Raw genomic sequence first — 60,948 nt, forward strand, 5'->3', positions numbered from 1 at the left:
GAACTGAACTGATCTACAGTTGGTCTGACTGCAGGGGGCACGGACTTAGTTTGCTTTTACTGTTGACTTAAATATTTTTGTTTAAAAATGTATTGATGTATTGACTATGCCATTTATATGCAAGGCGAGTGTTGCGTTTCAGTTTTGCTAACATTTTTTGCTTCTGCAGCTCATATTTTTATGATTTTATTTAAAATTAATTTACAAATGAATTTCATAACCTTTGCGAGTGTTAGTGAGTCCTAATGGATTACACTACTGTGAGTTTACCACTGTGTACTAACAAATGAGTTAACCTCTGGTCACTAACTGAGGAGTTCAGTAAACTGTACTGTATAGCCAGTGTCTTCAGAGAGACAGGGTAGTGATGTCCTTTAATCAGCTGTGTCATGAACTCAGAAAAGCTCAGAGACTGTCACTGGTGTCTGTATTTCCCCATGGTCCCCAGAGCCGGTGCTGAGTCTGCCTGGCCGAGCCCCGGTGTCAGAGTGAGGCTGAGTGGACACTGCAGTGATCTGCCCCCTGCCCCCACGGCCGGGGCATCAGTGGGGTAGAGGTACAATAATCAGTGTATATGACATGGGCTAGAGTTCAGGCTGCAGCTTCGTACCCTACTTGTTTCTCCCCCCTCCTCAACCCCAGCCTACACTGATCTGCTGGAGCCCCCTGTCCGCGGGAACTGCCCTGAGAGAGAGAGGGGGATCACAGCTGTGTTCAGTGTCGCAGCGCAGGGGCCTCTGTGAGCTCGACCGGGGGAGGCAGAGGTCACAGGGCAGGGCTGAGAGGAGAGGCACTGGTCAGAGAGTCGTCAGGAGATACTGGGAACAAAGGGAACAGGTGTGTTGTAGCTCAGTGTGGGTTTTAAGATTTTAAGTATTATACAAGTCAGGTCGTGTAGTACCATGGAGTTCTGCAACATGCATTTTAAATACATTTTGTTGTCTAGAAATTTAAAATCTGTGAAATGGTAATGATTTGGGCTTCATCTTCAACAGCAGAGCCCCCAGCACCAGCTTATTACTTATTAATTATGCAGTAATTAATTTCATAGCTCCCCAGTGCAGAATAAGTAATACTGTATTTACTGGCCTGCACGCTGCACCCCCCTGCTGGCTCTGACACAGGGCTGCAGTGAGGGGACCCGGCCCCAGGGCCTCACTTTGTGACAGCATTGAGGTCTGCCCCAGCACTTCTGGGCAAGCCCATACCTGGACAAACACAGACACAGCCCACTTATCCATGCAATGCGCAGTTGTGTAAAACATGTACAATAAGCTACAGAACAAGCCACAGTGGGGTCGCCACCCCCATGCACACTTCATTTCCAAAATCCCAGTAGTGGCTAATATAGTTTGCATGTCACTAGTACATTGTTTTAGTTTGTATTTGGTTGCCTGATGAAAGCGCTCTCTGTGTGTGTGTGTTTGTGTGTGTTGTTTGCCCGTGCTGCAGTGTGGCCCGGCAGCACAGTCCTGTGACAGAGCCCTGGCACACTCAGTCTCACACTGATCCCACTATAATGAATATTATTTTTTATTCATGAATGGACTCAAACTGTCCCCGAGGCAGGCGGGGAAGCAGTGCAGGGCTCTAAGCCACTGTGGCCGTCCTCCCACAGGACCCCTCTCCCAGGCCAGAGCCTTGCTGTGGGTTTTGCTCCAGAGCTCTCATAGAAATCTGTGGAGGCAGCGTTAAGGAAAGAAAAATCAACAATGACAACAAAAAGGAGTCTTTTTTCTCGCAGCAGCAGGACGTGCGAACACAAGACAATGGCTTCACATTCAGCCGGCTACAGTAGCAGGCTAGGTTTCCAAGTAGAACCTCTGAATGTGAATTTAGCTAGTTTTGGATAAAGACGCCTTTCAGCGTCAATAAACACCATGAATGCGTGCGCGGCGGAGTTACAACTTAATGAGATTGAGTGGAAGTGTTCGGTGTCAGGGCTGGGCTCCGGGCCTGTGTCATGCTAATGAGCCAGGCAGACTGCAGCTGAAGAACTGCTGGAATTTTCATTGGCGTTTCATTGAGTCTGGGAGGCAGAGTGACCCAGGTGATGGGAGCCAGCGAGCGGTCTGGCACGGCCCGGCCCCGGGGCTGCTTGTTTGCCAGTTGCCTCTTTGATGCCGCAGAAGAAAGGATCAAAAACAGCGTAAGGAAATTGATTTCATGATTTTTCTATAATTTCCCCCAGATTTCAGAAAGGAATTGGAAAAACTAATTCAATAAGCCGGGGCGCTCAATAGTAATTATGGGGAAGAAAGGCGGCCGTAATGAAGGAGGTGGTGGGAGCCCCGGAGCGGCTGGTGGGAACCTTCTCCTAATTAGAAGAAGCCTTAAAGTAAATTATGTTACTGCAGACAAGCATGACAGTGTGCTGCGTGGCGTGGTTCGGCACGGCTCTGCGTTGATTGATGGCAGGGCCGTCTGGTGCCGTCTCCAAGGGGGGCGTAACGCCAGCCTGTGTCGTGCTCTGGCCTCCGCCCCGCTCCCTCCATCGCATACTCTCCCGTCTCCCTCAATCACCCACTTTACCCCACTCATCTCTCCCTCTGTCACCTCCTGTCCTCTCTCCTCACGCTCTCCTGTCCTCTCTCCCTCCCGCTCTCCTGTCCTCACTCCCTCTCTTTCTCTCCTGTCCTCTCTCCCTCGTTCTCTCCTGTCCTCTCTCACTCGCTCTCTATCCTTTCCTCTTTCCTTCACTCTCTCCTGTCCTCTCTGCATCATTCTCTCCTGTCCTTTCTCTCTCGCTCTCTCCTGTCCTCACTCCCTCTCTCTCTCCTGTCCTCTGTCCTCTCTTCTCCTTCTCCTGTCTTCACTTCCTCACGCTCTCCTGTCCTCACACTATACATTACAAATCACAGAATAAATGCCATAACACATTTGTTATTGACTGCAGTTAAATAACATTGTCTTCACTCGGCCCAGAAAGAACCAATAGATGAAGCAAAATGTAATTTCTTTGAGATTTCATCTACAGTATCATAGTGACTAACAGATGTATAGCTGTAGTGACTGATGTGCTATTCAAGGAGCCAATAATCAAATTAAAAATGGAAAACAAATATATATGGAAATGGCCATAGTATTCACACCCTTAATTAGAAACAATGTTAGACAGTGTTTAATTTAGTTGAACAAATATTGTTAATTCAACTATACCTTTTTATGGATGATGTCTATAATTCCCACGGAGTGGCAGTTTGAACATCACCTGTCTTGTGGTAACAACAGCTGTCTCCTCAGACAGGCTCTGCAGCGACACCCCCTATCACACCACTGCTTTATCTTTATCTTTTCTCTTTTCTCTTCTTCTTCAGCATCGTTTCTTTACTTTGTAACAAAGCATTTATTACTTTTTCATTTTTCTTTTGCAAACTCTGTGAACAGCCTCCACTGTCCTCTCCGCACTGAGACGCAGCTCCACCGGTGCTTCAGAGACAATGAGAGCTGGCCTGGCCATTGAAGCGCTGGCATCTTCTCAGTATATTTAGCTCAGTGCTGACTAATGACACTTCAGCATCGGAGGAGTGTGGTGGAGAGGACAGTGAGCAGCAGGAGAGAGCAGCCTTCGCTCCACCGCTGGCAGGTTCCTCTCCTACCTCCTCACAGCTCCTTGGCCAGCCTCTCTGGCTTTGAGCAGACGCTGGGCTATTGATCTGCTCCGTCAGAGCCGTGCCGCTCTCCGCAGCAGCTGCTGAAGCACAAGCACAGCGTCTCTGAGAGGGGGACGGCACAGTGGGCGATTCGCAGAGGGCTGCCACAGCGCCTCGCCAAAGAGCCGTTTCCATTCTATCACTTTGCGCTGAAGTGGTGTGATGACGCCGGCGCTGTGACTGAACACAGCCTGGGATCCAGAAGGCAGCCCAGGGCCGCAGCAGTGTCCACTCAGCTGGGTGTGTTGTGTTACTTTACTCAGTTACTTTACAAGTCCTTCCCATGGATCGCTGTGCAATGGTGGTGTGTCCCCGGTCTCTCGCCGTGGTGGACAGAGCACGGGGTTTATGGGTCAGTGTTGTGTGTGTGGGTCAGTGCAGCGCTGTGAGGAGAACTGGTGTGAGGACTGGGGCTGCCCTGGACACCTGACTCACAGAGTGTCTCTCCTTAATGGACTAAACTAAACTACACGCTTTACTACACGCTACACACCATACTACAATACACTACACGCTACAGTACACACAACATTACACTACACACTAACTACGTGGCAATGCACCATAGAACACTAAACTACACAACACTACGCACCAACTACACTACACTAGACACCAACTACACAATACCTACACTTCACAACACTACAATAAATTACACTAACTGCACTATATTGAACTACACTACTATACACCCTAACTGCACACTAACTATTATTTTTGTCATTTAGCTGACGCTCTTATCTAGGGCAACTTACATTTGTACCCATTTATACAGCTGGGCATTTTACTGGAAGTAAGTGAAGTACCTGCTCAAGGGTACAACAGCACTGCCCCACCCAGGATTTTTGAACCCACAACCTTCCAGTCATGAGTCCAGAGCCCTAACCACTACTCCACAGTGCTGCCACATAGTTGTGAACTATACTTCACAACATAAAACACAGCACACTACACTACACTACACACTAACTACACTTCACAACACACCAACTACATTACACTACAATACACCCTAACTACAATACACTACACACTAACTACACTAAACTACACACCAACTACATTACACTACAATACATCCTAACTACACTACACTACACACTAACTACACTAAACTACACACCAACTACATTACACTACAATACACCCTAACTACACTACACTACACACTAACTACACTAAACTACACACCAACTACATTACACTACAATACACCCTAACTACACTACACTACACACTAACTACACTAAACTACACACCAACTACATTACACTACAATACACCCTAACTACACTACACTACACACTAACTACACTAAACTACACACCAACTACATTACACTACAATACACCCTAACTACACTACACTACACACTAACTACACTAAACTACACACCAACTACATTACACTACAATACACCCTAACTATACTACACTACACACTAACTGCACTAAAGTACACACCAACTACACTACACTGCACACTAACTTCACTACACTACACACTAACTACACTATACTACACTACACACCAACTACACTACACTACACTACACACTTACTACACTATACTAAACTACACTACACAATAACTATACTAAACTGCACACCAACCTACAGTACACTACACACTAAGTACAACTAAGAACACTACACTACGCTGCAGTGCAGCACAGAACACCAGAGACTGGTCCACTGGTGTGGGGAGTTTGCACACTCTTCCATGTCTAGGGTGTGGAGTGTGAGTGACAGAGTTACTGTAACTGCTTGCTTTTCGCTGTAACTGTAGACTTCAGACTACACTCTTCCTTTAGCTGGGGTCACAGTGGGCTGGGCAGTGCTGTTTGAGCACCGGGGTGCTGGCGACGGTGACTGGTCAGTGTCTGATAGAGCAGTGCTGGGCTGGGGACTGACCACGGCTGCCATGTGTCTAGTCACAGTGTCACAGTGTCGGTCACGCTGCAGTCTCATGAATATATTTTTCTTCTCTGTCTTCTCTATATGTTTATTGCTGCCTCGCCTCTTTATTGGGGTAGTAAAGGTCATGACCCTGTCCACTTTCATCGTGGTGCTAATCTCTGCCCCCGCAGTGTGCGGCTCGAGAGCGCGACACACAGCCTGCCTGCACCCATCTAAACAGAAAGCCTCCGATTATTATTGATTCTAATCCTGACACTGAGACGCAGTTCCTGTAATGGGATCGGTGGTGGCCCTGGGGCGGTGGGGCTGTGTCAGAGCTGGGGGGGGTTGTGGATGGGTAAAGGACCAGATTAGTGTCCGAGTGAGACGGGGACATCAGCCTGTAGCAGCTGGGCTGTGCCGGGCACGGCATTGAGCTGTGACCATCAGTGTCGCACTCACACCCGCCTGCATTCATCTCCTGCCCTGAGGCCATTGGCAGAAAAGTGGATTAGACCGGGCTAAGCAGTCAGGACGGCCCTCAAATTGATGGCTACACTGGCTTAATGCAAGATAGACAGTTGTATAAAAGATGGATAATGAGCTTATTCACCTCCACTGCCCCCCTGCGTCTCCTCTCCTCTCCACCCGACTCCTCTCCCTCCTCTGACCGGTCCTCCTATCCTGTCCTCTCTGGTTGCAGACAGTGCAGGACTGGAGCCCAGGTCTCTGTCCAGATCACCTGAACACACCTCAACACCTGAGTATTGGTGGGAGGTTCATTCGGGAAGAGTCTTGCTGGGAGTGCTCTTCAGACAGCCAGAGTGGGATACAGCAATCCCCATCAAACAAAACTCCCCTGGTTGACTTCCGATCCCATTTGCATCTTACTGTTTTAAATAAAAATGTTGGTAGTGTGAATACAGCTCCTCTATATCCCTATCATTTAAATGAAGGTCCATGGTAGGCCATCCGGCGTTGTTTGATAACATCGCTGCTGGGCTCATGCTCAACTGATGTGAATCACTTGACCGTTTCATTTTCATTTTCATATCGTGTTTGACGGATGTGTTCAGGTTTGGTCTTGTTAGAGGACACAGTCAGACAGCAATTGAAGAAACAATGGAACTGGATGTCAACCTCAGAAGTTCAGTGTGGTGGGAAGTATAGCATCCCCTGCCAGCTGAGCTCCATCAGGCACCAGCCTCAGTCCTGACTGTACCCTGGGGTGTTCACACAGCACTGCGTGACAACTTCCATCACCGAGGTCCAGCACATGTCTCCAGCTGCTGCCCGGGTCGGGCCAGAGGCAGTTTGCACCTCAATTCCCACACTGTGTGTTGACGGCTGGTTTGCTGTATGCTAATGAGAGATTCCTTTTAAATTTGATCTTAAAAACTGCAGAGAGAGGGATGGCCAGTTGACTGGGCTCCTACAGCTGAGCGAGGGGGAAGCTGTGGCAGTGGGGACCTCCCCCGCCAGGGCTATGTGTCAATGAAGTGGAACAGAAAGCACTCCTCAGTCCTCCCCCATGGTAAAGCTCTCAGCCCCCTCTGCCCCCGCCAGCCCTCCCTGTGCCTGCGAGCCCCTTCAAAGGGAAGAACAAAGAGCAGGGAGGGGGGGGGTGTGGAGAACAGGGAGGAGGCTGTGACATTAAACCTTATTTATCTCCCACATATCTTTGTCCAGCCCTCCTCCAGCCCATCTCCCCTCCAATAAAGAGGAGAAAAGCAGACAGGCCAGGGCAAAGGCTGTGAGGGAGGACTTGCTAAGCCCACAGCCACACCGGGGTTATCTCTGCAGGGCCCTCTCCACACTGCCTCTCTCCTCCCTTGACAGCTCACAGCTGCGCCTTGCCCTGGTGTTGGGCAGCTCTGCCAGGGAGCGGGTGACAGGCACAGCACCCACAGCCCTGCCCTGGGACGGCCCCTCTCCTCTCTCTGTCAGAACCTCACGACCTGCAAATAAAACCACTTCCCGCCCTGCCTGTGTCCCCCCTCAATATCTTCACACCAGATCATTTTAAAACCCTGTCCTGCCTCAACCTATCAGATAAAAGCTTGCAGATTCACAGAAACGTAATGTAAAGACAAGCACAGTTTTACTACGAAGTGCCACTCCTCCTCTCCTCCGCCCAGCACCCCACGCCGGGCTGCGTCCCGGGGCCGGCAGTCTGCGAGGGAGCGGCAGGACGGGGCTGCCAATGGGAAAACAGCCTCCCAACAATGCACAGTGTATCTTTCCCTGCTAGTTCCTCTATTGGCTGGCTTTTAATAGGTATCACACAGTGTGGGGGATTTCATTCATTCTGACTTTGCAATGTATCTTTTCCACTAGATTTGCTAACATTAGGCTCATTAGAAATTAAACCATTTGATCTGGGAGGACTTATTCCACGGGAACGGACCACCCAATCTCTTCAAACCCTTTCTCCTAATGTGGGCCAGATATTGGATTTCCCTTAATGTGTACATCCATACAGCAGCAATAAAGTATGCATTGTGCGACAGTAAATGTGTCAGCAGTGGGTGATGTCAGAGTTCATGATAATCCCAAGATTGAACTGCTCTGGTCTGCATACATACATTTTTAATGCTCTCTATAGAAAGAGGGATTCTTTTTATTTGCAATATTAGTGATTGTTGTGTTGCTTAGGCAATGGGGCGGCCTGAGCGGGATTTCTCAACGGCGTATGAAGGTATAAAATATTCCTTCCATTCTGCGTCGTCTCTCTCTCTCTCTCTCTCTCTCTCTCTCTCTCTCTCTCTCTCTCTCTCTCCCGCCTTGCCGTTTATTCTTTGATGCAGATTTTGTTTTTGTTATTAATCTGAAGATTTAGTCAGGGGGGAATCGGAGGCAGTAATTTATGGAAACTGAAAGTCTGGGTTTTCAGAGGAAAGGAAACAGCAAGACACAGACTGCAGCTGGAGAGACAGGACTGGCTCAACGCATCATCTCGACCATCTCTAATATACAGAAACAAATATATGAATGTTGTTATAGTACAGAAACATTTTAAAGTATGAGTTTTCACATATTGATTAGCTTATCTCTTAAGTGTCATTATATTTGCTATGATATTCATTTGTATAATCAGAATTATTGTGTGGTTTGATTTTATACCAAGAGCTGATCAGTTTTTACTTAATATAATAATAATAATAATAATAATAATAATAATAATAATAATAATAATAATAATAATAATTATTATTATTATTATTATTATTATAATACATAGCCCTAATATATTAAAATGAGAAAGCCCCCAAAAATTGAAAAATGTAGATTTAGGCTCCCTGTTTAAAAATATATCTTTTTGGTAAAAGATTCTCTGTAGGCGCATGTTTACTTTTGCTTATGGCATTTGGCATCATAGAAAGCATTGTCAGAACTGTGAAATGTGAATGAATTTACTATGGTCAAGAAGAAGAAGAAGAAATCTTCCGAATCTTGCACTTTTTTTCTCTCTCTCTGTGTTCAGACAAAGGCCGAGACGTCAACACTGTGAAAGGGGTTTCATGGGTTACCAAGGACTGAGACACTTTGTATGAGATTTTGTATGGGTGACACCATTTTTCCATTTCATCGGACTTTTGGTCTTTAAAATCACAGGTCAAATCAATGAATTTAATGAAGGCCCCCTTGGCACAATGGCAGTGTCTTGCATTCTGAACCGAAATAAAAGACTCAGTTCAGGTCACAAAGCTTTCGCAGGAACTTTTAAGTGGTTTGTACACAAATGTGACAGAATGCTTAGAATCTGGCAGTTCTGCCGTCCCCATTGACAAGTTGTTCAAAGTATTTGGGAGAGGGAGTGTGAATGACCTCGAATAAGGTACCACTTTTGTTCCTCCTTTGTTTCTATTTTTTATTCACACCCAAACACTCTCAAACAGAACAAGAGTCAAAGAATGTGAACTGTATTGTCCTTAATGTGCTTTTATTTTGCTTTTAAAAAGGCTGCATCGCTCTTTAAACCTGTAAACTCTCTCCGTGGTCATGCCAGTTAAAATTGTTACACTTTCTCTTCTCCTCAGGCTGCAGCTTTAAAAGCACTCCCTGTTTCCCCCAGTTTTTCAGGGACCTTCCGGAGAAGTCAAGCTTACCTCAAAGGCGCTTTGATCTTTGACATAATTTTAGCTGCTGTTACAGAAGAGAGGAGTGATTTTGTCCGCAGTAATGGGAGCTGCTTTCAGTCTCCCGTCTTTATCCTGGAGAAAATGTTTTGTTGTTGTTTTGTTTTGTTTAAGAAATGGATTGTAAAATGCCAGTTTTAGTATTTTTTCTCCTCATCAATTAATGAACTCATTAACGTAAATAATTTTCCCCTCGTCGTCCTGCTCTCCCAAGTAAACATCTATCCGTGTTCCTCAGGGGTCCTGGGGAGAAAGCGACGATTATGCTCCTCATGTGAGAGTTATAAAACAAAACAAATGGTTGAGCAGAATCTGTTCTTCAATGCAAAAGCCCCAATTTCTTGCCACTTTTAATGCCCTTTGTGGCTCTTTATTACCCTCAGCTGGGGCTGGCTAATTAATCAAAATAGAATCAATTGGCCGTCGAGAGTTGCGGTGACAATTTCGAGGATCACAGTGTGGGATGATGGATGTCAGACTGGGACCTCGCCCCTCCCGCAGCCCCAGCCCTGACAGTGCAGCTCACAGTCACAGCCACCCCACCCCCACCCCCCCGCCCCCCCGCCCCCTGGACCGCGGGCATCCGGCACTGGCAGGAGATCACACACCGTGGCTCCCTGGATTCTTACTGCAGGAGTGGCCTGGGTTCGGTGTCCACTGCTCTTGGCTGTGAGAGCAGAGTGCAATAAAACTACCAATCAAATTTAGACCCTCACGATTTAATACTGTTTTAAGTAATGTCTGTATTTGTTCTGTTCATTTACTGGGATTGCTGAGCAGTGTGGCTCATATGTTATTGTACTGCTTTTTGAAGATGCATTGTAGACCTGGACAGACTGTGCTGCAGCAGAGGAACAGTAACTACCTGCCAGCACACCAGCCCAGCACACCTGGCCAGCATACCCTCATCACTGCCTTCCTCCCGCCGCGCTCGGGTTCCAGGACTGAACCCGCCTCAGTGCAGCTGCTCTGCGCCGGCGAGGTTTAAACGCAGTGAGAAATGTGCATGTTCGGAGCCGGCTCCAGTCATTTGCATACGCATCAAAGGTTTTAAGGATTTTCATAACCGAATGTCTTCTTTTCTTCCCAAATCTCTATGGATTGTATTGTTTTTTTGGCCGTCTTTTGTTCCTCTGTTTTTGTGGGGGGTTTTGTGTTTTTTCCCCCTCATTCATTCACCAGCAACTTTCTGACACATCTCTGACTTTCCTCCTTACATCCACATTAAAGCTGTCATCTGCTTCTGCCTTTTTTCCCTCAATATTTGACAGCTATGGCCTCCACCAGCCTTTTATCCTTTTCTGTTCGCATTATGACGTAACCTGTGCGAAATGGCCCTGCTCCCTGGTTCTCCAGTTTAAAATTTGCTACATTTTTTTGAAACGGGTCACTGACCATTTTGGGGACCCTTTTCTTTATCTGAGTACCGTGTTAAAACTTTTTGCAGATGCAGCCTATTCAGGGGGAGCCCGTGGCTACATGCAGAGATGAGCACAGAAGAAAAGGCCTTCCTCTTTTGCTATTGCCATAGTAACACAAACATTGCCAGCTCTCTTGTCAGTGCGCTAGGCCGAGCGCAGGGAGAACCGTTTCCTATGCAGTCAAGCCCTCTACTGGAGACTGCCGCTCCTGTGACACGGGGGTGCCGGGGACACTGGGCTTGTTAGGGCTGAGATTGTGCATTTCACTATAAAATAATACCCATTTGTTTCCATTTTGTTCAACATAACAGCTGCTGACGGCACTATGACAGACTTGCCTTTTCAGCGCGCCATCATGTGACATTTATTAATGAGTGCGCCCATTCACGCCTGCGCCGCTCACTCCGCTGTGGCTCGCTCCACATGACACGCAGGCTTGAATCGTAAGGTTGCCATTAATTTCTTATTTCTGTGGCGATTGCCTGTTGGCTTTCCCCAGCCTCCCTCTGCGGAGCCGCCATCCTCCGATGGCTCTGCTGACCTGCCTGAGCTCCCGCTTTCTCTAAAGGGGTGAGACTCGAGGTTAACGGCTGGGTTCAGCTGAACTGATTTTTCCCACACAAATGCAAAGGCAGCATCACACAACCCTGTGTTCCGGAACCACATTTCTGTTCTTTTCATTCTTTTTTTTTGTCACATTGTATTCTTCATTCCAAAATACTCTGAAATGAATGCCGGACAGAATTGGGTGCTGTTGGTGTGCGACGCTGGTCCGTTTCAGGGCTCGGGGCCGGACCAGCGTTCCCTGTGATGGCCCGGTGGGATGCAGGGAGGGGGCGGAATTGAACTTCGAGGTGGGGGCGCTCGGGGGGGGGGAGCTGATTGTCTGGGCACCTGCAATGCATGTGGAGAAACAGAGCCCCCCCCCCTCATTCCCCCTGCTCTCTCTTTCTCCCTCCGTCGTTCCCTCTCTGTATCCCCCTGCTTTGTGCGTGAATGATGTTGACTCAAGTTCATTATCATCATTTTGTTTTCTTTACATATTTGTTCTTTTCCAACAAAACAAAAACAGAAAAGAAAAGAGATGGGGGTGGGGGGGGAGGCGTGCTGGCCTGGCCCTGCCTGACGCAATGCTGCGATGCGCCATTTCTTCTGCTTCCCACTTGTTGCCATAGACACCAGCCCATGGCTTTAATGAGTGTGTGAGTGTGTGTGTGTGTGCGTGTGTGTGTGTGCGCATGTCAGTGTATTTACCAGTACGTTTGCTAGTGACTTTGTCAGCGTTGTGTGTGTGAGTCAACATGTGGGTCAGTGTGTGTCAGTATGTGTCGAAGTGTGTATAAATGTGTGTAGCAGTGTGTGAGTCAAAGTATGGGCCAGTGTGTGTGTAGCAGTGTGAGTCAATGTGTGTGTGTCAGTGTGTGAGTCAATGTATGGGCCAGTGCGCTTATTTGTCCCATCTTGTTTTCCTCGGCCTTTGTTTTGCCATGTTTTCTCAGTACTGTATGAGCTCCCAGCGCGGTGACGTGTTTCAACACCAGCATTATTTCCCTGTCTATGAAGATTTACATTTTTAACGGCTCATTTATATAATCCCACAAACGCAGTAGTGAAAAAAGGGACAACAGACAGGACAGAGAGGGAGTGAGAGAGAGAGATAGAGAGCGCGGGGGTCCTGGGATGAGAGCTGTGCTGGGCCAGGTCACAGGGGTCTCAGCTGCAGTGTGGATGGGCATCAGCTCTGTCTGATGGGGCGGTGGGCTGAAGACCACCCAGCCGGCACTACGGCAGCCACAGCACAGGCAGGAGCGCGGCAGGGCGAGGGTTCAGCCTCCGCGCTGCTCTGACAGCCAGCCTGCTTCATCCTCCAGAACCGCCCGCCACTGCGCTCAGACAGCTGCCCCCCCAACCCCCTCTCTGTCCTTACATTGGAGTTCAGCTGGTCTGGTTGGGTGTGAGTGTGTATGTGTGTGTAACCTTGGTATGTGTGTGGATGTATATGTATGTGTGCGAGTGTGTGTGCGTATGTGTGTGTGAGTGTATGTATGTATGTATGTATGTGTGCATGTATGTATATATGTGTTTGTATGTGAATGTATGAGTGTGTGTGCATGCATGCATAAATTAATAGCTCTGTCTCTGTGAATGTATGCGTGCCTGAATATGTGAGTGTGTGAATGTGTACATGTATGTCTATATTTGTGTTTATATGCGTGTCTGTACATGTATGTGTGAGTGTGTGTGCTGTATGTTTATGTATGTGTGTGCGTATGTATCTATGTGTGTACAGTACTGTGCAAAAGTTTTAGGCAGGTGTGAAAAATGCTGTAAAGTAAGAATGTAAAATCTACATCAAATCAATATTTGCTGTGACCACCCTTTGCCTTCACAACAGCATCAGTTCTTCTAGGTACACTTGCACAGTTTTAAGGAACTCGGCAGGTAGGTTGGCCCAAACATCTTGGAGAACTAACCTTGGTTCTTCTGTGGATTTTGGCAGCCTCAGTTGCTTCCGTCTCTCATGTAATCCCTGTTGAGATAAGGGCTCTGTGGGGCCATACAGCCCCATATTCTGCTACGGCCAAATATTTCTAATTTTGACTCATCAGTCCAGAGCACCTGCTGCCATTTTTCTGCACCCCAGCTCCTGCGTTTTCATTCATAGTTGAGTCGCTTGGCCTTGTTTCCACATCAGAGGTATGTTTTTTTGGCTGCAAGTCTTCCATGAAGGTCACTTCTGACCAGACTTCTCCAGACAGTAGATGGGTGTACCAGGGTCCCACTGTTTTCTGCCAATTCTGAGCTGATGGCACTGTTGAACATCTTCTGATTGTGAAGGGAAGTAAGCATGATGTGTCTTTCATCTGCTGCAGTAAGTTTCCTTGGCCGTCCACTGTGTCTACGGTCCTCCAAGTTGCCCGTTTCTTTGTGCTTCTTCAAAAGAGCTTGGACAGCACATCTGGAAACCCCGGTCTGCCTTGAAATGTCTGCCTGGGAGAGACCTTGCTGATGCAGTATAACTACCTTGTGTCTTGTTGCTGTTCCTCACCCATTCCTCACCCATTCCTCCTACACAGCTGTTTCTGTTTCAATTAATGATTGTGTTTCAACCTACATATTGAATTGATGATCATTAGCACCTGTTTGGAATAATTGTTTAATCACACACCTGACTTTATGCCTGAAAAATCCCTGACATTGTGAAGTGTACCTAGAAGAATTGATGCTGTTTTGAAGGCAAAGGGTGGTCACACTAAATATGGATTTGATTTAGATTGTTAATTGATAAATATAATCTATTAACATGTCTATTTTTGAAAGCATTCTTACTTTACAGCATTTTTTGCATAAAACTTTTGCACAGTACTGTATAAGTGTGTGCATGTATGTATATACGAGTCTGTGTGTGTGAATGAATATGTATGCGTCTCTGTGTATGTATGTGTATGAATATGTGAGTGTGTGTGTGTGCGTTTCAATGTGTATGTATATATGTGTTTGTATATATGTGTGTCTGTCTGTATGTATGTATGTATGTACACCGATGAGCCATAACATTATGACCACCTGCCTAATATTGTGTAGGTCCCCCTTTTGCTGGACTCCACTAGACCTCTGAAGGTGTGCTGTGGTATCTGGCACCAAGACGTTAGCAGCAGATCCTTTAAGTCCTGTAAGTTGCGAGGTGGGGCCTCCATGGATCGGACTTGTTTGTCCAGCACATCCCACAGATGCTCGATTGGATTGAGATCTGGGGAATTTGGAGGCCAAGTCAACACCTTGAACGTGTGATTCATCAGACCAGGCCACCTTCTTCCATTGCTCCGTGGCCCAGTTCTGATGCTCACGTGCCCATTGTAGGCGTTTTCGGCAGTGGACAGGAGTCAGCATGGGCACCTTGACTGGTCTGCGGCTACGCAGCCCCATACGCAACAAACTGCGATGCACTATGTATTCTGACACCTTTTTATCAGAACCAGCATTAACTTTTTCAGCAATTTGAGCTACAGTAGCTCGTCTGTTGGATCGGACCACACGGGCCAGCCTTCACTCCCCACGTGCATCAATGAGCCTCAGCCACCCATGACCCTGTCGCCGGTTCACCGCTTTTCCTTTCTTGGACCACTTTTGATAGGTACTGACCACTGCAGACCGGGAACACCCCACAAGAGCTGCAGTTTTGGAGATGCTCTGACCCAGTCGTCTAGCCATCACAATTTGGCCCTTGTCACAGTCACTCAGATCCTTACGCTTGCCCATTTTTCCTGCTTCTAACACCATCAACTTTGAGGACAAAATGTTCACTTGCTGCGTAATATATCCCACCCACTGACAGGTGCCATGATAACAAGATTATCAGTGTTATTCACTTCACCTGTCAGCGGTCATAATGTTATGGCTGATCGGTGTATATGCGTGTGTCTGTGAGTATGTATGTGTGTCTGTGTGTATGTATGTGAGTGTGTATGTCTGTGCGCAGCTGAAACTCATTCCATTTCATGTGGCCACGGTCACTCCTCCTCGTCCTCCTCCTCTTCACGCTGCTCAGCCCAGTGAAAGAGGGAGTCTGGGCGGCGGCAGTCACCTGCTCCCAGGGCTTTATCTGGGGATCCACACATTACCCTGCTGAAGTCAATGCACTGCAGACACTCCCAGTGGCTTTGATGAGGGCAGCCTTTTTGTGTCCTGGGGAATAAAGCTCCTTTATCACAGGGGTCATTTCGGGAGACTAAAGGCAGTGATTATCAACACGCAGAGGCACGTCACGGAGCTGCAAACCCCATCATTCACGCGTGTTTATTTACGGCAGCAGCTCTCCTGCTTTGTTCTCCCGAGGGAGACCCTTTCCATCAGCACAGACTTCTGAAGATGCTCTGGGAACTCAGGAACCCAGTGGATATTCACATCTCCATCACTCCACTGTCCATGTAAAAACACGCCTTCAATTAACGAACAAATTAAATTACAGTATAAGGAATTGCGGAAACAAGGACCGACTCTGCATCTGTGCTCATTTACAGGGTGTTCATATGTAATCTGAGAGAGGGGGGGGAAAGGAACAATACAACACTTTTCCATTGTACCTAAACTGAATTTAAAGGCCATTTTCCTCCAGTGTCTGTGCTAATAAATCACATTTCTGGAGACCGTTTATTCAAAGTGCGCACAAGCAGAGCTGCTGGGCCTGAGAGCCTGCTGAAGGTATAGAAGTGCGAGCTGCTGTCCAAACAGTGGATAAAGTTACATCATTAAGAGGCGTTTTAAAGAGGATGAACAGAAATTCCTCCTCTGAAGCCGGGCTGCTGGACAAATAGAGAGGAGATGCTTTGTGTTCAGGGGAAAGCCCCCCCCCGGCTGCATTATCCCACTGATCTGAAAAACCCACAAACCGCTCTTTGTTAACACGTTTTCGGGAGAGATTTCATGATCATTGTGCAACTTTGTAACAACTGCACACAACAAAAATACTGTGATAAAGACAGGAATTTTATTCATGGGGGAAAGAGAGAGACAGAGAGAGGGAGAGTGGCTCTCCTCTCCCAGGCCTAACGAGTATTAACCCCCCCCCCCCCCCCCCGTCCTAACGAGGATCAGCCATTGCACACTAAACTGTCAGAAGACACATGGACAGGCTAGAAGCACACAATAATAAACACTTCTGCTTTACCATCTCTCTCTCTTCCTGTTTGCACATTTGTCCATCTGCTTGTTTGAATCCACTTGATTTTATAAGTTTGTAGAATCCCAGCCAGTGTCTCGCAAGGGCGTGTTTCTTTTTTTTTGTGTGTGTGTCCATCTTTCTGAAGTATTTGTCTGGGAAATGCTTTGTTCTTCAAAATGCTTTGCTGCACTGAAGTAACCGTCAGAGCACGGGTTAAGAGTTTATTTCTCCTGGCTTTAACTGCTCTGGTACTAAAGAACATGTAACTCCACTCAGGAATCCCCAAAGCCCAGTAACAACATAGCAAAATCCTGACGTTATATTTACAAGATGTGGCCCCAAGTGGTTCCCTTTCACTGAAGACAGCACCGATCTTGGAAAGTGAGGCAGATACTCCCAGGAAACTGCTGATGGCCGCATGCAATCTGTCCTCAGATCAGTACAACAACAACAATAATAATATAAATCCTTTATTTATAGAGCGCTTCTCATTCTCAGGGTAGAGCAAAGCGCTTTAAATACAGAATTTACAACTAAATGTTATAAAATATCAATAACTATAATTAAAAAACTCAAGAGTACACAATGATTGATAACAACACTAGCTAAGTACATTAATAAAACAAAATACAGGATTTAATATATAAATTATATATCTTTTTAAAAACATCCAATGACTACAATCATTAAAGGAAACAAGCCCACAAATGAGATGAAGGCATTGGAAAAAGCAGAGCATCCATCCCCTGCAGCTTTGAGCTGAATTTAGCTTTACATCCTTAACCTCTGTACACCTCAGCTACTTTATGTCTACTACACACAATCCAGTTTTCAAGCCTCACGCTTTACTTAGAAAATGCTTCCGTTCAGATAACTTAATTGAAATGCTTACTCTGGATGTTAGACATCACTACCAATTACCATAATTAACGCTCAGATCATGATTTAATATGTAACAACCACTGTGCTGGGGTAGTGTAAATATTAGGTTGCCTTTGAAGGCTCCCATAAATTATTACATTTAATTAAACTGTACTTGTCACATTACACTGGACGGTTTCTAATTGCACGGCCTAATTGCTTCATTCTGATGTAGAGATCTGTATCCAGAAGGAGAGAGCGGATGCAGCTCCACACCGATGCTCGTCTCCACGCATGGGCTGCACCAAAGCTGGGTTTTCCGAATGCAGAGCTCGGCAAATCAAGCTCCAGCTGAAGTTGTTTAATAGACTTGAGCGTTACAGTTGCATCACTCACCCTCATCGGCCAATAATTAGTAAATTACTGGGAGATTGTCAGGCCCAGCTCCTGAGCAGCTGGTTCTGGACAGCCAGCCTTCAAAGGCAGCAGTCATCACTCTTCTCAGTGACATTCAGGACACAGACAGTGGTCGTATCCAGCAGGAGAGAAGATTCCTGGACAGGGAAAATTACCTCCACAGGCACTGACACTCAAGGGAAAAGGAGTATAGAAAGTATAGAAAGAGCACAGTACAGTACAGTGCAGACATGGAGAGAAGAAACTGTTTTTTCTATGCTGCTTAAGAAAGGTTTAGACAAAATATTAGGAGTTTATAATAGGAGAAATAACAATCAAAAAATCCCCCAACAGTACAGTCAATATAGAAAAGAGAGACACAAAAACTTTAAACTAGTTTTAGTAAGTTAATAAACTTAATTTATTATTTTTTTAACAGAAACGGAATTCAACTCACATTTCACACCCTTTACTCCACAATAAAAAACAATCTCAACTCTGTGACCTATCAAGATTCTCCTGTATCCCCAGACATTCATCCAGGATTCAGTCCAGATGTGCGCTGGTGTTCCCGGGCTGGACTGCAGGGCAGCGAGGACTGGTGTGCAGTCCACAGTCAACAGTGATATGGGCCGGCAGCTCTGCTCTGTGGAGACTGCGTTTAGCCTTGAGACACAACTGAACTAAAGGCTCTTGATGCCCGTGTACAGGGAACAAGCACAAGCTACACCTCTGTAGTTATATTTTTTTAAGTGTTCCTATTTGCTTTATTGAATAAGAAGGTTACAGGACGCTGTTTAAAAGCTATTATTACAAAGTGGTTATATAATCCACTAACTGACAAATAACACTGTCATCCAGCTATTTTTAAATCAATGTTTAATGGGGGAACAAGTGAACAACTGCACTGGCAGTTACACAACAATCTGGAACACTTATCTGCTCAAACAACAGAAGAAAGAAAAGGAATAAAACCAATTAATTTTCAGCCATTTCACAGTCAGAGAGATGCTGAACTGCCACAGCAGAATGTGTGTGGCTTAACACGGTTTATTTGTATAGTAATATATATAAATATATAATTCCCAACAGAACATTTCTCTCATTAACCTAACAGAAGACAATGACAGAAGGCTGAAGGATGCTTGAGCAGCAGTGAGAATCCTTGACACAGATTTCAGAGACACAGTGTACCTGGGCACTCGGGGGCGGACACCAGCTAAACCAGGCAGCTCCAACACCAGCACGGCACTCAGAACGAGGCGCTGACCGCGAGATATAGACACTGGGCGCGGCAAGACAATAAATCTGTTAAACAAATGGAACTTTCAGCATCTTGTGGTACCTGTTTTTACTGCGTTTCATTATTGCATTTCTGATGGAAACTGACTTGAGATTAAATAAATCTGTCTACTGGATAAGGTCACTGCACTGCTAGTGGCTCATACATCCACCCAACCCCACTTCTCTCAGTACACTATACACTGGCAGTCTCCTCTCCACACAGTAGGGGCAGGTAGACCCAATACGCCAGCATGTACTCTATCCCTGCCTACGGACCCCCTGATCCCCCCACCCTAATCTTTTCCCAGTAGTCCTCAGGCTTAGGTCCTGCTCATCCCCCACTGCTGGGACTCTCGTAGCCGCACATTCACCCGAGTCCTCTTAGAACTGACTGAGAATTGATACAAAAATAAAGTATATAAATAAATTTAAGAAATGCATTGTAAACAAAACTGTGTGCGCACAGCATCAGGCATGCTGTATAGGGGAAGGCCTGAGAATCCGGAGGGCTCTGGTGCAGTTCACACACGCAGCCCGCCAGCGCCACGGACCCAGCTCTGCCCCGTGCGATCCACGCAGCTGTCCATCCTGCGTGTCCGTGACCGCCGCTCAGTTGCGGGCAGCGTGCTCACGGGCCGGGGGCGTGTGGGGGCTGTCCGTGGCCCTGCGTCGGGAGGGCCGTGGGGGAGGGCTGTGTCGGGAGTCCCTGTGTCTGGTGGGGGAGCGGGATCGGTGTTGGCTGCCATGCCGTCCCTGCCTGTGAGTGGAGGGGCGGAAGCGCGCTCCCCGATCCTCCTCCTCGTCCTCTTCCTCCCGCCGTCTCCAGGATGTGCAATGCTCAGGCATGGCCGTGCCACCCTGGCGCTGGGGTGAGTGGCCCGGTGACACGGTGTTCCGCAGCGTGTTCATCAGGAACCTCTTGTTGGCGCCGCGCAGGGGGCACTTCATCCTGGGAGACAGACAGCACAGCGTGATGCTCAGAGACGGAGACGCCACACACACGAGTATTGGCACAAGACCCCTACACACACTGTCAGCATGTCCGCCTGACACAAGCAATGTGCGAACAGGGTAAGAAAACTGCAACGCTTCTAAATTCAAAGGAGCTCACTCGTCACTCCAGGGGCCAGCTGTACTACACTGATCCGATCCCAGGTCCAAGGACAGTATAGGTATGTAAAATGTCAATTGTTCACTAATTAGGCACTATAGTTTATATGTATAATCCCAGTTAGTGTGGATAATATTATCTTTGTATAATTAGATTAAATAATACATCTGAATCAATATTTCATTAAAACGATATTATTGACAGCGGTCATAATTTCTACTCATGTTCTCAGTCCAGAACTAAAACTATAAACAACATCTGAACTTGTTTTAAACGTTCCCACCCCTTCCTTTTACCGATTCATGTAAAGCCTCCTCCTGTTGGGAGCTCCGCCATTCGAACCTCTGCTCTACACTGTGACACAAATCATGCCGTCACTCCCCTAGTCCCCGCGCCGCAGCTCAATAATCGGATCAAACCATCGCATCACCGGAGCCGATCTGCTGCATACAGCGCATCTCTATGATCCCTCTCCATGAAGCTTGGGTATGATGTGAATGTTTGATCTCGTTAGTACAACCGGCCCCAGGAGGGAAGATCTGAGAATCTCATCAAACTGGTTTTTAATTTATTTTTCTAATGATCCCAAGGAGTCAGCAGACAGTGTTCAGAGAAGAGTCTCCTGATTTCTTTCCTAAATACAGCCCTGATACAGGGAGAGGGACAGAGGGCTTCCCTCAGATCTGCTACAGTACAGGGTCCCCTTCTTGCCCTCTGCCTCCCCCAGCCCCTGCTCAGTCAGGGAACGGCTCCAGCCAGCATCTCTGGAGCTGATAAATGGACTGTAGGAAAGCACAGAAGGCTTTCCTAGTTCAGAGCACTGAGCGTGGTGTGGCTCTTTACTTACAGCCCAGTAATACTGCTCAACTGTGACCGCCACGGAGACCACTCGTTTCTCACAGTGCACCGAGTATGCCGCAGCTCTCAGTACTGGAGAAACTGCATCGCTGACAGCTGAACACACGAGAGCGGCTGGGGACAGCGCTGGAGGCCTGCGTTTGCTCCCTGTGCAACACAAACAGCTCCATTTTCCACACTGGGAGGTGGAGTGCAGAAAGAAAGTCTGCTAAAAAAATAAATATGAAGACGAAGAAGAAGAATACTAATAAAGTATAAACAAACTGCAAAAAAGAGGTCAATCAATAAATAAGCGTGTTAAGTAAAACAGGCGGGTTTGGAGGGCGGCATGTCTGTGTGTGGTGCTGCAGCTCTGACAGGCACTCCCACAGCGCAAGGGGTTTCTTGAACCGGAGACTAACACAGCAGCCAGTATGAATATTACATCACCCCCCTGCTCAGTGATGCTAGCTACTGACAATCAAAGGAAAAAAACACAAACTCCTGCCTCACATGCAAGGCCTGGACAATTCCCTGAGTCCAGCAGTTGTGGAACTGGTCTTGATTTTATGCATGAAATCTAGCGGTGCACCATACAAGATGATACCAAGACACTGCACTCTTTTGTTAGTTGTATTATGACTTAACACATTTATCCACTTAAAACGTTATTGCAAACTAACAATGTACATCTGTGTTCTTGAAAAATGTAACAGTCTTGATTTATTATTATTACAGACCTAAATTTAGGATCTAATTGAGGAGTCCTTCCTGGCTGTTCAACATTTTCTGGTAGATTTCCTGACCGTAAAGGAGTTGTTTTCCACTTATGTGTGGGGAGGTAGTGTATTAGACAAGCCCTCCATTCAACCCCCCAATAGCGCCTCCACTCACCAGCCGGCCGGGCCCATGGTCTCTGCACGGATCTTTCCTCGTTTCGCTTCATTGAGGAGCTCCTCCACTGCTCTCCTGCACAGGGATGGAAACACAGAGAAAGAGCTTTTAGGAACTTGTTTCTGGGCGTTCAGCAGACTTTACCTTTGATAAATCACTGCCAGTCACCATAATGCTATAACCACAGGAGGGCAACCAGCGAAGAACATGGCAGATCACTTACAGAGCTCTGGGGAGACTGGGCACTACATGATCATCAATATTACGCAAAGAAACTGACATGATCCAATGTTTTCATGTCACAGTACGAAACCACAAATACAGGCATTTTCAGCAGAGCAAATCAGCTCTCTGGAATAGATGGTCTGATTGTTTTGTGAGGAAAATGAATGGTGTTTATTTTAGTTTTAGTTTTTTTCTTCACCACAGGACACTCTCATCCCCTCTCGCGTCTCTTCCTGTTTGTCTGCTATCTCTGCCTGAATGCACTCGCACCACCTCAAGCTCAACCTCTCCAAATCTGATATCCTCTTTTCCCCCCTCTTCCTCACCTTCTGCTGATCTCTCCATCTCAATCCCCCTTGGAATCCATGACACTCTCTCCTTCTTCTTCTTCCACTAAGAACCTAGGAGTCACCCTCGATCCCATGCTCTCCTACACTCAGCACATCACCACGCTGACACGCACCTGCAGATTCTTCCTGAGCAACATACAGTGAATCCGACCCTTCCGACTTGACTCAGCTGTGCATCCAGTCCCTGGTCTTCTCATGCCCGGACTAATGCAACTCCCTCCTGGCCAGCCTGCCTGCAACTACTACCCGCCGCTCCAGCTCATCCAGAACTCTGCGGCTCGTCTGGTATTCTCTCTGCCACGATTCGCACACGCTACTCCACTGCTGCACTCCCTCCACTGGCTCCCGATAGCGGCACGCATTCAGTTCAAGACACTGACCCTCACCTACTGCTGTCTCGAACAGACTGCACTGAGTTACCTGCAGACCCTCGTCTCTCCATACATCCCCTTTAGACCACTACGGTCTTCCGGTGCCAGAAGACTAACTCTGCCTCCTCTCCACTCCCCTTCCTCCAGAGCCGCTCCTTCTCATCCCTGGCCCTTAAGTGGTGGAACGACCTGCCCACTGAAGTCAAAACAGCACAGTCCCTGACCTCCTTCCAGCGATACTCAAGACGCATCTATTCAGACATTCATTCTCCTGTAAGATTGCACTTTACAATGTTTGATCATACTACTTGCCTTGCGTTACTAGTACACATTGTTATTTTGATTTCCCCTATGCTCCCTTTCCCTTGGCCCTTGACTGTGACCAAACATCTTGTCTGCACTCGACTTTCACAATCCAGGATGTAAGACCTCGTATATTGTATACACTTGTGTAAATTGGAATTTGTAAAACGTATTATGGTTTGAATTGCACTAATATGTAAATTGGAATTTGTAATTGGAATTTGAACTGCACTGTATTATTGCACTTTGTATTGCACTTTTATTTTCTAAGTCACCCTGGATAAGGGCGTCTGCCAAAAAATAAATATTATTATTATTAATAATAATAATAATAATAATAATAATATAAGGAGCTGAGCAGCCTGGCCAGAGGATGGATAGTGCTCGGCTGAGTGAGATAACTTGAAACCAGAGTGAGCTGGACACTGGTCCCTGGAACACCTCCCTCTGGACAGCCAGCTGGACTTCTGCTGCCCTCCACATCGCACATCAATCATAGCAAACAACAACTGCTAGGAACACACACAAGCCCCGCCCCTCAGCTGTCAGTCCCTGTCCAGGAAGAAGGTGTCCTGGTCTGTACAAGGCCAGCCCCCAAGGTGCAACCTCGGGGGAGGTCATTCTTAACCAGCTGCAACCACCAGGGCACTGACACGCAAACAACACAGTTTACACCTTCAAGCACTGCATCATTCCCCTAGTCTTCGTGATCCACATATTTCTTCCTTTAAATGCATTAACAAATTAAAGTAGATGTCAGCATTTAAAACTGTGGAAGAGAGAAGGTGATATGCATGCTAGCTGTAACACCCAACCAAGTGGTCAACTGAAATCACAAGATGGCGCGGTAACAGTATTGCAGTGCTGTGAACCGGTGTCTGCGGTAGGCAGTGCAGATACAGCTGGTGAAGACAGATCTTTAGGGTTTCCTTTTGAATTTCTACCAATACTTCTAAGCCAGATGCAGTCAATTCCCACTTTAAAAATTGCAAGCAGCTCTAGCCTTGGTAAAAGCATTGTAAATACAGTACAGACAGCAGGCTTATGGGAATGCCAGTAAATATTATCTCACGCCTACATACAGGCAGGTTTAAAAAAACAAACCACACATTGTACTTTACCGTACTGCTGTGATGTCTCCCAGCTACTCACTATTCTAGGCTGGCAAGCTGTCAACTACTTTACACTGAGCTGTTGAATCATTAAAAAGTCAGGAATGTGGGATAATTACAATGATCGCTAATCCATCACAGGAGCTTAATTTGCAATGAAAAATGAATAATAGGAGTTTTTGCTTCTGTATCTTTGGCCCCTGTATACACAGCGACAGGCAGCTCTGTTTGAGTCAGCAGCATGCGCTCTCCAGGTGTGCTGTGGAGGATGTTTTTGCAAGGTATGCGGACACCTGTGGCTGAGTTGCACTGCTTAAACAGTCAATACCCACAGTCCTCCCTTTTTAAAACCAGATAAAAGACAGAGCCTCACACCAAGGCCCCGTCAACATGGAATGGAATGGTTCAGATTATGTTGTTTTACATTAAATACAGAAAAAAGGAAGGATTATTTTACATGTTTTAGCAGACAGCTACATGTACAAGCATGCAAGCATTCTTGTTTCACAGTAGGACACTATCAATGACAAATATTTAAGAATATAGAACTCATATTGTCTCACACAGCATGATCCGGGGTTGTCTTCATGCTAACGGGTTTAATATGTTATACAGGCCTATAGTAGCGAATGAAGCCTCTTCCCCCCCTGGTGAAGTGACTGAGAGAAGCAGCCTGTCCTGTCAGCAGAAGCACAACGGTACCTCCACTCCAGTGCCCAGCACACAGGTTCGGCCTAAACGTGAAAACACCTGTCGCTGATTCAGACGGGCACATGACAACGGAGGAAGGTGCAAAATGACAACTAAGAAATGCCGTGTGTATATTATCGCAGTGTAATGTGTATGCATGCATATTTGGCTAATGATTAAATAGTAAGTTGCAGTGTCGTGCTGATAAATGTAAATCACATCATTATCTGTAAGTTTGGCTGTGTTAGCGGCGTCTCACACCAACCTTTCGACTAGTCCGTTGCCAGTACAGCGCGATCACGAACACAGTTAACGCCAGACACAGCAAAGAATTGGCATTATAATATCAATCACCACACGATGCTATCACTGCGAGATATAACCACCTTCCCATGCTATACTAACCTCTCCAGGTCCTTTTCCTCCGCCATCACATCACACTCCTATAGAAGAGAAAACCCGTGCGTACTACAACTTCCGAAACAGGAGCTGCTAGGACCACAAGGACCCCCGCGATGTGCCCCCTTCGCAAGTGCCTGACTGCATCGGCCACAATGTTAATCAAATGAACTGTAATAAAAGAGAAACGTGGGTCTATTTTTTATATTTGTAAATAACCTAAAATACACTATACTCATACGAAGGGCTGGAGTTTTAGATTATGTTCCTGAAGACATTTCAGCTCAGCCATTCACCTAGACTTCAAACGCCACTGACGGTTAAAACATTCCGGTGGAGCTGTGATAACAGGCAGCTCCGCGGCCATGTGCGCCCCGTCACCGCGCAGGGGCGACTGATCTTCTTCATCGATCAGCGGGGAGGAAGGCACCCGGACCGGCTTTGGGTCGTCTTTGAGTCAGGCAGCTCCAGAGCGAGCAGGCCGCCCGCTGCTGCCTTGACATCATGCGGGCCCGCCCCTCTCCGGTGCGCACTGGGCCGGGGGGGCCGCTGCTGCTCCTCCGATAGGCGGCGAGGGCGTCAGTCCGCCGTGCGGTCGTGCCCCGTGTGGCTCCGGTGAGTTTGACTGAGGTGCGGAATTGTCCCAAGTCCGGAGAAGCACTTCACTGCGAGACAGCCAGCCAGACAGCCAGCCAGGAGGAGGCGGAGGAGGGGGAGGAGAGGCGGTTCGGCGCATCGGAATAGGTAATATGGTTCATTTTCTCCCCCTTCTTCATATGCATATGATTATTTATATATATATATATATATATAGGAGGCAGACGAATGCTTGTGATTGATCTGTGGGCAGCTCATTGTTCAGGGTGGACACAACAGCACCTCTAATCCCGAAAGTGTCCAATGTGTTGTTCAGTATGAATTGTCATACACAGTGGGCTGTGGGTTTGACAGGCGCTGTGCATGCCTGTATAAGATACTATAAACACACTCGTTTATTACCCACTGTGTATTAAATAGATACATACGAGCACAGAGGCATAAATACATACATAAGGAGAAGGTCGGCGGAGTGCGGCTGTCTGCGGCGCTGGATTCAGACGCGTCTGAGCTGACGTGCGGCTCTTTGTTGGCGTCGGGGGGTTCAGCTCACACACACCGTGCACTGGAGATGTGTGAACACAGCACATGCCATCAGATCCACTGTGTCATCGTCCAGACAGCGGCGACAGGGACATTATACACAACATTGACTGTTTCCCTGCGCTGGTTTGGCTTGACATTTTGCCCGGCGTGGGCCACCCTATCCAGTCTCCAACGTGTGGAGCACCGAGGAAGACCTGCAGCCCTGAGCAGAGCAGGGAACAATACAATACTGTCTGCTGACTTGGAGGGACGCTGGCATTGCTCTGCACGTCTGCTAGCCTACAGTATTGGAATGAATAGCTCTATAGACCTGGCTATACATTCACAAACACATGATCAGCACACACACACACACACACAGTGTTAGGCATACATTGCTAGGTTCTCACAGTGTCGAAAGAAGAATGCCATTTATTGATTCATATATTAAAATGCTCAGCAGCAAACTGCACACTGTGGCCTAGATTTTGAACACAGGCTGTTGTAAATTCTGCGAGTGTCAGGTATTGCGAATGCGCGTGTCCATTTTTGTGTTTGCAACCTTTACAGAAACAAACGGTTACCCAAGATGACTGATTGAACTTGTAGGCTTTTCTGGTTAGTGCGCCAGAAGCAATTACATTTTTACTCCCACTTATGTAATGGTGCTCTCGTTTCAAGCTATACAATCGCACTGATGCCCTTTTTAATAAATAAAAGATTAGTGAGCTGCTACAGAAGGACCCGAGCCATGCAGGCTGAGTCTTTGCTGCCCTTCAAAGGGCTGTGTGAAAGCCAAGCAGCCACCTTTCTTCCCACAGTGCCCCTTGTTTCTGATGTGGTATGCCTCTCTTTTAAAATACTGGCTGTTCATGAGTCCCAGGCTTCTGGGAGATCCTGACAGGAGGGCAGGGTAGGGCAAGGGGGAGGGGACAGTGTGCTGACTATCCGTGCGTCTGTATGGTGGGGGGGCAGCTGTGGCTGGAGGAGGGAGAGTGAGGTTTGACTGGCACTCACTGGTGTATCCGTCATCAGGCAGAGAGGGGCGTTTCACCAGAAACTTCCGGGACTGTGAAGTCATCTCTGCAAACAAATACCAACTTGGGACTCGGCGGATGACAATTATTTTGGACAAAAGAATAAGCTCTCACTGTTGTCAGTGGGGGCTTGCTGCAGTGGTGCCTGACTGTGCGATGCTGGAGGTCACGCTGGGTCGTGCCACACCGTACACGTCTGACACACGCGTGCTGTTTGTTTATGTTCAGGCTACAGAATGGACGGCATTCCTCTACAGAAGCTGGTGCGTGTGGTCTGGCTGTTTGATCCTGATTGCTGAATGCTTCTCCACTTGTTCAGAGTTTAAATGCAATATAGTAATAACAAAGGAAGACCGAGATGAGGAAAACAAACAAGGAGAAAAAAAAAACCCCAAACACACAAAACAATGACATTAATTGCTCTTTGTTTCCTCCTGGAGAGTTTTGCCTTTGTTGACTTTGACCCTGTGTTTCTGTGACCCTGGGGTCCTCACTGTATCACAGCATTTTAGTACAAGACAAAGAACAAAGGGACAGATCATTCGCTGCCACCCATAAGCACAGCCCTCTACAATAGGGTGTTGTTCTGTGGGAACAAACGCATTGTTGTCTGTGTGTGTCTGTATATGTCTTTCTGTGTGTTTCTGTGTAGGTGTGTCTGTGTCCATGTGTATTTGTCTGTGCATCTGTGTGTGTCTGTGTCCATGTGTGTGCATCCAACCTTTGACTCTGGTTTTCCCTCTCTGGGACTTTGCACTCATTTACACTTATTTGTTACAAGGTGGTGCTTATTGCCAGCATGGCATTTGGACTTTGGAGTCCAGGTGTGTGAGACACACCTGTGATGCCAAGCTCCCCTGGCAGGGCCCAGAGTCCTCCCTGTCACACACAGCACAGAACCCATCTCGGGCCCAGCCCAGCATTGTACCCATAAAGCAAGCAACCTGTGTAGAAAAGCAAACCTGTTTATTCTGAGGTCAAATTAATTAATCTCTGAATGCTCGAAACAGACAGGACCCCGAATGCGTCAAACTACTAGGCAGAGTGATTGTAATCTTTCCCACCGAAAGGAGTTTAAATGCCCCTGTGACAGCGCAGGCAGGAGGATGGCTCAGAGAGAAGTGAGAGCTAATCATTGCTGATCCTGCGCAGCAGCCTGCCCTGGGACTTTGCTCCGCTTTAACGTCTTCATGAGACGCGTGGCCTTGAGGGAGCTGTTGACAGTGATTCCCAGGGAGTGCCAATGAAGATGCAACAGACATTATTATTATTATTATTATTATTATTAATAATATTATCATTATTATGCATTAATTTAGCAAGGTGACTGACGAGGCTTTCAAAAGTTAAGTTCCCCATAAGACTAAGGCTCTGTTCTTGATCACTGATTGGCCCTTTGGCTGACATTCTCCCATGATGCTCTGTGTTCAGAAGTGCCCTCTGGCTGCAGCCCCCTGTCCCCCTCTACTCTGGATTTGGTCCCAGATCCCTGCCCTGGGGTGCCAGAGTGTGTTTAGGAGAGCAGTGCACACCAGCACGTTACATTGCATCATGTTTGGATCAGCTAAAGAAGTTCTTTATATAGATTAATTGTATTTCATTGAGCTGACAGCAGTGGCCCCAGGGAGAGACAGTGGCTTCATATCACTGACGGCTCGGCCTGGTTCAGTGGAGCTGCACGTGCTTCTGGTGTCAGCCTGAGCGTCCCTGGTTGTGTGAGCACTTTTGAAGTAGGTAAGCGTTTTTTTTGTCTTTTCTTTTTTTGGAGAGCTGGAAGGGAAGGGTGGGGTTCCAGAAGTATATTTTCAGCTTTTAGGAGCTGACAGAAGTACTGTCTGCGCGACGGCTTCAGACGGATCTCCAGGGACTCTTCTTTTGTCTTTTGTTCCCATTGCAAAGAGACGGACAGTGTCAGATGTGGTCTCGAATGCCCTACATCAGGATGACTTCAAACCCAGCAGAAGTTCTTTTTCTTTCCTGTTTTACTTTTGCAGCATTCTCTCTTGAGAGACGAGTTTTGGATATCCTGGCTTCTAGACATATCAGATGATGCTGGTCACAGGGTGAGCGCTTCTGTCCTTACAGCTGCTGTGTGTGTGTGTGTGTGTGCTTCATGAGCATGCGGCTACAGTGGCAGCAGGCTAATTTGTCCGTCAGCTGAGCAGCACTCAGAGGGAGAGAGGCTGCATTAAGACTGGTCGATCTCGCCTCGGGGTTGTGCTCCCGGGCACCCAGTGATGAGCTGGGTCTTATCTGGATTGGCAGGGCAATTAGCGACTTCACTGGAAAACATTGGCAGTCAATTTCTCAGTAATCAGTGCCGTTTGGCTCACTTTATAAAGTCGGGAGACCTGGCAGCCTTTGCTAATCACCCTCTCCCTCTGTCTCTTTCCCTCTCTCTTTCCCTCCCTCTCTGTCTCTCTCCCTCTCTCTGAAAATGCAATTTGCCACTCTGTGACAGCATATAATAAATCGGCTAGCTGGGGGAGCGTGTCTCTGTCTGGCTGAGTAGTGCGGGCGGGGGGAGGCGTCCAGCTTGGGAGACGGAGTGAACGTGACCCTGTCTGCTTCCGCGTTTACTGTTGGGAGTGGTGGGGGGTGGGGTAGTGCAGCCGGACGCTCCCGGGTGGTCGCTGCATTCTGGCAGCTCCAGCGCAGGGAAGGCCCTGGGAGCTGTCTGTCCTGCCCAGAGCAGGAGCGCTTTTCGGTTCCTCCTACCTTTATGGTTTACCTGTTCAGTCTGCAGGGGTTCAGGTAAACGGGAGTCCAGCCAGCGGGGGCTGCGTTCTACCCCCTGCCCTGCCCTGCGCAGTGGCTGAGCGCAGTGGCGTGTCATGGTGGCGGAGCTGCGCTGCAGTTCTGTGTCCTGTAATCCTGGATCCCCATGAGATTTAGACTCTCAGCTTCTAATCTGTGGTAATTCTATTAACACACTGAAGGGAGGGCTAATCTTGTCTAACAATGCCAGCATTAGCTGGGACAGACTTAATAAAGGAAATGAGTGTGTCCGTGTGTGTGTATATGTTCTCAGTAAGTATCCCTTCCTTTTAGGACACTGCTCAGGGCAGCCTGGGTGCATGTGAAGGGGGTTTTGCTTTAATTTCATAGATCAGAAGGACGTCTTCTTCTAAACTTGTCTGGGGCCCCAGCCACTCCAGCTGAGCCATGCAGTGTAGCTCAGGGGCCACTGCTTCATCTCCCCTTTGCGCCCCGATTCCTTTCTCCTCCAAACCGTACTGCAGGTCCGGTCCAGTTCAGGTACTCTGAGCTTCACTATATTCAAGAGAATGAGAAGTAAAAGCAGTCACTCATGCCTTCTTCACTTGTCATACATCCTCAAAGGAAATGGCTAAATTACCTCCTGCCCTGATGACTCAGATCAGTTTGTTTGTACGACATCCATGTGAACCTGGGTGACTATTGAAGTGGCAACCCTGATTTTCCATACTGTGTGGGTTCTGCTCAGAGACGGAGACACACTCACTCCTCAGGGCAAGTGTCACTGCAGTGCAGTGTGTGTTTTTGCCTTTTCCTTTTAAGGTGAAACAGGTAAACCATTACTGATGTAGTCACAGCTTGTATGCTCCTACGGTTTAGCAAAAGGCCAGTCAGCCTTGTATGCGTTCATTAATGCACAGCCGCAACCTCCGCCGAGCCCCGCTGCCATGGCGATGCTGCTTCACTTCAGGTGTGCAACGGGAGCCCTGAGATGCTGTGATTCGCTGGTGTGGCACGAGACAGACTCCCCATAAGCAGAAGAGAAGGGAAGAGTTTTACAGAACACAGTTCTGCAGAGAGAGAGGTTTCAGTTCCTCTCCGGATTTTGTTTTGTTTTTCTTGAGTGCTGTTTATGTGCTGTACTGGAACATAAGAACATAAGAAAGTTTACAAACGAGAGGAGGCCATTCGCCCCATGGTGCTCGTTTGGTGTCCATTAATAACTAAGTGATCCAAGGATCCTTTCCAGTCTAAATGTTCCCAAATTTTCAGCTTCTACCACATCGCTGGGGAGTTTGTTCCAGATTGTGACGACTCTCTGTGTGAAGAAGTGTCTCCTGTTTTCTGTCTTGAATGCCTTGAAGTCCAATTTCCATTTGTGTACTAGTGAACTGCAGCTGGCTGTGTCTCACGGTGCGTTGCATGGTGACGGGGAGACACCCAGGAGTCGCTTCAGTGCGTGCTGTGCCTCGCAGATGGGAACATCCTGAGCATGGAGGGCCACAGGGAGACTCGCAGGGGCCAACTTCCCAGGCAGGCCTGGATGGTTTCTAGGTTTCAGCCCTATTCAGGGGCTGCCTGGCCAAACATATCCATGAACAGCCCCCTAAAAACAGCAAGAAGAACAAAAATAATCTTTAAAGCACAATCGCACATGCTCCGCCCCCCTGCTCTCGTTCGCTGTTTATGTTGTCTAGGAATATCTTAGGCATGAAAAAGCTGGGAAACGCTACTGTACTGTAATGTGCTGTACTGTGTTTTGTGGTTTCTGTAACTCAGACAGATGTGTCTGTGCTCCACTGCAGGGCTGCCCCTCAGCATGCTGTGAAGAGGACGCCTCACAGGGAGAGACAGGCGGGGTCACCAGGCTGCTCTGACAGGACAGGACACCGCAGGGGGGGCTCGTCCCAGCGCAGTGAGTTGACCAGGGGGGGCAGATGTCGATGTGGTTGTCTTCTTGTCCAGTTTAGTGTGGCCCGGGCTGTGATAGACCTGGCTGCTGGGTCCCTCTGCCTATTGAGATGATAATAATAATAATAATAATAATAATAATAATAATAATAATAATAATAATAATATATTCAGTATCCCTTTGAAAATGTCAGTCAAAGTGAGGATAATTTACCATTACTGTATTAGATGCATCAAACAAAGCTTGACTTAAACACTTAATAATACATAATAATAGCTCATTTATTGTAGTAATAACAAGTTTATTTTAATAATAGTACATTCATATTGAAAATCTTCAAGAGCTTTGCAGAAAAATTATAACGCAAAGCACAGTTTTAGCAATTTCAGACTCAGACTATTGAATAATATCTGATATGTTCATTTTTTTGTATCTGGTCCACATGGCGTCGGAGTGTGGTCAAAACGCTGGATCACAGCCACGCGGCCTGAGCTGCGGCCGCCCGGGGCACCTCGTGTCTCTGTGCTGTCATGTGTGCGGAAAAGTGCTCCCCATGGATGTTTACTGCAGGATATTTTCACTGAATTCAGGATAATCGTATAATCTCGGTGATTAAAACCCTTTTTTTTTTTCGTGGTTATTTTGTTTGTTTTGTTTATTTTGTTCTTATGTATTTATTTTCCTCGGAAGCAGACGAATCCATGTGCCGCCCCGCAGTGGTTTATTTGCGGCTGTGGGCAGTCTGGTTGGCAGTGGCGGAGCGCTGGCTGGTCCGGCTGTGTCTGCTCCTGCAGTCTTTGTGGGGATAAAGGGTTAATCCCAGTCCAGTTCTGATATCAGATTAACTCTTAGAAAGACAGTAGGTTTAGCAACGTGCTGTGTGGTGTTTTATAACCGCATGCAAGGCTGCAGATTTAGCGGCGACTCTCCTGAGCCTTGGACGCATCTCTGTGTTTGCGGTGCAGTCAGGAGACTACTGCTCCGCACCGCTGCTTTATTATTATCTGCTGTCACTGTGCTGTCCTTCCCTCCTGACGGACAGTCTGGTTGTTATCAATGCTTATTGTTACCCAGCTTATGGATATAAAAGTAAAATATCTTTACCTAATGCAGTGGGATATTTCTCTTGTTTTTTCCATGTCCCCCCCCCACCCCCACTGTCGTCTAACTGGACTGGTCTTGAATCAATCACCATTGCTGAGTTACATAACGTAGATTACTGCCCAAGCTGCTGGCGCCTGCCTTATCCAGAGCAACCCCATTTCTGCCCTGAGCAGCCTGGCTCAGGCAGGGCAGCACGGGGGGCTCCTGTGCGGGAGGCTGACTGCATGGGAGGGGCTGTGGCTCAGCCGTCCTTTGGTAGCAGAGCTGCTGGGTTCACACACCTGTGTAGAGCAGGGCTGCACAAGACCGCTCCTCCAGGTGTCTGTCTCAGGGCCTTTCTGCTTTCTGTTCCACCTCAGCTCTTCACCAATGGTTTACACTGAATGTTTCTTGCTACACTGGGCCTTGCATTTGCAAATACTTTAAAGATTGTCTTCACCCGAGTTCATCCATCACAGAGCTCTACGAGCCTTGGGTCATGTTTGTGTCTCTGATGCACTAGCTCTTGCCGTGCTCCCCGGCTCTAGAACCCCTGTAGTGTTGGCATTCGAAACATCTGGAGACCGTTGGTGGAGTGCAGACAGGGCACAGCCCGGCGGGCCCTTTAGAAGGGGGTGTGCTGTTACTCTTGCCGGCACCGTGCCTCCCCCACGGCCCGGCAGCAAGCAGTGGTCACACAGGGCAGCAGTTTCATCCCAGCAGGTCGAGTGGTTAGACTCCCAGTTAAGCTTCTTTCCCCTGTGTCCTTTGTGTGACTCCAGCTGCTTATGCCAGCTGCCCATTGCCCAGTTAGAGTGCAGCCCTGCAGGAGTGGGAGGGGACACTGTGAGGGGACAGGGACTGGCGTGTCCAGGGGCTGGCGTGTCCAGAGACTGGCTCTGTGGCGACCCTGTGCGGCGGTGCTTGCTCTGTGGTTCTGTTCCAGTGGGTAACAGTGAGCAGTTTGGACGACCCTCATGATAAAATGTGCACGATTCAATGCAGGGAATTAAGAGCGATTATGTTGCTTTTGGCAGGCGGGTGTATCGGCGCAGGGCTGTCAGCCCGGATTATGAGCGTTGCCTGGCTCCCATCTCTCCCCGTGGGCCCCGCGTTAGTGAGTCACACCAGCATCGGCACAGTCCTGCCAGTTCTTCTCTGGAAGTGTGCCTCCTCTCCTACCTTAGCGAATTAGCTGGATTAGTACAACTGTGATTGTAAATCGCTGGGGACTTGTCTCTCTAGCTATCTGGGTCAGGCTTCTACCGAGTGGAGTTATTCATTTTTTAATTAGTTCGTTAAGGAGACGTTAAAAAAGAGAGCGCTCCACTGGTGGCTGAGACTGAGATTAGATGGCCTGGCATCGCACAGGGAGTTACACCAGGCAGCCATGCAGGCTGCGCCCCCTGGCCTCTCTCTGAGGGAGGGGCATATTAACCAGTGACCTCCACGGGGCCACTCTGGGGCGAGGGGTCTGGTTTTCAGCATTAGCACAAACACACACACACACAACTGTGGTCTGCAGGTCTCTGACACGGATGCACCGATCAACCCAGGGCTCGGTGCTAATCCATGCTGAGAGACTTTCTGGCATGAGATGAACAGATCCCAACACATGCGCTCGGTCCGGACTGAGTGGGCAGCAGGTGGTGATGGACTGCTAAGGTTGGTCATCCTGTCTATTTGATAATGATCCCAATGGGCAGGCCCAGATCGGCACACCTGTGGAGTTTGTTCCAGTCCAGCGCAACTCTGTGAGGAAGGGTCTCCAGCTCCGAGCCCTATCATGTCCTTGAGTCCCGTTTCGCCTGTGGATGGGCCCGGTCGATACCCTGTATGACTCTGAAACCCAGCTCATGACGTGGTCTGCTCTGCCCTCGGCTGGAAGGAGGCCGAACCCTGAGCCTGTGTGCACTCGGTGCTCTCCATGTGAGATTTAAGAAAAGATTAAACTAAGTGCTTCACCCCCCTCCTTCTGAAAAAAGCCTTTAATTGCAATCAGATGTTATGAGCAATTGAACAGCACATCAGCAGGGGGGTCGGCACTTTTTATCCCAGGAGGGGAGAAGGGCTCTTTTGCATGGCGCTTGGAGATGGCACAGCTCTCACGGGCTCCGGTCTGTGAGCTGAAATCATTGAAGAGCATAATGAGGAAACACAAAATTGAGTTGGGAATTACCGCCGTGCTGGGGCCCAGGAGTGCGCAGGTATGTGTGCCGAAATGGCGTTTCCTGCACTGAGGCTATAGTCCAGCCGTGACAGTCTTGCACTGTAGCTGTAATTCACCCGTCTTGCTGCTCTATAACATGCGTTTATTGTGTTTGCAGTGATTTAGTGGTACAGTATAGCACCTGTCGTCTGTCCTGTAGGTTGTCCAGAAGTGGTGCTCACTATCTGGACTTTCCTGTCCTTGTAGTGCAGCATTGGTGGTCTGTAATGTACTGTTTTACAGTGGGAGTTTAGCAGGAATATCACCTGGCCTGCAACACCCTGTAACTGTGGCAGAAAAGCACTGCAGGATCACTGGCCAGGAAGGGATGACGGAGGCTGGGTAGCCCGTGGCAACAGTCTCTGCATTGTTGAATGGCCTACTTTCACTTCCTCTCCTTCAAGAGCCTGCTGCAGGTGCCGCGGTCAAGATCTGGAAGCCTCTGAGGAGCTGTGGAGAGCTGTGTAGGTGTTTCTATAATTGTGACAGCCTGTGTGTGTGTGAGTGTGCCTGTCTTAGTGTGGCAGGACAGTGTGTACCCGCAGCACAGCGCTGCTCAGGTCATGGTAATATCCTGGAGGCTCGTTGTTATCGGGGAGAGCAGAGTAGGAGGAATGCGTTGATCATAATCAGCCTCTCGTATTGATTTTGTCCTCAGTCTCTTCCACAGGCTTTCTCTGCAGGCCGTATTCCCCTTAAAAAAATCTGTAACTTTCAGGGTCTTTATACGGCCTCCCAACACCCCTCCCACAGAGAGACACACACACACACACACACACACATTGTATCTCAGCAGTGGTCGTTCTGGATTGTGTGTGAGTGTTTGTACGTCCGCACTTGCCTCCCACCCTGTGTGTGTCTCTGTGCTCAGTGCTGGAGTCTCGTTATTATAGCAGAGAGGCGGCAGCGGCTCCAGATGGAAAATTAATTTCCTAAAATGACAGACTGAGAGATGTGTTTTAAAGCTGGGGATAGATGCTCCCAGGGGAGCAACAATGTACCCCTGCTGTAAGTGATGATTATGAAAGCGAAACATTAGGATTTGTGCCTCAGTGAAAGCCCTGAAACTCTCGGCGCAGGCAGAGGAGGGGGAGGGGGGCTTTGCTGTGCACAGATTTATTTTAAGCCCTCATGCACATATATTTGCATTTGGTGTCTCCGGATTGGTGCTCACCCCTTGTGCTATAGTCTTCTCAGAGCTGTGCTAATAAAATCACATACAGCTGTTTAAAGAGCCTCTGACAACAGCACAGACCCCAGCGCATCTCTCCCTCCCTCCCCTGCTCACAATGAGGCAGCCCCTGGCTGAGAGCTCGAGCAGGGCCGCATGGCTCCAGAGCGCCCCGTGTCAACAGAGGCTGGCAGTTGTGTACTGCTATAAATAGAGCAGGACTCTTGTTTGTGCACCTGTTCTCCAGCTCTGAGACCACTGAGGAAGGTGATTGAAGCTTCAGAGCTGTGCGCCACTGGGCCCAAGGAGACTCAACACTCAGCAAAATTATAGCACTGCTCTGTGGTGCCAGGGGGGGGGGATTCATGACCCACATAGCGCGATTAAGAAAATTAACACAGCACGTCTGTGTAACGGCTTAGTCCACCCCTTTGACTGTGACTGTCACTGGATAGCTGACATGTAGGAAATGAGAATGCGTCAGTGTATCTGTCCAGAGTTTACACGGGAACAGAAGGTACAAATTTGGTTCTGTTTCACTGGTCAGGCCCATGGTTTTTGTTCATATTCATGTCTGTTTTCGGTGCAGTACAGTAGATTGTGCTGGTACTCTGTTATGAGTTCATGATTGTCCTCTGGCCATAGTGATTGGATCCCAGGGTATAAAATAGGACTGTCCCTGCTGCTGGGGTGCAAGTCTCAAGGAGAGATGGAGAGACACATGTTCCTTTTCCTCAGTGCACCCACTGTTGGAAAGTATAGACCACCGCATAGTCGCGGACAGCAGGGTCTGGATGGCACATCTCCTCTGAGGGGCAGAGCTCAGGAGCAGTGATTCTGGGTAGCGCACAGTAACTCTAAACCCCCTGCTGCTCCTAGGCCCTGGTTGTTGGGTGTGGGCCCCAGTGGGCCTCATTTACATGCCAGCTTACATTCCCCTGTTCCTGCATCCAGTCCATGTAACGTTTTCTGTGATTGTTGAAGCCCTGGGTGTACAAACGTAAACACCATTCGTAGCAGGGTAATTATACATGTAAAACTGCACCGCGGGTGGGCGAGCAGCCTGCGTGTCGGAGAGAGAGGCAGCAGGCCGCAGACAGGCAGGCAGCCCTCGTTCCGCTCCTAATGCGAGGGCCTCTGATGGTGCCGCAAAACCCCAGAGGAGCGCTGAGGGGGGTGAGTGGTTCAGCACAGGACTGGGCTGTGGGTCAGGGTTCGGGGGCTGTTAGACTGACGATGGATCCAATTTGTGTCCAGCCCGAAGGGGTCCCGAGCGGGGCCGGCCCAGTGGAGTGTGCCCTCTCTGTCCCCCTCCCCGGCTGAGCGGAGCACAGATGAGCGCTGGGATGCAGGCGGCAGCTCGCGGGAAAGCAGAATGGAATGAAAAATGTATTATGTAATTACATCTCCGCTACCTGGCATTAATTTTAATGGGGTAGGCGAAAAGTATATTATGGCTGAAGTACGTGTGGGTCTGAAGTTCAGGATTTAATAGTGCGGGGAGCGTATGTATTATTTACCGATCCGCCGAGCGCACAGCACAATCAATGGAGCAATTCAGCTGTTTTGTTTTTTTTCCCCTCTCTTCTGCACTTCCACCACAAACTATACAATCTGTTCAGAGTTGTCAGTGTGGGCTTGTGAGATGAACTCCTCAATGGAGTTTCTTTTTATTTTTTATTTTTTACAATGTTCCTGTGAAATGGGATGTTTGTGGCCTCAGGCTGTGGCTTGTGCTGAAATCATGTTAGCGTTTCTAATTTTCCCTCCTCGTTAAACAGGTCAGTGTTTCCTCCGGCTCACAGTTTCTGTGCTGCACACTGCGAGGCTCTCTTACGAATAAAGCAAAGATGGGCTCTGTGTGGAGATGCCTCTGAATAGAAGGCAGGGCAGAGCAAAGGCAGAGCTGTGGCTCTGGGTTTCAGTACCAAAGTGTGTGCTGTCAGTGTGTGTCAGAGCAGACCAGGCAGGCAGAGGGGAAGGGGGCGCAGTGATTCAAGGTTTTATCACCCGAGGCCAGCAGGAGCTGCCTATCCTCCTCTGGCTCATTTTATTAGAGCCATATTTTATTATGTATATAATCTTTTGTCCTTCTTTGTTTGGTTTAATACTGTGTATGATTACAGGGCTATAAACCTGGCACCTGCTGCTGTCACCACCTCCACCAGCCTCCCAGAGACAGAGCAGGGCCTCACGTTCTGACCTTTCTGACATCACTGACCATTCCAGAACTGAAATAGATTGGGAGGTTTTCTCTAGCTTTGCCCTATAAAGGGTGTTTTAAATTATGAATACACAAACTCTGTCTTGTGTCATAAAATGCAGGCAGGTTACAAACAAGGAAAAAATTAAGAATAATGGGAATTCACCCCTAAGATGAGGAGAAAGCAGCAGCTCAGAGCACTGGGACAGCTGTGTGTGCTGCAGGGACGGTGCAGCCCTCAGGGCAGACCTCTGTGTGTGATGGGCGGTTCAGGGCATCAAGTTCTCCTGCTCTGCTCTCACCGCACTGTGTGACCTGTAACCTTAATCGGACATTTTGACGTGCGTGAAAATAACCAGATTGATAAGGTCGGGGAACAGAGCAGTCAAATGTTAGCTTCTCACCCCCCCCATCCTCCTCCTCTTCCCTCAGGTGTTTCCTTACACTAACTTACAGGCGTTTCCTGACTGCACAGAACAGCTTGACTGTAAAGTGGGAAATCCTTCCAGATGTTGCAGCTGTGCGAAGGACCTGTTTCCCCAGGTCTGCAGCCTTTCCTCTGTAGGCGTCTCCGAGCTCCCTGACAGACTTCCCTTTGCTGCTTTTCTCCTCCCTTCAGTTTGCAGGGAAAAGCGGCTGTCTGCGTGTGTGCACGTGTGTGTTTTGTGTCTCTGGGCTGTATGTTAGTGTGCGGGGGCTGTTCGGCTGTGTGTGCGTTTGTGTTTGCGGAGGTTCAGTGCTACGAAGGTGCAGCATCAAGAGAATAGCGCAGAGGTTTGTGTCAGTTATTCAGTCACACTTAGAGACCACAGACAGAGAGAGCCACGATCAGAGCCCTGGAGCCGGGCAGCATCACAGTGCGGGATTGTTGTGCCCTACCAGACTGGCACCATCCACAGGTGTGCCCCTGTAGTGCCTCTGGGCTGGATTCAGCGCCTCACTCAGCAGCTCTTTCAGGTGCTGAGGGCGTTCCTCCTCTCTGGGGGACTGTGCGACAGTGTGGGGCCGATGCGAGTGGAGATCAGAGATGCCGCTGATCTGGGTGCTGGCAGACCTGCGGAGAGCTGAGTGCCAAGCTGGTATCAGAGCCCTGGTACTGGCTATGATTGTCCTATGCCATCTTGCGCGGGTCATAACAGGGACATCTCATTTACCTCCTCTGATCCACCTCTCACATTCAAATTCATATTCAAAATTAGCTTTATTGGCATGACAAGTTCACACAAGTGTTGCCAAAGCTTTTACAGATAGGAGAGAGGTAGATCTTCACTTTCTCCTTCCTCTGCCCTTCCTTTCCCTTCTCTCTCTCCTCTATTTTCTCTTTCCTCTATCTTCTTGCTCCCCTCTTTCTTCTCTGTTATCTCTTCTCTCTTTCCCTTTCCTCCCCCAACTCTTTCCCTCTCCCACTGCAGTAGAGCTGTAAGGGAAAAGCCTGAGAGAGAGGAGAGGGGAGAGGAGGAAAGAGAGACAGAGAGAGAGAAAATAGAGAGAATAGGGAAGCGGGAGAGAGGAAGCTGTAACCTGATGTCTTCCTCAGCCCGATTGAGATACAAGCTGTGAGGAGAGGCAGGAGGCTGGGTTGCTTTTTTATTTTTTATTTTATTTGTGTTTTTTCCCCTCTGCCCGTCAAAACAAGCCAGTCGCCCCTCCTCGCTGCCCCACTATCGACCTCCTCTCAGACGTGCCTTGGGCAGACGGGCATGCATTGCAGAAGGAGGAGCTGCTGTTATTCCTGGATCAATGTTTACCTACTGATGCGCCTGCCTCCGTTAGTCAAGACATCTCATATCACCTCCTCCCCCCCCTCCGCTGTACAGGAGACAGTAAATTCCTATTTTTAATCCCAGCTGAGTGTGAGGTGTGTGTGAGCTCTGCGCTCGGGAGGTTTTTCCTGCAGCCAGAGAGAGTGATGTTGAGAGACACACCGGTTACCTTGGCAACCTGCCTAACAATGGAGCGGTTGTCAGGGCCGTGTCTGCGCAGGAGGCGTTGCACATCTTCTCCGCTCCGCTCTGGTCCGGCTCCTTTTTCTGTCTTCATTCCTTGTCTTGCTGGTCCCTCCATTGCAATAGCACTGTGAACTTCACACAAGTAAAAATACATTTTATCATATAATTTGACGAGTGTCGTGTTTATGGAGAGAGACAATTCGGTACACCAGTCTTGGAGACACAGTCCAGTACAGCAGGGTCTTCAGCCCTGGTCCTGGAGAGGCAGTCCATCAAACCAAGTGCAGATGGCATAGCTGTTCAAAATAACGTTCAGTTATGATCAGTAATTTAAAAACAAACATATTAAAATCTCCCTGCAGTCAGATCAACCATCCCCCCAAGAATAAAGTGCTGAAACAGTAGAGCCATTAATTCAATGTATTTATTTACCCCATTTAGCAGGAAGTGTTCTGCAACCACTCTCATGCAAAAAGAGATATATTTGTATTGACTGGGGCTTTCCAGGCCTGTCACCTGACTGCAGAGACTCCACACACACACACACACACACACACACTGAAGAGGGCCCTGTTTTGCCCGCTGCAAAACTGTAAATCTCTGTAAAACTAAATGAACAAAGGTGAAAAAAGAATCTGGGCAGACGGCAGAGTGGAAGTGGGGGGGAAGCCTGTCCCCAGTGCCGTGCTCTGCCTGGCGGCTGCCCATCCAGCAGCGCTCAGCGGTGCCGCCTGTCTGGTATCGATCTGAGATTATATTGTGTTGCGGCCGCTTTGTGGCGTGCAGTCTGATGAAGAGTCCCAGCGAGAGGGTTAGAGTTACTGAACAGTGCTGAGCAGAGCTCTCCTCACTGCAGCTCTAATCACACACACACACACACACACACACACACACACACACACACACACACACACACACACACACACACACACACACACACACACAAGACTCTGCTGCTGGGGGGGCTCTTCCCATTCACTGTGCCGGTCCTGACAGAATGTACAGCACATGACAGTCCCTCACTGGTGGTTGTTAAGGGCAGTATCGATATGATGTGTAAGACAAAACAATGCCTTCTCTGAGCAGCTCTTACTTTTTAATTACCTGTCAGTCTGACAGCTTGTACACCTATTTGCTCATCCGTCTATCCATCCACTCACCTGCAGGCTGAGAGAGAGGCATCCCCATCGCACCTCCAGCGCAGCCAGGCTGTGTTGATCAGGAACGATGCCTGTTTAAAAGGCACTTAATTAACAGCTAATACACATTGTTTAATTGGGAGGCCGCTGATGGTGCCGGGTCTGTCCTCCTCAGGAGGCCCCCGTTGAGGTCCAGCTGCAGCCACCTGCTCGGCCTCTCTGTCCTGGTGTCAGAGCACAGTATGTCCAGTGCAGTCCTTTCCACGCCGCTACTGTCTACTGTCGTTTGTTTATTTTACCTGATATTTCGCTTTTCATTTTCCTTGTTCCCTCAAAGGCAGGAACTCACTCTGCCTGTGTTTCCCCCGTGTCCATCTGTCCCCACCTTCTCCTCCAGCTCTGTGTGCATCTGTCCCCGCCTGCTGCTACAGCTCTGTGTCTTTCTGTCCCCACTTGCTCCTCCAGCTCTGTATCCGTCTGTTCCCATCCGCTCCTCCAGCTCTGTGTGTGTCTGTCCCCGCCTGCTCTTCCAGCTCTGTATCCGTCTGTTCCCGTCCGTTCCTCCAGCTCTGTGCTGATGTGTGTTTCTCGCTCTCTTTCCAGGACTATGAGGCAGTCGGCCCCAGCAAGAGGTCTGCTCGGCCCGTTGACAAAAGCAGTGTGAGAGAGAGCGATGGAGGGCCGTGGCCGGGGGGGGCAGTGAGGTGCACTCTCTGGCCGCGGACGAGGAGGAGGAGGAAGAGGAGGAGGAAGAAGAAGGAGAGAGAGGAGGGAGAGGGCAGCGCTGTGCTGGGGCATGATGGGCACTGCCAACGCGGAAGTGGGGTCGGTGGAGCAGGACCCGGCCCTGAACCCTCTGTGCCTGGACTGCGGGCAGCAGCACTGGAGCCGAGAGAACCACCTGTACAACTACCGTCACGAGGTGGACGACGACCTTGTGTGCCACATCTGTCTGCAGCCGCTGGTGCAGCCCCTGGACACGCCCTGCGGACACACCTTCTGCTTCAAGTGCCTGCGCAACTTCCTGCAGGAGAAGGACTTCTGTCCCCTGGACCGCAAGAAGCTGCACTTCAGACTGTGCAGGAAGTCCAGCATCCTGGTGCACAAGCTGCTAGACAAGCTGCCCGTGTCCTGCCCGCTGGCCGCGCCCTCCTGCCCCGATGCCATGCCCCGCTGCGACCTGGAGGCCCACCTCAAACGCAGGTGAGCTCTTTGTGTGTCTCTGAACATCCCTGTGCAGCGGCACATTGCAGAGGTGGCAGCAGGCTGTGTGCGGAGGCAGGGCTGTGTGCGGAGGCTCAAGCAGGGCTGTGTGCGGAGGCAGGGCTGTGTGCGGAGGCTCGAGCAGGGCTGTGTGCGGAGGCTCGTGCAGGGCTGTGTGCGGAGGCAGGGCTGTGTGCGGAGGCTCGTGCAGGGCTGTGTGCGGAGGCAGGGCTGTGTGCGGAGGCTCGTGCAGGGCTGCTCTTATGCAGGTGTGGGTTCAGTAGATCCTTTGAGGCTAAAATCCGTAGCTTGGCCACAGTGCCAGCAGCTGTCAGATGAGTCCAGGGCTGACTTGGTCAGAGGGAGAGTGAGTGGGAGCAGCTTTCTGTGGGTGTATCCTGCCACTCTGCTGGCTCACAGACCTGGCAATGCAGCTAAAGGCACATTTCTCCAGGGAGAACATATTGCTCTGTCACTGCCAGTCAGTCTGCGTTTGATGCCTTTGTGTGGAGCCGTGTGGAGGAGAAAATGTCATTAAGGGGCAGCTTAGTGATCTGTGACTAACGCTGGCGGGAGCCATGAGAGCTGAGGCAGTGGCAACTGGACACATCAGCACAGGTATAGCCTTACAGTACAGGTACAGCCATACAGGGGCACAGGTACAGTAAAGTAGGGGAAAATTGTGTTTGAGGAAGGTAACGCATGAAGTTAGGATTTCTTTATTGTTATTATAATCATCATAAAAATAATAATTAGTATTATTGTTATTATTAGTATAATCTTTATTCTATAATATGCCTATGCCTATGCCTATCCTATGTCAGGATATCCCAAAGCAGGCAGGGAGAGAAGAGGAAGCTTCTGTTTTTTTAAGGGCCTTCACAGGCCGGATGTGCAGAGTGTCAGGAGGGGAGAGGAGAGCCCCCCAGGCCAGTCACATGCTCTCACGCTGGGGGGATTATGCCTGAGCCGTGTGTCTCTGTCATGTGAGGAGGTGCGGGGTGGGGGGGCACTCTGAGTCTCCGTTCTCGGATTCAACATGCTGGGCAACTTCAACTCCAGGAAACTCTTAAATTATTACTTCTGCGAGACGGCGAAGGGGAACCCTGGCCTGTGGTGAGTACCCCACTCGCCGGCCGGCACTGCCCCACCACTCCGAGCTGACTCACTAATGGGCTCTCCCAGGCAATCAGCTCACTCCCTCTGCAATCCCTCCAGCCTGCGCAATGCAGCCCTGTGCCGAACCTGCCAGTGAGTGTGTGAGTGTGAGTGTGAGTGTGAGAAAAGGACAGGGTGAGTGTATGTGTGTGTATGAGTGTGTGTATCAGGAATCACTGTTTTGTATTCTTTCCTTCATAGAGCAGCTTATTAATCTCCAGTCAGCCAGCGCCAGCCAGGGAACGTGTTTGTCTGTTCGCAGCACATAGCTTGATGCCACTTGGCTCCCAGAAGTGTTCTAAAATAAGCAGGAAGGGCAGTGAAGTAGGTACTGCAGCAGTGCGGTCAGTGTGCTGTTGTGTGGTCAGTGTGCTGTGGTGCGGTCAGTGTGCTCAGCGATGGTCCGGTCTCTCTGCCCTGCAGGTGTCCAGGGGCTCTGAGCCACCAGGCTGGGCTGGAGCGGCGACGCTCTGGCAAGCAGCAGGCAGGTGAGGGGGGTTGCGAGGCAGGGGGTATGCTGACCGACCCCCCTGAAGGCAAGCAGCTACCGGAGCTGGAGAGTGGGGGAGAGTCGCCACCCGGGTGCAGCTCCCATGGCACTACCGACCCCATGTGGACCGACGAACATGGACTGGACAACCCCGCCTTCGAGGAGAGCACTGAGGAGGACAGTGAGTACAGCCCTGACTCTGTATGTCGGTGTGTGTCTGTGTTTTTCTCTCTCTCTCTCTCTCTGCATGTCTGTCTGTTTTACTAACATGGTTCCTCACAAAACGATGTATTTCTGTCTGTCCATCTGTCCTTCAGGGTTTGCATCCATCTCTCAACTTTTGCACCTGTCCATTCGCCGTCTGTCTGTCCCTAGCCGTTGTTCCCAACGGTGTTTCCCTCGGGCGGTGCTTTGATTTGTCATTGTTTTGTAATTCTGAGTTCTCAGCCCCGGCCTGGTCACTCTAATCCTGCTGAACACAGATTAATCTCCAGGAGCTTCCACAGCCAGAGAGAATAGCTATGCATGTGTGTGTACATGCGTGTGTACGTTCATGAATGTGTATGTACAGGTAGTGGAGAAAAATGAGGGACACCAAGTATACTGAAAGCAAGGCCTGGGTGACTTTGAAAAAGGGGTGATGGTTGGGGCACGTTTGGTTCAACTTGCTGATGTATCATGAGCAACAGTGTCTAAGGTGTTGGAACTCCAAGGGCTAGACAGGGAGCAGCCAGTGTCATCAGAATTGGCACCCTACAGTCAGGCTGCAGGGGACAAACCACTCCTCACATCTGTCTATGCACGTCTGCAAGGCCAGTGGCACAAACAGCAAATCCCATGGAGTACTGAGCAATGGAGAAATGCGATACAGTCAGATGAATGATCCTTTCCCATGTTCTCGACAAACGGACGAGCTCCTGAAGAGCTCCACAGAACTGAGTGCTTGGTTCCAACAGTGAAAGGGTTCTGGTGGCTCCATAATGCAGTGGTGCAGTGTTCTGGCCTGGTTTGGGTGCAATTATACCCGTAGAAGGTCAATGCTAATGGTGCTGTGTGATCACCTTCACCCCATGTGGTAGCATGTCTTTCCTGCTGGGAGGCATGTCTTCCAGGATTGCCCAGTGGTTTGATGAGCATGACACTGAGGTTATCCATATGTCATAGCCTTCTCAGTCACCAGATCTGAACCCAGTCGAGCATCTGGGATATTCTGGAATGACCCACCGTTTTTCCTCTTCTGTCCCCCAGGCATGAGCTGATTGACTTGCTCATGGGGTTTGGTTTGATGTACGTTTTCTCTGGGTCCAGAATAAGTGGAGTGGGGACTGACCTCTGTCCTGTGTGTGCTGTTGTCAGGTGTACACGGTCTGGACTGCTATCCGACGCGCACCAAGCGGCCCCTCAGCCACCCCTGCCTCCACCTGCAGCGCACCAGCAGCACGGGCTCCGCGGGCTGGGACTGCCCCCACGACAGCCCGCCCCTGTCCGCAGAGGAGGGTACGGTACTGCGTGTACCCCTGTGTCTCGGTGTGTACCTCTGTGTGTACCCCTGTGTCCCTGTCCGTCCCTCTGTGTCTCTGTCTCCACCTTGGTGTCCTCTGCTGTCCTGTGGCCCTGTGTGACAGTCTGTTTGCCCCCTGACTCTCAGGCTGCCCCAAGCCGCCCAGCCTGCCAGAGGGGGAGATTACCTCCATACACATCCAGCGCTGCAACCCGTACATGGAGCTTGGGGTCAGCATTGTCGGCGGTAACGAGACGCCACTCATCAACGTGGTGATCCAGGAAGTGTACCGTGACGGCATCATCGCCCGCGATGGCCGCCTGCTGGCCGGGGACCAGATACTGCAGGTGCTGGAGCCTGTCTGTCCTTGTGCGTCTTCCCGTATGTCTCCTTCTCTCTGTCCCTGTTTCTCCCCGCGGTGCTGACCGAGCGTGTGTCTGTCTCACTTGGGCAGGTGAACAACATGGACATCAGCAACGTGCCTCACAACTTTGCCCGCACAACCCTGTGCCAGCCCTGCTCCACGCTGCAGCTCACAGTGCTTCGTGAACGCCGCTTCCCTGGCCGCGCCAGTGCTGCAGGGGGTGTTGGTGGAGGGGCTGGGACAGGGGCGTCGGCGGCGGGGGGCACAGAGGGCAGCGGGTCCCCGCGGGACGACAGCCTGCACGTCACACTGCATAAGCGTGATTCGGCCGAGCAGCTGGGCATCAAGCTGGTGCGGCGTACAGACGAGCCGGGTGTGTTCGTGCTGGACCTGCTGGAGGGCGGGCTGGCAGCGCAGGACGGGAGACTGTGCAGCAACGACCGCCTGCTGGGCATCAATGGCCACGACCTGCGGCACGGCACGCCAGAGCTCGCCGCCCAGATCATACAGGTACACCCCCGCCGGTCAGCACGGCCACAGCCCATTGTCACGATGGTAAGGAAATGTTTGTACGGTATGGAGTATGGTGTTGATATGAGTATGGTTCCATGCAGGACACAGACGCCGTGCAGACGAATGAGAGCAAACAAGCTGTGGGATTACACTGTGTGTCTGTTTCTCATTGCTGTCCTCCCTGTCCCCCCCACCCCTATGTGTCTGTGACAGGCCAGTGGGGAGCGAGTGCACCTGGTGATCTGCAGACCCAGCAAACAGCTGCCCCCCCTGCCCAGCGCCAGCACGGTCCGAGAGACGGGGTGCCACGCCAGCACCCACCCGCACCCCCACCACCCACCCCCCGCACCAGTGGCCACACAGCACCAAAGCCCAGCGACCACACAGCACCACAGCCGGCCTGGCACTCACCGGGTGAGCCATTGCGTCTCTGCCCAGAGAGAGAGACTGATGGAGAGAGAGAGAGAGAGAGAGACAGAGAGACAGACAGTTAAACCACAGAGCAACGCTAATTGAAAGCAGGTCTTCTCGATTGAGGACTTCATTGTGTTTTGACAGAACGATGCACAAAGGAACCTTCTCTCACCCCTCTTCCCCCAGGACCTGTCTCAGTGCGTGACCTGCCAGGAGAAACAGATCAGCGTGAAGAAGGAGCCCCACGAGTCCCTGGGCATGACAGTGGCGGGTGGCCGGGGCAGCAAGAGCGGGGAGCTGCCCATCTTCGTCACGAGCGTCCAGCCTCACGGATGCCTGTCCAGGGACGGACGGATCAAGCGTGGTAAGAGGCCAAGCGGCAGCCTGAGTCCGGCACATCCCCGCCGCCTTCCCACGGTCATCCCTCATGTTGGGGCAGAGGGGAGGAAGAGAGAGAGAGAGAGAGAGAGAGAGAGAGAGAGAGAGAGAGAGAGAGAGAGAGAGAGAGAGAGAGAGAGAGAGAGAGAGAGAGAGAGAGAGAGAGAGAGAGAGAGAGAGAGAGAGAGAGGGACAATAGAGGCCGAGTGTTGTGACAGGCCTCTCTTGTCACCCTGCTGGGAGCTCAAGTGCTGAGTTCATGGTCACAGCAGGGTCGTTCGCAGTGTGAGGCCTTGCACTGCTGCGGTGATGGGCTGCTCTGTGCATTAAGCATGTCTGTATGTCTGTGCTGTGCTCTGTGTAATGAACCCTTTCTGTCTGGCTGTGCTCTGTGTGCAGGAGATGTGCTGCTCAGCATCAATGGCCTGGACCTGACCAGCCTGAGCCACAGTGAGGCAGTGGCCACTCTGAAGGCCAGCGCGGCCGGCTGCTCCGTGCTGCTTCGGGCGCTGGAGGTGCAGACCATCGAGGAGCAGGCCCAGGCTGCGGAGGAGACACCCCCCGCCCCTCCGCCACACAGCGACTACGACGCCAGCTGGTCTCCCTCCTGGGTCATGTGGCTCGGCCTGCCCAGGTACGCCCTTGCCCCACGGGCACGTGTGTAGAGTGTGCTGCAATGTATGTGCCACCACAAGTGCGCTGTGTGTGTGGAGACTGAAAAGGAAGCACATATTGGCAATGTACACAAAAAATGTAATCATTAAAGATCATGTTGCAGGATGTTCTGACTGGGGCAGTGAAGTAAAGCTGGTGCTATTCGTGATGTGAGCATTCATGAGTGACATGTGTAACTGTCTTTCTGAGTCTCTGTGCGTCTCTGTGTGTCACTGTGTGCCTCTGTATGTCTGTGTGGGTTTCTGTGGGTCTCTATGGGTCTCTGTGTCTCACTGTACGTCACTGTGCGTCAGTGTACGTCTCTGTGGGTCTCTATGGGTCTCTGTGTCTCACTGTGCGTCACTGTGGGTCTCTATGGGTCTCTGTGCATCACTGTGCGTCACTGTGCATCACTGTGGGTCTCTCTGTCTCACTGTGCGTCTCTGTGCCCCCCGCAGTTACCTACACAGCTGCCATGAGATCGTGCTGCGCAGGAGCAACCTGGGCAGCTGGGGCTTCAGCATCGTGGGCGGCTACGAGGAGAGCCACGCCAACCAGCCTTTCTTCATCAAGACCATCGTCCTGGGCACGCCCGCCTACTACGATGGCCGCCTCAAGTGAGTGCCAGCCCCGCCCAGTTCCCCGGCTGTGTCCCGTGTATTTATTTTAAATCTGTTTCAGCATGACAACAGTGTAACTTTATTATTTCATCTGTGACGTCTGACACACTTTACTCACTTATTCTCACGTCTCCCTGTTGTTCTTCTGCTCTTTCCCTCCGTGCTGCTGTTTGTGTTCTGTGTGGCAGGTGTGGGGACATGATCGTGGCAGTGAACGGGCTCTCCACGTCGGGCATGAGCCACTCAGCACTGGTGCCCATGCTGAAGGAGCAGAGAAACAAGGTGGCGCTGACCGTGGTGTCTTGGCCTGGGAGTCTGGTGTAGTCGTGGCCCCAGGGAGAGGGGGGGCATGTGGGACCGTCGCTGCGCTGCTGCCTGGAGGGGCTGGTGTAGCAGGCTACACTGAAACACGGCCAGGCAGGCTGGCACCACTGTTCAGCTCTTGTTTTTTTTCTTTTCTGTTTTTTTGTGACTTTGTGGAAAAAGAGAAACATTTAGTTTTTTTGTTTTCAGATTTTGTTTTGGTTTTGTTTGTTTTTCGTTCTCCACCAAATATTTCTTATGAGGTTTTCTGGACACTCCGGGAGGGGGCATGACAGCGTCCTGTACCGGATCTCAGTACCACGCCATCCCTGGCCTTCCTGAGCCCAGCCTAATGGCCCGCCTGAACCTGGCACTGCAGTGCGGGATCGAGCAGCAGAGGCTGGCAGAGGAGCTGTTCTGTGTTGATTGTCGGCCATTGTTGATTAACTCCTGACACCGGGATTCTCTGACTTGCTGTCTCTGAATGTTATTTTCTTGCTGTTGTTCTTGTTGTTGTGGTCGTTTTGCTTTCGTTCGCTCTGTTTGGCTTTGCGTTTTCGGGGAGCGCGGAGATGGCCAGGCACCGGTGTCCTGGTTACACCAGGAGCTCTGCCTCCTACACTCCCCCGCAGCTGGGTGGAGTATTCTCTCCAAAGGCTACTAAAGCAAAATGTTCAGTCCTGAGTGCAGAGCTGGTTCTTCCTCGATCGCTTGCTGCGGCTGGGCAAGACCATCCCTGCGCCAGGCCGGCCCTGAGACAAATGTACTGCGTCTCACTGCACTCACTTTGGCGTAACGCTTCCTGGTAAAGAAAAGCTTCATCTGCATCCAGGAGTAGAACTGGATCTATACACATGGGCCAGGAGCAGAGGGCTTCTGTTCCCACCCTGCCAGTCTTCCCCAGAGCAGCTGTGCTGCCGCAGGCCGGTGCTCCGGGCGCTGCTCTCTGGCAGGGGTGTATTCCAGCACTGTCCATGTTGAACGTTGCAGCTGCGTTACTGCTCATACTTGCCCAGTGACCTCTGACCCCATGCACCCCTGGTGCAGAACAGCGCCTCAAGTTTATTCTTCCGTGCTTTCGGGGGAGACAGCATGAATGGCAGAGCAGGAGGAAGACCAGTCCGCTAGTCTGTCCCTCTGTCTGTCTGTCTGTCTGCCCAGTCTCGCTCACAGGGGACGGACCTTGATTCTGGAAAGAGCTGCTGCTGCTGTTCTGCCAACAACTGCCCTTTTTTTGTACAAGAAGAAGAAAAAAGAGAGAGATGATAGAGATGAAAGCAAAATGTGTTTGTTGAGTTCAGTCTTGGGTTGTCCTCAGTGCCTACTCAGTGCCATGTTTCATACTGCCCCAGTGTGTCCTAGCTAGTAGTGTCTGTGTCTTCAGGGTAGGCTCGGGGGTCCTGTGATGGAGTGGAGGGGTGGTGGAGGCAGAGGAAGAGGAGGCACAATGGTCTGGGAAGCTGCCTCCTAAACTCACCTAATGTAATCTGGGCTTCATTCGGCCCCAGCAGCTCAGTGGCCGGCTGCCCACGCTCCCAGAAGCATTATGTTCCTCGTGCTGTATAACAACAAGCCGCCTCCTAGCTACCCAGCCCCTCCCACATTCCCTGGAGAGCCTACTGTCATTCTCTAAACTCCTAGTTTCATAGGTGTTGGGGTGTTTTTTTTAAGACGGTGGTGTTAAAGATCAGCATACTGCAGGGATCCATTTTCAGCCAAACCCTGTCTGGATCCTCTCTCGGGCTGTGCCAAGACTGAAGGGGGACTTTATCTTTTGATAGTTTCAAGTGATTTAAAAAATGCTGTTTTGAATTCTTCTTTGTCCATCCTGTTTTCTGATCGTCATCCGTAATTAATCATTCTTCCTGTTAGCGGCGTATCAAATCTGGGTGAGGACGGGGTGATGTTTTTCCAGTGTCAATTATGTTCTTGTATTTTTCTGCACTCATGCTGTGTGTCCACCGCATGGCGACCTCTCTCTCCACACATGAGTGAGTGTGTACAGGTGTGTGTGTGTGTGTGTGTGTGTGTGTGTGTGGGGGGGGGGGGGGGAGTGTGCAGGTCCCGTGTTCAGGTCCCGTGTTCAGGTCCACAGGAAAGGAAGAGAACCGCCCTTCCCTCCACTCCACTGGGCTGTTGTTCCTCGGCAGTGAGGAGATCGTGTCCCTTTGTCCTCCAGGCCAGCAGTGTGACAGGGGGCTGGCATTCCAGCTGTGCAGGCAGTAAAGAAGCCATTGTGTGTGGAAATGGACAAGGAAGCCCTTCCTCATGCCAACACAAAAGTTTGTTCTTGTTTTGTTTTTTCCATCCAAATTCCAAAGTCGGACCATTTTGATGCGCATCTCTGATTTCATGTACTTTCTAATGCATTCTCTCTGTATGTGCTGCAGTATGGGGTGTGTAACACCAGAAAGTGTCAAAGTTTGCAATTTTTTATTACAATAAATAAATAAAACTTGATGAAAATCAGAGCCACAGTGTGATTGTAGCATAGGTCTGCATTCCCACATCCTGTTCCTCTGTGTTTTGGTATGAGCTGGACTGAAGCTGCTCATGCTGTTGGGGTGAATTTCAGAAACTGGGTGATCAGAGGTGATCAGAGCGCGAACAGAGAGTGAACAGAGGCAGGGTGAGAGCTTTCAAATCCGTGTTGAGATTTGTGAGATCTCTGTCGTGGGCAGGATTCTCGTTGGGGGTTAGTGTAATCCCGCAGGAGAGCCGTTTGTGATGTGTAAGCCCTGCCTGAAGAGCACGAGTCCCTGTTACACAACCCCGTGTGCAGAAGAGCAGCCAGCTGCCAAGAGGAGGATCTCTGTGACACACCGCCGACCTGCGGCTCTTGCTGGGCCCCTCTGGACAGAGATATGGGGCAGATCCAACCGGACAATTGTCCAGGGCCCAAAACTCTATAGGAGGACGTTATAATACACAATCCTATTTCCTTTTAATTGGTCTGCATGTGAGAACATGCAGAGTTTTGTTCTCTTGCAAGATCTCTATTATTATTATTATGTCTGCTAAACATGAACTCCTGCTACAGTTCTTGCACTACACACACCAAACTTCATACGTTCACCACGAAACCTAGTGTGCCGCTTGTGCTTTTTGAATGATTAATAATTACTGGTTTATAATCATTAGAAAAAACCCAAAATCCCATTGACACAACAGTGGAACCCTCAAAATTCCATTCCTGGCACAGCACATTCTATTGCCAATCTCTGCATTGCTGTGCTGCATCATGATATCCCATTAAAATACTATATTAATATTAATACTTCTACTACTAATAATAATGTAGTATATATTATATGTAATTATTCCGTTTTGAGCAGCTTTTGTATTATGACACTTCATTAAAAACATATAGGCTACATACTTTTGTCCATTCTCTATAAATATCCTTATCCTATAATCTGTACTTATCATTATTTACTACTATTACTAATAACAATACACGCTCCTTAATCTGCTGCTGCTTCTGCTACTTCTTCCCTAATAATATTAAAAAGTAGAAGAGGAAGCAGAAGCTTTGGGGGGTTGTGTGCAGTAATGTGATCAGACTTGTAGTTGTGCCTTACTATGGTAAAAACGTAGAGAAAAGTAGTATGGTGTTGTGTGGTGAATATCAAGTTATCATTTGGTTTACCATGGTACAATTACCATAAAGTGGACTGTGATGTATCATGGTAAACACAGTTAAGTGGTGTAGTGTAAAAACACAGTAAAGTGTGGAGTGGTGTACTGTGGAAGCCATTAGCACAGGTACATGTAAGCAAAAAGTAGTCGCATGCAAAGTATCTTCAGGTATTTCAACTTCTAGTTCAGGTGTGTCCAAACTTTTTGCTTTGAGGGCCATGTCAGGCAATCTGGGACAATAAACAGCAACGTACTGTTACACCGTGTACACATCACTGCCGAAATAAACATCAATATATCCATCTATAATAGCCTGACCCTACAGTGTTAACGAACAGTTATAGAAAATATCAATTTTACTCACCATCAAGTGTCTGGATGCGATCAGAAGCTGGGCGGTGTCAGCGCTCTCGCCACAAGCAATTGAATAAAGTCAAAACGGCATCCCTTTGAGACAGCTGCTGTAGTTCCTCGCCAGATCCCCTGTCCTCCTGTATTCCGTGCTAGGATGTGATATTCAGAAACGCCTGCTTCTTTTCTCGACACACAATATCCACTATCTTGCAGACGCACCGCTTTATATGTGTCCATGCTGTGCGCTCACTTCACAGCTCGCACGACATTGAATTGTTTCATTACTGCCGCTGTTTCTTGGCAAATTAAGCAAACACAATTAACTTTATGTTCTGTAAAAATATATATACTCATAGAGCCACCGGTCTTGGAATCAACGACCAATCATTATTTTTAGGAGAGTGCCGTTTTTAATTACATCAGCCATAACATTATGACCACTGACAGGTGAAGTGAATAACACTGATAATCTCGTTATCATGGCACCTGTCAGTGGGTGGGATATATTAGGCAGCAAGTGAACATTTTGTCCTCAAAGTTGATGTGTTAGAAGCAGGAAAAATGGGCAAGCGTAAGGATCTGAGCGACTTTGACAAGGGCCACATTGTGATGGCTAGACGACTGGGTCAGAGCATCTCCAAAACTGCAGCTCTTGTGGGGTGTTCCCGGTCTGCAGTGGTCAGTACCTATCAAAAGTGGTCCAAGGAAGGAAAAGCGGTGAACCAGCGACGGGGTCATGGGTGGCTGAGGCTCATTGATGCAGGTGGGGAGTGAAGGCTGGCCCGTGTTGTCCGATCCAACAGACCAGCTACTGTAGCTCAAATTGATGAAAAAGTGAATGCTGGTTCTGATAGAAAGGTGTCAGGACACACAGTACATCGCAGTTTGTTGCGTATGGGGCTGCGTAGCCGCAGACCAGTCAGGGTGCCCATGCTGACCCCTGTCCACTGCTGAAAGCGCCTACAATGGGCACGTGAGCATCAGAACTGGACCACGGAGCAATGGAAGAAGGTGGCTTGGTCTGATGAATCACGAGTTTAAGGTGTTGACTTGGCCTCCAAATTCCCCAGATCTCAATCCAATCGAGCATCTGTGGGATGTGCTGGACAAACAAGTCCGATCCATGGAGGCCCCACCTCGCAACTTACAGGACTTAAAGGATCTGCTGCTAACGTCTTGGTGCCAGATACCACAGCACAGCTTCAGAGGTCTAGTGGAGTCCATGCCTCGACGGGTCAGGGCTGTTTTGGGACCAAATACACAATATTAGCCAGGTGATCATAATGTTATGGCTGATACGTGTATAAAACGCATGTGCCCCGTCTAAACCACCTGACATTTTTGTCTAGCAAATGGAAAATGTTTTTTTTATATATATATATTTTTAAGAGGTTGGCTTTACAACACCGACAGATCACACCAGTGCAATCCCAATTGTCAACAACAGCGCAGATATCGTTGCTGTAGCAGAAGCATGCCCATGTGTTGGTGAATTACCCTAACTAGACGACCCTGCGTCCAGAAATGGGAAGAGTCTCTCCCTGTACACCGGAGAGAGCGGGACTGGGGGAGTTACAGTATGAGGTATGTGCCGAATGAGCCCCCATACTTTTCAATATTCATTTTTAAAAACACACGGGTAAGTGGCTGCTGTATGCAGGCAGACCAGAGGTGTAGTGCTCTGCTGGTTATTATAGGGTTGTCAGCAGAGGTAGAGAAGTCCAATTACACCACGTTACTGTTTTATACCAAGGTGCACCACATGGTTTATCGTGTTTTTATCACAGTACACCACACTTTGCTGGTATGTATAACATTAGTCAACCATATTTGTGATATGTTTTTATAGGGGTAGGGCGGTCTCCCTGGCCTGGTCTACCCTCTGACCTGTCCTCACGGGCCTGGTCTAGTCTTGCAGTGTGTGAGGTGTGTGTACAAACCCATGGCAGTGTCCTCGGGCTCGCGTTCCTGCTCCTGACTGTGCACTGTGCAGATTTCTCTCTAGATGCACATTTTATAACCTGTCAGATTTCTATTAAAATTGCACTCTAAAAAATGCACACATGAATATTAATCACTTCTTTTAGCATCCCAGGAGAAAAAATGATATTAAATAAAGCTCCTAATGAAATAGGTATTAAAAGACCCATAATTGCTAATGATGTGGGCTCCACACTGACCTTTTCCACTACACAATTTGATAATATAATCTCTTCACAGAGTAGGATGCATTGGGCAGTGTAGTCATGAGTATACATTATTCACACTTCAGAACAGGGTTTGTGAATGTGGGGGAGTTAGTCATTAAACACTGTGCACCATTACTGAGCACAGCCTCTCTCTGTTTCTCCCTCTTTATCTCTCTCTTTCTGTTTCTCTGTCTATCCCTGTCTCTGTTTCTCTCTCTCCCCTCTGTTTTTCTTTGCTGACCCCTGTCCGTTTCTCCCTCGCTCTGTTTCTCTCCCTCTCTCTTTATCAATTCAATTTGCTGTATTGGCATGACAACAGTATACTGGTATTGCCAAAGCATTACAGAAATTATAGCAAACAATATTTCAATATTGTTAATATATATTTAATTCAGGCTGTGACACATATTGGGCAGCCGGGGGGGGGGGGTGTCCCTCTCCCAGCACAACTGACAGTTTTTTTGTGTCATTTGTGGGAATTGTGGGATGGAGAGAGTGATTTTATTAATACAATTGTTCATTGTTTGGGAATATTTTTTGCAAGTTAGGAGAGTGCACATATCTGTCTCAACCTCTCCTGTCTCATATTGACCATTCACTCCCTCTCTATCTCTGTTTCTCTCCCTCTCTCTCTTAATGTCACTTTCTATTAATCTCATTCTCTTTGTTTCTCTTTCTACCTTTCACACCTGGTCAATGGGCGTCAGTAGCATCTTATTCTCTCTACAGTGACACTATATTAAGGGCTGTAATGTTCAGTGTGTCAGGAGCATGGCATCAAACCCCGGGCCCGTGGGTGGGTTTGAACACTGCTACCTTGTTCTGGGCCGGGCCGGTCTGGACTGGGCCATCCATTGCAGGGGATTGTGCACTTTTCTTGTATACTTGGGTGCCAGCAGATACAAACAAAAAGAGATGGCAGGGGTGGGGGCTAGTTAATGGAGCTCTTTTTAGGATTCAGCAGTGACCCCTGCTGGCCAGACTCAGCACACCAGTTAGGGTACCAGCTGCAGCCCTGTGGAGGAGGACGACTTCCCCTGTAAGAGCAGCACAGTGGGGGGTCTGTAGTGCTGTGGGTTCCAGTCCTGTCCAGTCCTGCCCTTCTGCCCCTGTGCCTCTTGTACCCCCACCCTGCTTTTTACCTCAGTCATAACAATATAGTCTGAATGAGCGCCTGTCCCTGAAACCGCTCTGCAGGTCACTGAGAGGCACGTCTCTCAGGTCGCTGTGGAGGGGCTGTGTGTGGCCCCTGGCTCCCTGTGGCTCCGATGCTGCAGACATTAGGATTAGGTGGACAGGGCCGCTGCACTGTAATGACACGGCAGGAGAGCCAGAGTCATTTCAGTAATTATATCATGTTTCCTAATGCTTCTGCTCCCTGTTATCCACATCCTTCAGGTCTTAACATCCCTGTGAAATAAAACACAAGACCCCCCCCACTCTGTCTCTCTCCCTCTCTCTCTCCTCTCTCTCTCCCTCCCCCAGCCTCCTGTTTCATGCTGGCTATATTGATACAGATTAACTGCTTTGCTATCTTAAAACTTTTTTCTAAAACATTTTTCTATCAGAGTGCAATTGCAGTGATTATACCTGGAAAAAGCACACACACACACACACACACACACACACACACACACACACACACACACACACAAAGCAAAAAGCAAAATCCCAGTCAAGTTAATGCGATAACCAGGACGTGCATTTTACCCATTATCCAGTCTCAATCATCTCAGAGTCACAAAGACCCTTGACAATAATGGAACATCAAAGATCAGCCCCTGAGATGTTATTTTCATCATCCTTCTCTGAGATTAAAAGCTTGCGTGGACTCTTACAGGCTGAGGCGGAGCACTTACCGAGAGACTGCGCTCGGCGTGCCGGGAGGAAGAGTGGGGCCCGGTCACACAGGCCCCCGGAGACACAGGGAGACCGGAGTTTGCGTCCCACAAACCTTTTTAAAGTGGGCCACGTTGCTACGGAGACTTGGAGGGGCTTGTGCTTGTGGAGATGGAGGGTGGACGGGGGGCTGCTGGTATTTTGACACTGGGGGAGGCTGCTGTGGGTTTTAATCAGTACTGTGGGAGGTCATCGCAATCCAGGGTCTGGTCTGGAAAGCGTCCTGGTGGTTTTGTTATCTGTGGGCTGCCGTTGTGTCCATGTGAGAGTACAGGTGTGCGTGGCAGTACATGTGTGTGAGTACCTGTGTGTGACAGTACAGGTTTGTGTTGAGTTCAGCTTTTATAATTGTGCTGATGAGGTAACAAAGCAAATTAATAAATCGCCATTGGTGCCCTGTGCCATGCTGTGCCCGGAGCTGAGGACATCTTGACACTGTCCCATCCACAGCACAGCTGCAGCTGTCAGTGCGGGTCATTTGTCCATCAATGCTCCCTCACAGCTTAATCATCCCAACACACACCTACACACAGTCACATACACACAACCACTTATTCACATACACTGTCACATACACACACTTATTCACACATACAATAACTCATATACACACACACACGCTAACCTGATCAGAATCTGAAACAAACAGCCTCAGGCTTTAGAGCTCTAACAAGGATTACTCAGCACAGAGGAGCTGGATACCGAGAGACAGAGGAAGAGAGAGAGAGAGAGAGAGAGAGAGAGAGAGGGAGAGGGGGAGAGAGAGAGGGGGAGAGAGAGAGAGAGAGAGAGAGAGAGAGGGATGCTATCCAGTCGTCAGACAGTCGCGTATGTGTGCCTAATGGATGGTAATTACCACTGGTACCCTGAGGGCTGGGGTGCCTGGAGCTCCTTCACATCTCTAGCTTCAACATATCTGCCCACAGGAGAGCCGGCCCGAGCCCAGCTGGGCACGCAGAGCCAATCAAAAATAATTATACTAACAAGACAAACTAAACAAAACAGATCTGCAAACCCACAAACAATCATGAAGACAGCCTGCTTTGGTTATTCCTAAAGTGGGTCTCTACCCCACTCTCCCAAACAGCTTCCACCAGCAGCCCCATTGTCTGCTTCCCAACGCTCTGCCAACACAATGTTAATAGATGCTTGTGTGTGTGTGTGTGTGTGTGTGTGTGTGTGTGTGTGATAGAGAGAGAGATACAGTGTGTGTGGGGGGGGCGGGGGGAGAGTTTGTGTGTTTGTGTTGTGTATGTATGTATGATTGTGCATGTGTGTGTATGACTGTGTGTGTGTATGTCTATATGTGTATGTCTATATATATGTGTGTGTGTATGTGTCTCTATATCTGTGTGTGTGTGTGTGTATGTGTGTGTATGTGTATGTATGTCTATATGTATGTGTGTGTGTAAATGTATGTTTATATCTTTGTGTGTGTGTATGCGTGTCTATATGTCTATATCTGTGTGTGTGTGTGTATGTCTCTGTGTGTGAGTGTGGGTCTGTGTTTCTGTGTGATTCTGGGCTGTGTGTGTGCATGGCCACACCATGTATTTCCACTTTAAACAGAGAAAAATGGCAAAGGCATTAAAAAAGATAAAAGCGAAAAGGGCAGTAATGAATTTAGAGGAAAATGAACATTAATGGCACTAGCATTACTCATGTTCCATATAACAAATTATTGGAAATTTGACAAGCACACCAAATTATCTACTCATCTGCTGTTGGGAGGCCCTCTGGAGCCATCCAGAGCCAGCAGCAGCAAGACAATTTAAGCTAATTTTACTATTTATAACAATAGAGCAGACCATTAAGACAAATTAATGTCATTATCAAGTCTCTATGAAAATGACAACTACCACCATTTCAAGCAGCTTTAGAGGCTATTGACTATAATGAAATCGGCTGTACAGGTACTGAAAAGAAACACTCCAAGTCATTATTTTCTAGTAGCTTGTTTGTCTCCTGTCTGCTCATTTGCTTTCAGCACAATTAGTTCTGCACACAATATGTGGAAACTAACAGTCAACACTGTGTGGCATTAAGCCTAATTGACCAATTACGATGCAGTTTTCAGCCTTTTAGCTCCTGAAGAGAGCCAGGAGTAAACATTCTAGAGGCAGCAGTAAGTGCACTAGAGTCGCTGCTATTGTTTTAGTTTAGAGGAACACAATATGAGGAAATAAGTGAAGTCTATTTGAAAGGCAATACAGAATACATCAGAATGTAATATGTTTTGCTTATTTCTGTTACTTAATGACAACGGCCAGCGACAACAGAGCGCTGGACGAGGGGCCGGGGGGCTGGGCTGTCCTGTGGGGGAGAGAGGAGAGGATAAGGTGTGGGTTGTGTTTTAGGGCTGGGGTCAAAGGGGTCAAAAACAGCTTTTTAACTTTAACAGGACAACTGAATTTCTTCACCTTCTTTAACAATAACAATAATAATAATATATTAATAATAGTTCACTCGGTCACTGGGGAGGAATGCTGTAATTCTGTTTGTTTTGTTTGTGAATCGATTTTCTGTAGATATTATAATAGATATTTCAAATGAAGAATATATTTTCAATTTAGATTAACAATGGTATGTTTATTTTGGTATATTCTGCAAGCATCTATAAAATTAGTTATAGTTAATCTATTTATTATTATAAATATTATAAATATTTGTTATCATTAAAAAGTATTTACATTTTCAATATAGTACACATTTCCATATACAATTCTGAAAGCAATTAGCAAACGGAAAGTATGGCGTGTTCTCACTCGTTAAGGCCATTTTCAGGGGCTGCCATAACAAGAATGTGTGTTTCTCATCAGACGGTCTGGGATGGTTTTTTTTATTCTCTTCCCCAGGATAATTAACATTAAAATAACAATACAAGTAATAATGTTCATTATTATTATTATTATTATTATTATTATTATTATTATTATTATTATTATTATTATTATTTATTTTTTATTATTATTTTTATATAAAAGGGCCTGTAACTCTATTTTTAAATGTTTACATTTAGAAAGAGGGTCTCAGTGCCACATTGTGTCTGAGTGTGTGTGTGTGTCTGTATCAGTGTGTGTGTGTGTGTGTCTGTATCAGTGTGAGTGTGTGTGTGTG

The 60,948-nt window shown here is 48.8% G+C and overlaps 2 protein-coding genes across 5 annotated transcripts; one reads left to right on the forward strand and one right to left on the reverse strand.

Moving 5' to 3' along the window:
• Positions 1-18,427: 18,427 nt before the first annotated feature.
• Positions 18,428-26,140, reverse strand: LOC136746468 (protein POLR1D). Of its 3 annotated transcripts, none has more exons than XM_066698976.1 (3): positions 25,906-26,140; positions 22,160-22,234; positions 18,428-20,266 (listed from the first exon to the last, which is right to left on the reverse strand). In XM_066698976.1, the coding sequence occupies exons 1-3, from the start codon at positions 25,974-25,976 to the stop codon at positions 19,927-19,929; spliced, it is 486 nt and encodes a 161-aa protein (XP_066555073.1). In that variant the 5' UTR covers positions 25,977-26,140; the 3' UTR covers positions 18,428-19,926. The 3 variants fall into 3 exon arrangements, with proteins under 3 accessions (XP_066555073.1, XP_066555074.1, XP_066555075.1); XM_066698977.1 differs by lacking the exon at positions 25,906-26,140 and adding an exon at positions 25,616-25,726; XM_066698978.1 differs by lacking the exon at positions 25,906-26,140 and adding an exon at positions 25,476-25,609.
• Positions 26,141-26,171: 31 nt separating this feature from the next.
• lnx2a (ligand of numb-protein X 2a) lies at positions 26,172-52,216 on the forward strand. 2 transcript variants are annotated; one of them, XM_066698973.1, is made up of 12 exons: positions 26,172-26,353; positions 32,292-32,401; positions 42,756-43,355; positions 44,937-45,184; positions 46,360-46,530; positions 46,652-46,851; positions 46,959-47,378; positions 47,595-47,795; positions 47,982-48,159; positions 48,573-48,807; positions 49,286-49,444; positions 49,636-52,216. In XM_066698973.1, the coding sequence occupies exons 3-12, from the start codon at positions 42,949-42,951 to the stop codon at positions 49,769-49,771; spliced, it is 2,355 nt and encodes a 784-aa protein (XP_066555070.1). In that variant the 5' UTR covers positions 26,172-26,353; positions 32,292-32,401; positions 42,756-42,948; the 3' UTR covers positions 49,772-52,216. The 2 variants fall into 2 exon arrangements, with proteins under 2 accessions (XP_066555070.1, XP_066555072.1); XM_066698975.1 differs by having other exon boundaries at positions 46,360-46,500.
• Positions 52,217-60,948: the final 8,732 nt, after the last annotated feature.

The sequence above is a fragment of the Amia ocellicauda genome, chromosome 3 (genome assembly GCF_036373705.1).
Source record: "Amia ocellicauda isolate fAmiCal2 chromosome 3, fAmiCal2.hap1, whole genome shotgun sequence".
Lineage (NCBI taxonomy): Eukaryota > Metazoa > Chordata > Actinopteri > Amiiformes > Amiidae > Amia > Amia ocellicauda.

Coding starts and splice junctions, on each gene's coding strand:
- LOC136746468 (XM_066698976.1), bottom strand. CDS start 25,976: ATGGCCGCGGAGCTGCCTGTTATCACAGCTCCACCGGAATGTTTTAAC. Junction 22,235..25,905: donor CAGTGGCGTTTGAAGTCTAG/GTGAATGGCTGA, acceptor ATCCCTGTGCAG/GAGAGCAGTGGAGGAGCTCC. Junction 20,267..22,159: donor ACCATGGGCCCGGCCGGCTG/GTGAGTGGAGGC, acceptor TCTGTCTCCCAG/GATGAAGTGCCCCCTGCGCG.
- lnx2a (XM_066698973.1), top strand. CDS start 42,949: ATGATGGGCACTGCCAACGCGGAAGTGGGGTCGGTGGAGCAGGACCCG. Junction 43,356..44,936: donor GAGGCCCACCTCAAACGCAG/GTGAGCTCTTTG, acceptor TCTGCCCTGCAG/GTGTCCAGGGGCTCTGAGCC. Junction 47,796..47,981: donor GCCGGCCTGGCACTCACCGG/GTGAGCCATTGC, acceptor CTCTTCCCCCAG/GACCTGTCTCAGTGCGTGAC.